The sequence below is a fragment of the Somniosus microcephalus genome, unplaced genomic scaffold, assembly GCF_052327205.1.
Source record: "Somniosus microcephalus isolate GS21.2 unplaced genomic scaffold, FLI_Smic_1.0 unresolved_chr4, whole genome shotgun sequence".
Lineage (NCBI taxonomy): Eukaryota > Metazoa > Chordata > Chondrichthyes > Squaliformes > Somniosidae > Somniosus > Somniosus microcephalus.
In genome coordinates, this window is record NW_028225182.1 from 10,156,959 (window position 1) to 10,229,047 (window position 72,089).

The 72,089-nt window shown below is 43.2% G+C and overlaps 9 non-coding genes across 9 annotated transcripts; 6 read left to right on the forward strand and 3 right to left on the reverse strand.

The window, feature by feature from the left end:
• Positions 1–22,479: 22,479 nt before the first annotated feature.
• trnav-cac (transfer RNA valine (anticodon CAC)) lies at positions 22,480–22,552 on the reverse strand. The gene has a single exon. It is a non-coding gene; the product is annotated as a tRNA-Val (tRNA).
• Positions 22,553–29,064: 6,512 nt separating this feature from the next.
• On the reverse strand, positions 29,065–29,137 carry trnak-cuu (transfer RNA lysine (anticodon CUU)). Its single transcript has one exon. It is a non-coding gene; the product is annotated as a tRNA-Lys (tRNA).
• A 441-nt stretch (positions 29,138–29,578) lies between these two features.
• trnaw-cca (transfer RNA tryptophan (anticodon CCA)) lies at positions 29,579–29,650 on the forward strand. The gene has a single exon. It is a non-coding gene; the product is annotated as a tRNA-Trp (tRNA).
• A 635-nt stretch (positions 29,651–30,285) lies between these two features.
• On the forward strand, positions 30,286–30,368 carry trnal-cag (transfer RNA leucine (anticodon CAG)). The gene has a single exon. It is a non-coding gene; the product is annotated as a tRNA-Leu (tRNA).
• Positions 30,369–32,737: 2,369 nt separating this feature from the next.
• On the reverse strand, positions 32,738–32,810 carry trnak-cuu (transfer RNA lysine (anticodon CUU)). Its single transcript has one exon. It is a non-coding gene; the product is annotated as a tRNA-Lys (tRNA).
• Positions 32,811–33,251: 441 nt separating this feature from the next.
• Positions 33,252–33,323, forward strand: trnaw-cca (transfer RNA tryptophan (anticodon CCA)). Its single transcript has one exon. It is a non-coding gene; the product is annotated as a tRNA-Trp (tRNA).
• Positions 33,324–33,959: 636 nt separating this feature from the next.
• Positions 33,960–34,043, forward strand: trnal-cag (transfer RNA leucine (anticodon CAG)). The gene has a single exon. It is a non-coding gene; the product is annotated as a tRNA-Leu (tRNA).
• Positions 34,044–36,947: 2,904 nt separating this feature from the next.
• On the forward strand, positions 36,948–37,019 carry trnar-ccg (transfer RNA arginine (anticodon CCG)). Its single transcript has one exon. It is a non-coding gene; the product is annotated as a tRNA-Arg (tRNA).
• An 11,799-nt stretch (positions 37,020–48,818) lies between these two features.
• On the forward strand, positions 48,819–48,891 carry trnav-uac (transfer RNA valine (anticodon UAC)). Its single transcript has one exon. It is a non-coding gene; the product is annotated as a tRNA-Val (tRNA).
• Positions 48,892–72,089: the final 23,198 nt, after the last annotated feature.

Here is a 72,089-nt window from a genome sequence, read left to right on the forward strand (position 1 = left end):
ATGGTGTAAAATAAGATATGCATAACAGTTCATCACATAGAAAGCACAATATATGTTAGTGAAGTATCTTTAGCATTTATGTCATTCTGTAAATTAAGATTATCGGTTAATTAATAATAATTAAGACAATTTTCCAGGTTAGATGCATGTTAGAGTTGAAACAAAATTAGTTTAATTTAATAAAAAACTGTTATAAAAATGACTTCCCTGACCGGGAATTGAACCCGGACAGTAAGCGTGCCGAATTCTAATCATGAGACTGCCAGGGAACACTGAAGTAAAGTGACGCAATAATCGTAATTAGAATGAGTCAATCTGTATTGGATACAAATTAATTTCACGTGTTTACATGTAAAGCATTTCATGACTCTGCAGCTTATCGATCTATTTACATTATATCTGAAATATTTTGTCATTTATTGGGGTGCATCTATCTTCATTGGAAACCTCATTAAAGTGCTCGAACCTCTTCTATTTCCATCATGCCGGCTGTACAAGAGCCACAAATCAAATGTAATCTCACACGGCGTGCTGGCATCTTCCAGTTCTATATATGTATATAGAGAATTAATGGTGAAAGGTCATCGACCTAAAGGTTACACATACATGTAAAAATACTGGAGTCAATTGTGCATTTATTTTCTTTATTTTTATAACATACTTCAGGATATTAACATATAAATATCTGTGTTTGAAACTGTGATTGTCCTAAATGGATTTTGGGTTTATCATTGCGCTGGTGATGAATAAATGTGAATGTATCTGTGTGTTATTGATCAATGTATTTGTGTGTATCGGTGTTCTGCATAAAGTCATTTGCGTGTAATTTAAAAGTAAGACAGAAATAAATAGCCAGAACATATTTTTGAATGAGACAGCTTCACCCAAATAAATGAATAAATAATACCGATACATGTAAATATTAGATAAGTAACTGAAGGAATAAAGTGTGCAGGCCTACGGGGAAAGGGCGGGGGAGTGGGACTAGCTGAAGGGCTCTTGCAGAGAGCCGGCACGGGCTGGACGGCCGAATGGCCTCTTTCTATGCTGTATCCATTCTCTGATTCTATGATGTTGTTCTGTAAGTGGTGAAAGGCGACTACAGTGGCTGACCAGCACCTCAGGGATGGGCAATAAATGCTGGCCTTGCCAGCGAGACCTACATCCCAGAAACCAATCTAATAAAATACATCTAATTCAAGTTCTCATTGTTGTGAGGTAACCATTAATATATTAATTATCCAGACTCATATGAGCTGCAAAGCAACCATGGCCCCGACGTCATTTGAACACGCAGCCTCGGGATCAGGCGCACTACCGTTGCGACACGAGGTCTAGACAGCTCCCAATCATATTCAGGTTGATATATATATATATATACAAGAATCATAGCTGGTCCCTGGTGGTCGACTGGAACTCACCCGGTTACGATTCTTAATCAAGGAATTCAGCGTGACAAAAGATTTGGCTACAGTTCACTGTATAAAAGTAATTCTAGTCTGTGAGACGAGTTATAATTGCTTGCATCACCGTTAATAAACCCAGTACTTTCTGCTGCAGATTTAGGTTACAGACTCTCTTTGCGGGGCGCTTGTTCTGGGTTTAATATTACAAACTGGGTGACATGGCTGATCGTGATCAGGCAGGGGGAGGCTGAGCGGCCCCACTGTGTGGGTGCGGAAGAGAACACGTTAGGGGTGTGCGGGGGGAATCAGTGACATTTTTTGCAAAGGGCAGCGGAGAAGAAGGACTGAGAGCTTTCAGTGTGGGACAGAAGTTGTTTAAAGTGAGGCAACACATTGCCGATCAGCACAGAGGGAGTTCACTGAGTCAGGTCCCCTCTGCTGCTGCTATAGAGCCGGTGTGTCCGCAGTGTAGCGGTTGTCACGTTGGAGGTTTGGCGAGCAACCAGAGGCGAACTTATCCTCCTGTCAAAAGGGCCACAACGGCTTCTCCCCTGTTCTTTAATTGTTCTTTATTTCACTTCACTGAATAGATAACTTCGAGTGAGAGAAAACCGATCCACAGTGAGACCCATTTCATCTTATGTTCACTTTTAAACACTGGAGTCTCCGAATCGCTGAAGTTCAGAAATGTAATCCATGAATCTGCAGGGTGGCAGTCAGTAAGAAACCGTTTCTGTCTGGATCCAGGAGAGGTGATGGCTTCCGGCTGAAGATTGCCGGTACTGTCGATCGATTTTTGTTCGGTAAGCGTATTCAGGGTTACGAAACCAAAGCGGGTAGATGGAGTGAAGATACAAATCAGCTCTGATTTAATTGAATGGCGCAACAGGCTCGAGGGGCTGAATGGCCTCCTCCTCTTCCTATGGAGTCACTGCAATACAATGCACCCGAGTGCTGGAGGGTTTCCGGTGTGTTGTGGTTATCGCATTCCGGTAACGCACGAAAACTCAATGGTTCGAAAGTGGGTAGAGGCCATTTAATGGCTTTTCTCCATTCAAGTTTAGTGATTATGAAAACTGGAATAATTTGCATGCTTGGTTCAGTATAAATAAAATGCCCATTGACAGGCGAATTATGCCATTCAAATGGCAGCGTTACAATGAGTGAAGTAATTCTCAATAATATTTCCCAAAAAGGACACAGTTTGGGTTGCGGTACTGTAAGGAGGATTTGGGGAAAGTTGGCGCTGATTTAGGGAATCTCCCACTCGCGTGTCGCTATTTGACGAGCTGGGCATTATTTTATTTAAAAATCGAGGCTGGGAACTTTCTCATTGAGAATGTGGAAAGCAGAACAACACAGATTAATAGGAAAACACAAGGTCGGCGACAGGATTCAAATTGCAGTTTCAATCGGTCTGTCTGGCTGTCCTTTCAATAAGTAATAAAAAAAAGCGCGTCTCTAAAAATGTGCCCACCCTGTTATGATTCAGGAAACTGCACAGGGATATAGAGAAGAGAAAGAGCGAAGGGGAAAATACTGTTTCCAAGGAGAACTAATGCAAGGACTCCTCTGCTGCGCCTGGGGTGGCCTCCTGCAGCCCGGATACATTAACATCCTAACAGCTCATTAACTGTAGGAGTGGGACCGGGCGGCGCTTCAGAAGACAGGCCGAAAAGGCAAAGTCACTGTTTCGGTCAAAAGTGCTCTGCTCATCAAGAATAGCCACACACAGACGATGGTTTTACAATGGTTAGCTCCTCACCTGGCTAGGCTTTGAAGCGGCCTTCTCGGTAGTCCGATTTTCGCTTCGGTGTTTGTTTCAATTTCCGAGAAGCCCTCGATTCAAATCCCAAACGAGCACTCGTGTCGCCGGCCACTATTCAACTTGCAGTTGAATCTTTTGCAATCACCCTTTAATAACCGATTACCATAATTTACAGAATGCAAAAAAGGCGTAAACGCTCTTCAATGACGCATTTTCCCCTTTGTAAGTTATCAACTGTTAACCATATCTCATTTTACACATTGTATTTTTGGAATCTCGATTAAATTGCTAATTGCTTATGAAAGCAGAAATTCGGCGCAACTTTATTTAAAGCGAACAGGATCGTTCACTGCACATAACGAAATCCTGGCGAATGTAAATGTTTCCCGCCCGGGCTCGAACCCGGGACAATTCGCGTGGGAGGCGAACATGATAACATGTACATTACGCCAACCACTGCGGCATAGCCCACAGATAATAGAATCAGTAGTGAACAAAATATTGCCCAGTGCACATTTTCAGATTCAACGCAGTCAGCTTTTTCATCAATGAAAGACGTTTTCAGTGAAACGATTTGGAAGTATGTGTTACTCGTATTTGTAGCTTTAATAAAAGTTTGTGACGTTTGACTCCCGCTCATGTCTCTTCTTCCTCTGTTGAATAACAAAGGAGGGGCTGACGTTGACCAGACTGCACTGCGCCTGATATTAGTGAGCTCCTCCTTTATGTTGACTGATGCTGTTTCAGCTGAACCAATCAGCACAGAGGGGCTTCACTGGTCAGTTCCCCTCTGTTGAAGATACGGACCCAGCAGTTCCCGTAGTGTAGTGGTTTTCACGTTCGTTTTACACGCGAAAAGTCTCCGGTTCGAGCCCGGGCGGGCACATTATATTTCATGCTGCTGTGGATGAACAACCAGCGGGTATATTTTAAGTGACAAAAGAAAATTATTGCAAATGCTGTAAATCTCAAATAGAAACGGAAAATGGTGGAACTTCTCAAGAGGTCAGGCAGTATATGTGGATAAAGAAACAGAGTGAACGTTTCAAGTCGATTCCACTTCTGTTAGAATTGGGAAACGTGAGAGATGTATGGCTAGTTTATTCTCCTGTCAATAGGGCAACAGCGGCTCCTCCCTTGTTCTTTATTTAACTTCACTAGTCAGATACCTCTGAGTGAGAGAAAACTGATCCACAGTGAGGCCCATTTCATCGTTTGTTCCCTTTTAAATCCTGGAATCTCCGAATCCCTGAAATTCAGAGATGCCTTTTCTGTCTGGATCCGGGAGTGCAGCTGGATTCAGGCTCAAGATTGCCGCTACTGGCAATAACTTTTTGTTGGGTAAGGTTATTCCGGGTTAAGGAAACAAAGCGGGTAGATGAAATGAAGATACAGATCAACCCTGATCTAATTGAATGGCGCCACAGGATCGAGGGGCTGAATGGCCTCCTCCTGTTCCTATTGAGTCGCTACAATGCAATGTACCCCAGTGTTGAAGGTTTCCGGTGTGTAATGGTGATCGCTTTCCGAAAACTCAATGGTTCGAAAGTGGGCAGAGGCAATTTAAAGTATTTTCCCCATTCAAGTATAGTAAATATGAAAATTGAAATAGTTTGCATGATTGGTTCAGTATAAATAAAACACGCATTGACAGGCGAATTATGCCATTCAAATGGCAGCGTTACAATGAGTGAAGTAATTCTCAATGGTATTTCCCATATAGGACACAGCTTGGGTTGCGGTACTGTAAGGAGGATTTGGGGAAAGTTGGCGCTGATTTAGGGAATCTCCGCCACGCGTGTCGCAATGTGACGAGGTGGGCCTTATACTATTTAAAAATTGAGGCTGGGGACTTTCTCATTGAGAATGTGGAAGCAAAACTACACAGATTAATAGGAAAACAAAGGGTCAGCGACGGGATTCAAAGTGCAGTTTCAATCGGTCTGCCTGAGTGTCCATTCAATAAGAAACAAAGAAAACGCGTCTCCAAAAATGCCCCATACCGTGTTATGATTCCAGAAACTGAGGCGAGGGAGAAATAGAGACATAAAAGCACAGGGATATAGAGAGGAGGAAGAGCGAAGGGGAAATTACCGTTTCCACGGAGAACTAATGCAGAGACTCCTCTGCTGCGCCTGGAGCGCCCTCCTGCAGCCCGGATACATTAACATCCTAACAGCTCATTAACTGTAGCAGTGGGACCGGGCGGCGCTTCAGAAAACAGGTCGAAAAGGCAAAGTCACTGTCTCGGTCTCCAGTGCTCTGTTCATCAAGAATAGCCACACACACAAAATGATTTTGCAATGGTTAGCTCCTCACCTGGCTAGGTTTTAACCGGCATTCTCGGGGATCGATTTTTCGCTTCGGTTGTTTGAATAAATTTCAGAGAAGCCCAAAATCCCAAACGAGCGCTCGTGTCGCCGGCCACTATTCAAACTGCAGTTGAATCTTTTGCAATCACCATTAAATAACCGATTACCATAATTTACAGAATGAAAGAAAGGCGATACACACTTCAATAACGCATTTTGCCCTTTGTAAGTAATCAACTGTTAACCATATCTCATTTTACACATTGCGTTTTAGGAATCTCGTTTAAAATATTAATTGCTTATGAAAGCAGAAATCTGGGGCAACTTTTGCTAAAATTAACAGGACTATTCATTGAACTGAATAAAATTTTTGCGAATGTATTGTGTTTACTTGCGCTCGAACCGGGGACTGTCTGCGTGTGAGAGGAGCGTGATAACCGATACACTACGGACACTGCTGCACAGCTGATCACAGAGCATAGAATCAGTAGTGAACAACATATCCCACGGTGCTCATTTTCAGATTCAACGTAGTCAGCTTTTACGTCAAGTGAAAGATTTTATCAGCGAAACGATTGTTAGTAAGTGTTAATCGTATTTGTGCCTTTAATTAAATTTTGTGCCGTCTGACTCCGGTTCATGTCTCTTCTTCCTCTGTTTAATAAGAAAGGAGCGTTTTGACGTTAACCAGACTGCACTGCGCCTGATATTAGTGAGCTCATCCTTTACATGAGTGATGCTGTTTAAGGTGAACCAATCAGCAGAGAGTTGCTTCACTGATCAGTCCCCCTCTGTTAAAAGTCCTTAGCCAGCGGTTCCCTTAGTGTAGTGGTTATCACGTTTGCTTTGCACGCAGTAATTTCCCGGTTCGATCCCGAGCGAGAGAGCTATGTTTAAGCTTACTTCCGAGTTCATTCTCTAACCAAAAGGGCTGTCGTGACTACTCATTTGCTCTTACTTCACTAAATAGAAAACTTTGAGTAAGAGTAAACTGATTCATCTGAGAATCCATCGCGTGCGAGGCGAACACGGTAACCGCCACACTGCAGCCGATCATAAGGGCGAGAAACCACTCAATATAAACGGATGATCTCACAGATATCAGGGGCAGTGCAATCTGGTCAACGTCCAGCCCCTCCTGTTTTATTCAACGGAGGAAGAAGAGACATGAACGTGAGTCAGACGCCACAAACTTTAATTAAAGGCACAAATGCGAGTAACACTTACAATCTTTTCACTGTGAAATTATTTCACTTGATTGCAAATCTGACTGCGTTAAATCTGAAAGTCAGTACCATTGGAGTTGATATTCACCGCTGATTCTATTTTCTGTGCACGGTAGAAATAACCGGTCCTGTTCAATTTGTCAAAAGTTGGCCCAGATTCCTGGTGTCATCAGCAATGAACATTTTAAACCAGGTTCCTAAAGCACAGTGTGTAAAATGAGATATGGGTAACAGTTAACATGCAAAGCACAGAACAAATGATTGAAGAATCGATTCTCGCTCCGTTAGCATTCCTTTAGTTGTGCAAAAGATAATAATCGGTTAATTAATGATGCTTTCCTATGAAAAAAAGACCACAGTTTAACAAAAGACGTTCGGTGAGTGACAGGTAAGTGCTGCTTCTGCAGCTCTCTGACACCGAGTGGGAGTGGGATTTTAAAGCCCTTTTATTGAGGAATGTTTATATATATAAACATCCCCGCTTGTTGTTGTCGACCTCATGGCGCAACGTTAGCTGTGTGTTCAAATCAGGTCGGGTCACAACTTTTTGGGATAAATCCAGATTTAATATTTTCTTTGCTGTTTCACAATAACCAGACGCTTGCTCGAAATTCTGTCTCACTGTTTCCCCAGAGTCAGGGAGAGAAGAGCCTGATGGCATCAGTTAAATAAGCAGACAAGACACGATCACAGATATTCGTTCAGAATCAACTTGCAGGTGCCCCGACATAACGTTTAGAAGTCAGGATGGTCGAGCGGTCTCCCCTGGAGGTGTGGGTTCAGATCCCACTTCTGACATTCTTTATTTTTGATTATGTTTGAGGTGCTGTATTAGTTTGAGGTTCTGTATTAGTTTGAGGTGCTGTATTAGTTTGAGGTGCTGTATTAGTTTGAGGTGCTGTATTAGTTTGAGGTGCCGTATTAGTTTGAGGTGCTGTATTAGTTTGAGGTGCTGTATTAGTTTAAGGTGCTGTATTAGTTTGAGGCGCTGCATTAGTTTGAGGCGCTGTATTAGTTTGAGGTGCTGTATTAGTCTGAGGTGCTGTATTAGTTTGAGATGCTGTATTAATTTGAGGTGCTTTATTAGTTTGACCCGCTGTATTGGTTTGAGGTGCTGTATTACTTTGAGGTGCTGTATTAGTTTGAGATGCTGTATTAGATTGAGGTGCTGTATTAGTTTGAGGTGCGGTATTACTTTGAGGTGCTGTATTAGTTTGAGGCGCTGTATTGGTTTGAGGTGCTGTATTAGTTTGAGGTGCTGTATTAGTTTGCAGTGCTGTATTAGTTTGAGGTGCTCTTTTAGTTTGCGGTGCTGTATTAGTTTGCGGTGCCGTATTAGTTGGAGGGGCTGTATTAGTTTGAGGTGCTGTATTATTTTGAGGTGCTCTATTAGATTGAGGTGATCTTTTAGTTTGAGGTGCTGTATTAGTTTGAGGGTCTGTATTAGTTTGCATTGCTGTACTAGTTTGAGGCGCTGTATTAGTTTGAGGGTCTGTATTAGTTTGAGGTGCTGTATTAGTTTGAGGCACTGTATTAGTTTGAGGCGCTGTATTAGTTTGAGGTGCTGTATTAGTTTGAGGGGCTGTATTAGTTTGAGGTGCTGTATTAGTTTGAGGTGCTGTATAAGTTTGAGGTGTTGTTTTAATTTTGAGGTGCCGTATTAGTTTGAGGTGCTGTATTAGTTTGAGGTGTTGTATTAGTTTGAGGTGCCGTATTAGTTTGAGGTGCTTTATTAGTTTTACATGCTCTATTGATTTACCTGGGATGGTAGGAATGACGTATGAGGAGAGATTGGGTCGATTGGGCTTATACTCGCTGGAGTTTAGAAGAATGCGAGGGGATTTCATTGAAACTTAAAAAATTCTAACAGGAATAGACAGACTAGATGCAGTAAGGATGTTCCCGATGGTGGGAGACTCCAGAACCAGGGGTCACAGTCTAAGGATAAGGGGTAAGCCATTTAGGACTGAGATGAGGAGGAATTTCTTCACCGAGAGAGTGGTGAACCTGTGGAATTCTCTCGCACAGAAGGCAGTTGAGGCCAATTTATTAAATATATTCAAGAAGGAGTTAGATATATTTCTTAAGGCTAAAGGGATCAAGGGATATGGGGAGAAGGCAGGGACAGGGTACTGAATTTGGATGATCAGCCATGATCTCATTGAATGAAGGAACAGGATCGAGGGGCCGAATGGCCTACTCCTGCTTCTATCCTCTATCTTTCTATGACTTGAGGTGCTACATTAGTTTGATGCACTGTATTAGTTTAAGGGGCTGTGTTAGTTTCAGGTGCTGTATTAGTTTGAGCCGCTGTATTAGTTTGAGGTGTTGTATTAGTTTGAGGTGCTGTATTAATTTGAGGCGCTGTATTAGTTTGAGGTGTTGTATTAGTTTGAGGTGCTGTATTAGTTTGAGGTGCTGTATTAATTTGAGGCGCTGTATTAGTTTGAGGCGCTGTATTAGTTTGAGGCACTGTATTAGTTTGAGGTGCTGTATTAGTTTGAGGTGTTGTATTAGTTTGAGGTGCTGTATTAGTTTGAGGGGTTGTATTAGTTTGAGATGCTGCATTAGTTTGAGGTGCCGTATTCATTTGAGCTGCTGTATTAGTTTGAGGCTCTGTATTAGATTGAGGTGCTGTATTAGTTTGAGGTGCTGTATTAGTTTGAGATGCTCTATTAGTTTGAGGCGCTGTATTAGTTTGAGGTGCTGTATTAGTTTGAGGTGCTGTATTATTTTGAGGTGCTTTATTAGTTTGAGGGGCTGTATTAGTTTGAGTTGCTGTATTCGTTTGAGGTTTTGTATTCGTTTGATGTAGTGTACTATTTTGAGGTGCTGTATTAGTTTGAGGTGCTTTATTAGTTTGAGGAGCTGTATTAGTTTGAGTTGCTGTATTCGTTTGAGGTTTTGTATTCGTTTGATGTAGTGTAATATTTTGAGGTGTATGATTTTGAGCTGTTGCATTAGTTTGAGCCGCGATATTATTTTGAGGGGCTGTATTATTTTGAGGTGTTGTATTATTTTGACACAGTGTATTAGCTTGAGGTGTTGTATTATAATGACCTAGTGTATTAGTTTGAGAATTTGTATTAGTTGGAGGTAGTGTATTATTTTGAGGTGTACTAGTTTGAGGTGCTATAATAATTTGATGTGCCATGTTAGTTTGACCTGTATTTGTTTGAGGTGCTCGATTAGTTTGAGGTGCTGCATTAGTTTGAGGAGCTGAATTGGTTTGAGGTGCTGTATTAGTTTGAGGTGCTATATTTTTTTGAGGTGTATTAATTTGAGATAGTGTATCAGTTCGAGAATTTGTATTAGGTGAGGTGATGCATCCATTTGAACAGCTGTAATAGTTTGAGGGGCCGCGTAGAAGAGGCGAGGAAAGGATGTAAAAGTGACGTTTGGAACAGATACTTTAGAATCCGATATAGGTTTGATTAACTTGTATATCGAGATCGGAATTATAACGTATTTGAGTTCTCCGGTTAAAATTCGCAAGAATTTGTCTAAATGTTGTTGTTAATTATATGTCTAATTATTGCAGGATTAATAACTCTGACATTTAATGTTGCGAACACTTTGGCTGCACTACGCGTTCTCCAGCTGTGCTCGGTGCGCCGTCCCCTTCAATCCATCGCTCACAGGGACTGTTCCATTCAGCGTTTCTATTCTCTGGCCCTTGGTGAAATTTCATAGATTGAAAGCGACGTGTCTCACCCCCGAGCTCGTCACCGACTCGCTAACCGCTGCACAGCGACCACACTCTGCTCCCGTGAGATGGAGGCCCAGAAGCTGTTTCAAGCTCGAGTGCAGTTACAGGCAGAACTCATTCAAAGAAAGTCCAAGATATTGAGGAGTCTGAGTCTTTCCACCAAACTCCTTCCCAAAGAGTTGAGATTCACGTGGGGGGAATTTGGGCACACCTTTCCCAACCTTACAACACTTCAAAGATACTGCAATGGTTGTAAAGCGCTTTGGGCTGTCCTGAACTCTTGAAAAGCGCTGTGTCAATGGGAGACTTTCTTTGCAATAGTTTCAACTGCAAGTTCAAAATCCGTGGACAAAAGTAGTGCACGTCCAGGACTTCAACCCACAATATCTCGCAAGTTTCAAGCAGCGAGAATCATACCCCCTAGACCAAAGAGCCGACTGATTGGCGGTAATGCAGATAAGAGGTAACCATGCTAAAACCATTTTGTGTGTGTGGCTATTCTTGATGAGCAGAGCACTTGAGACCGACACAGTGTCTTTGCTTTTTCGTCCTGTCTTCTGAAGCGCCGCCCGGTCCCACTCGTACAGTTAATGAGCTGTTAGGATGTTAATGTATCCGGGCTGCAGGAGGCCACCCCAGGCGCAGCAGAGGAGTCTCTGCATAAGTTCTCCGTGGAAACAGTATTTTTCCCCTTCTCTCTTACTCTTCTCTATATCACTATGTTTTTTTTTCTTATTTCTACCCCCGTCTCAGTTTCCTGAATCATAACACGGTGTGGGACATTTTTGGAGACGCGCTTTCTTTGTTAGTTATTGAAAGGACACCCAGACAGACCGATTGAAACTGCACTTTGAATCCCGTCGCTCACCCTGTGTTTTCCTATTAATCTGTGTTGTTTTGCTTCCGCATTCTGAACCTCTTTAATGTAGCGACACGCGAGGGGGAGATTCCCTAAACCATGCCAATTTTCCCCAAACCCTGCTTACAGTACCGCAACCCAAACTGTGTCCTATATGGGACATATTATTGAGAATTACTTCACTCACTGTAACGCTGCCATTTGAAAGGTATAATTCGCCTGACAATGCGTGTTTTATTTGTACAAACATGTAAATTATTCCTGTTTTCATATTTAGTAATCTTGAATGGAGAAAAGGCAGTAAATTGCCTCTACCCACTTTCGAACCATTGAGTTTTCGTCTGTTAGCGGAATGCGATAACTATTACACACCAGAAACCGTCCAGCATCGAGTACACTGCATTGCAGCGACTCCATAGGAACAGGAGGCCATTCAGCCCCTCGAGCCTGTTCCGTCATTGAATTAGATCAGGGCTAGTCTGTATCTTCACTCCAGCTACCCGCTTTGGTTCCTTAACCCTTAATACCCTTACTCAACAAAAATCTATCGACAGTACCGGCAATCTTGAGCCTGAAACCAGAACCGCTACCGGATCCAGAGAGAAAAGGCTTCTTACTGACGGCCACCCTGCAGATTAATGGATTATATTTCTGGATCAGTTTTCTCTCACTCAAAGTTATCTATTCATAGAAACAGAGGAACATAGAAGGTAGGAGCAGGAGTCGGCCATTCGGTCTGTCGAGCCTGCTCCGTCATTCAATGAGATCATGGCTGATCATCCAAATTCAGTGCCCTGTCCCTGCCTTCTCCCCATATTCCTTGATCCCTTTAGCCATAAGAAATATATCTAACACAGTGAAGTGAAATAAAGAGCAATTAAAGAACAAGGTAGAAGACGCTGTGGCCCTTTTGACAGGAGAATAAATTCGCCTCTGTTTGTTCGCCACAGCAAATATAAAACATATTTATTTCCACGCGGGCTCGAATCTGATAACCGCTACAATGCGGAAATCACCGGATCTGTAGCAGCAGCAGAGGGGCGCTGAGTCAGTTAACTCCCTCTGTGCTGATCGGCAATGTGCTGCCTCAATTTAAACAGCTTCTGTCCCACACTGAATTCTCTCAGTCCTTCTCCCCCGCTGCCCTTTACAAAAAATGTCACTGATTCCCCCCGCACACCCCGAACGTGAATCCTTCCACATCCTGACAGTGGGGCCGCTGAAGCTCCCACTGTCTCCCCGCGATCAGCGATCTCTCCCAGTTTGCAAAATTAAACGCGGAACAAGTGTCACCAAAATCTGTAACAGAAAGTAATGGATTTATTAACCAAGATTAAAGCAATTATCACTCGTCTCACAGACTTGAATTATCTTTCTGTAATTTACTGTTCCCAAATCTTGTGTCAACATAAATTCCTTGATTGAGAATCGAAAGCAGGTGAGTGTCATTCGTCCAGCAGGAACCAGGTATGATACTTCTGTATATATGAACTTGAATACAGAACAAACGCTGTCTAGACCTCCTGGCGCAACTCCAGATCAGAAGGCTGCGTGTTCAAATCACGTCGGGGTCACTATTCTTTTACAGCTCATATCAGTCTGGACAATTAATATCTTATTTGTTAACTCACAACAATGAGTACTGGTATTAGATATATTTTTTATATTCGTTCCTGGGATGTAGGTCTCGCTGGCAAGGCCAGCATTTATTGCCCATCGCCGAGGTGGCGGTGAATCACTGTAGTCGCCTTTCACCACTTACAGATAGATCTACATCATAGAATCAGAGAATGGATACAGCACAGAAGGAGGCCATTCGGCCCGTCCAGCCCGTGCCGGCTCTCTGCAAGAGCCCTTCAGCTAGTCCCACTCCCCCGCCCTCTCCCCGTAGCCCTGCACATTTTATTTCCTTCAGGCACTTATCCAAGATTTCCATGCATCTGTGTTATTGATTTATTTATTTGAGGGAATCTGTCTCATTCAAAAAGCATGTTCTGGCTCTTTATGTCTGTATTCCTTTTAAATGCCATGCAAATAAATTTATACAGAACACAGATACACACAAATACATTGAGAAATAACACACAGATACAATCACATTTATTCATCACCAGCTCACTGATACACCTAAAATCCATTTAGAAGAATCTCTCGTTCAAACACAGGTATGTATATATTGACAACCTGATGCATATGATAAAAGTCAAGAAATTAAATGTACAACTGACACACAAGGGGAGACTGGATAGGCACTTGAGGGAAATAAACTTTCAGGGCTACGGGGATCGAGCGGGGGGAATGGGACTTACTGGATTGCTCCACAGAGTGCCGGCACGGACTCGAAGGGCCGAATGGCCTCCTTGTGTGCCGCTATGACTGTATGACTCAATGACATGCAAAGGATCGCATCAGAACACAAACACTCACTTGATATAGAAACATGCCACCCATGTACACACAGTCACAGCTCATATTGTCACACGAAGCTGGTTCCATTTCTGTGAAAAGTCTACACGCCAAAAGTTTAATTGTTTTTCACAAACTGCCCGCCCTGTTGTGTATTTCGAGCAGTTTCCTACTTTCACAGTGGCGATTCTGGGGCTGGGTCCGTGTCATAAACACTCAACATTTTACACCAAGGCTCCAAAAATACAATGAGCTCGGGATAAAGGTTCATCACATGCTGAGGGCTAATTAAATGATTGAAGTTCCACAAAATAACTTTATGGATTAATAAATGATGTTTAAAGCAATTATTCTTTTTTCCACATGAAAGTCATGTAATTCATTTAAATCAGGTCTCGAATTAAAAACTGTTACTCCCCTGACCTGGAATCAAATCCAAGAGAACGCTGAATCCTACCCATTAGGGAACGTTGCATTGCACCGTCACAATATTTATCAATGCATGTGAGTCTATTTGGAGTAAAGTATGCAATACCGAAATACTGCAGAGGCTGGGAATCTGACATAAAAACAGAAAATTCTAGAAATACTCAGCAAGTCAGGCAGCATCTGTGGAGAGAGAAACAGAGTTAACGTTTCAGGTCGATGACCTTTCGTCAGAACTGGGAGAAGTTAGAGATGAAACAGATTTTAGGCAAATGGGGGAGAGGAGGAAACAGCAAGAGGCAATATTAGTGATAAGGTGGAAGGCAGGAGAGATTAAATGACAAAAGGGATGAAGGTGCGAGGCAAAAGGAGATGGCAATGGGACAAGTAAAGGAAGGAGAGATGGGACCAGAGGAGGTGTAAATGGGAATGGCAGAATCATCAACAGCTGCCATCTGAAAAAATAGGAGCAGAGGTTATGGTCTGAAATTGTTGAACTCGATGTTGAGTCCAGAATGCTATAAATATTTTTACATGTATGTGTAACCTTTAGGTCAATGACCTTTTGTCATTAATTCTCTATATACAGATATAGAACTGGAAGACGCCAGCGCGTTTTGTGAGGTTACATTTGAGTTGTGGCTGTTGCACAGCCGGTATGAGGGAAACAGAAGAGGTTGGAGCATTTTACTGAGGTTTCGAATGAAGATAAATGCACCCCAATAAATCACAGAATCACAGAATCACAGAAACCCCACAGTGCAGATAGAGGCCATTTCGGCCATCGAGCCTGCACCGACACATATCCCACCCGATCCCCGTAACCCCTACACCAACACATATCCCACCCTATCCCCGTAACCCCACGTGTTTAATCCCCCTAACACTAAGGGTCAATTTATCATAGCTTCAGGTACATGTAACTAGATTTGTAAGCCGCAGTGTCATGAATTGCTTTTTGATGTAAACAATCAAAACCAATTTGTATCCAATACGGATTGACCCATTCTATTTACAATTATCGCATTGTTATTCTGTGTTACCTGGTAGTCTAGTGGTTAGGATTCGGCGCTCTTACCGCTATAGTCCGGGTTCGATTCCTGGTCATAGAAGCAATTTTTGTAACAGTCTTTAATTAATTTAAACTAACTTGTTAAAATTACTGACATGTATCTAATGTGAGCAAATGTTTTAATTACCATTAATTAACCGATAATCTTAATTTGCAGAATGAATTAAATGCTAAAGATACTTCAATAACGTGTATTGTGCTTTCTATGTGATGAACTGTTATGCATATCTCATTTTACACCATGGCCCGGATTTTACGGTGCTTCCGACAGCGAATGCACAGCGTAGGCTCTCGTACGCCTTCAGAACCACGCCGCAAGTTCCAGGTTTCCGCACGCCCGAAAGCCCAGAACTTGTGATCTGTCAAGTTTCGCTGGGACAGAGCCACCGCATCCGCTATAACATCACTTTTGCTGGTGCAGAGTTGGGCTAACTACTGCCCAGCGGATGCCCAGGAAACCCTTACAGCTGGTAATAGAATCATAGAAATTTACGGCACAGAAAGAGGCCATTCGGCCCTTCGTGTCCACGTTGGTCGAAAGAGCTATCCAGCCTAATAGCAGGCGTAAGACCTTCTTTTGACAGTGCACGGGTGAAAATAAATGTTAAAGTATTTTTTTTTAATGATATACACATACATACATTTTAAATTAGTTTAGGTAAACTCTGGCCCGCTTTAAAATGTTCAAATATATATTTCATAAAATTAAAAACTGCATTTTAAATGTTTAATTAATTTCATTAAGTTTGAACAAGTCATCATTTATTTTTATTTCCGTGGTGTGAAATGTTATTTATTTGGAGATGTCGACTATGTTATGGGGTTTCTGTACATAAATGGAATCCCCATTACCCTCATAGGAACCCCCCTTTTTGATTGGTTGGTCTGGCCCATGTGATCTCAGGGATGCTTGCGAACCGTGTGCGCCCCTGGGATCCATGTGCCTTTATGCAGGCGGACGCCAGCAGGCCCAGGGCGGCAGGAGTCCGAAGCTCCGGAGACACCAGGTAATTCGGATTTGTTTTTCGATTCCGAGGCCTTAGCCGGTGGCGAGCCCCCGATCGCAATTTCCAGGCCAATGTATTTCAGGAGTCTGGTTTAAAATGTTCATTGCTTATGTCACCAGGAGTCTTGTGCAACTTTTGTTCAATTTAACAGGACCGGTTATTGCACAGAATAACATTTTCTGGAACATGAATACTGCAGTTGTGGCCGAACCAGTGTTTTATAAAGGTTCATCATAACTTCCTTGCTTTTGTGCTCTATGCCTCTATTTGTAAAGCCCCGGGTTCCATAAGCTTTTTAAACTGATTTCTCAACCTGTCCTGCCACCTTCAATGAATTGTGCACATATACCCCCAGGTCTCTCTGTTCCTGCACCCACTTTGGAAATGTATCCTTTAATTTATATTGCCTCTCCTCATTCTTCCAACCAAAATGTATCACTTCACAGTTTTCTGCATTTAACTTCATCTGCCACATGTCCGCCCATTCCACCAGCCTGTCCATGTCCACTTGGAGACTATCACTACACTCCTCACTGCTCCCTATACTTCCAAGTTTTGTATCATCAGCAAATTTTGAAATTGCGCCCTGGACACCTAACTCCAAATAATTAATATATGTCAAGATGGGCCGTGGTCCTAGTACCGACCCCTGGGGAACACCTTCCTCCAGTCAGAGAAATAACCGTTCGCCACTACTCTGTTTCCTGTCTCTTAGCCAATTTCACATCCATGCTGCCACTGTCCCTCTTATTCCATGGGCTTCAACTTTGCTGGCAAGCCTGTTATGCGGCACTTTATCAAGTGCCTTTTGGAAGCCCATGTTCACCACATCAACCGCATTTCCCTCATCAACCCTTTCTTTCACCTCATCAAATAATTTAATCAAGTTGGTAAAAGACGATTTGCCTTTAACAAATCCGTGCAGACTTTCCTTAATTCATCCATACTTGTCCAAGTGACCAGTCATTTTGTCCAGGATTATCCTGTCTAAAAGCTTCCTGACTACCGACGTTAAGCTGACTGGCCTGTAGTTGTTGGGTTGAACCTTATACTCCTTTTTGAACAAGGGTGTAACATTTGCAATTCTCCAGACGTCTGGCACCACCGACGTATCCAATGAGAATTGGAAGATTGTGGTCAGTAACTTCACAATTTCCACCTGTGCTTCCCTGAGCATCCTAGGATGCATTTCATCTGGCCCTGGTGACTTATGGACATAAATACAGCCAGCTTTCCTGGTACCTCCTCTTTAACAATTGTTATCACATCCAATATCTCAACCACAGCTCAATAACTGTAGGTCTGGGACCGGGCGGCGCTTCTGAAGACAGGTCCAAAAGGCAAAGTCACTGTCTCGGTTTCAAGTGCTCTGCTCATCAAGAATAGCCACATACACAAAATGGTTTTTACAATAGTTATCTATTATCTCCACTACTTTTAACCAGTTGGCTCCTTGGTTTTCAGTATGTTATGGGAAAAAGAGAGCTGCAGCAAACCGGCGTCCAGAAGAGAATATAAACAAAAGCTTTACAGCCAGCCTTTCTAGTACCTCCTCTTTATCAATTTTTATCCCATCCAATATCTGAACCACAGCTCATTAACTGTAGGTCTGGGACCGGGCGGCGCTTGAGAAGACAGGTCCAAAATGCAAAGTCATTGTCTCGGTCTCAAGTGCTCTGATCATCAAGTAAAACCACACAGAAAAAATGGTTTAACAATGGTTAGCTCTTATTTCCAATATTATCTATCAGTTGGCTCGTTGCTTTCGAGGTATGATTCTTGCTTCGGGGTTATTAGTTGAAATTGACGAGAGGTCACCGGTTCAAATCCCAGACGAACACTTATTTTGCCCGCGAATTATGAACTTGCTGTTCGAACTTCTGCAACAAAAAAAAACACTGGCATTGATACAGAGCTTTTCACGAACTCAGGACGTCCCAAAGCGCTTTATAACCATTGAAGTACCTTTGAAGTGTTGCAATGTGGCGAAAGGCGTGCCCAAATCACCCCCACATGAATCTCAACACGTTGGGAAGGTGCAAAGAATCAGGCGCCTCAATGACTTGGACTTTCTTTGAATGAGTTCTGCTTGTAACTGCACTCGAGCTTGAAACAGTTGCTGGGCCTCCATCTCACGGGAGCAGAGTGTGGTCGCTGTGCAGTGGTTAGCGAGTCGGTGACGAGCTCGGGGTTGAGACGCGTCGCTTTCAATCTATGAAATTTCACCAAGGTCCAGAGAATAGAAACGCTGAATGGAACAGACCCTGTGAGCGATGGACTGAAGGGGACGGCGCTCCGAGCACAGCTGGGAAACGCGCAGAGCAGTAAAAGTGTTCGCAACAATAAATGTCAGATTTATTAATCCTGCAACAATTAGAAGTATAATAAACAACAGCTTTTAAACAAATCTTTGCGAATTTTAGCCGAGGAACTCCAACACTTTATAGTTCCGAGTTCGATATACAAGTTGCTCAAACCTTTATCGAATTCTAAAGTATCTGTTCCAAACTTTTGATATCTTTTCCTTACATCTACTACGTGACAATTTGCACGTTTAATAGTGTAACCTAACACAACTGGCCACCTTCTGATGGAAGATTTTCGACCTGAAACGTTAACTCTGCTTCTCTCTCCACAGAAGCTGCCTGACCTGCTGAGTGTTTCCAGCACTTTTATTTTTATTACCCGACCTTGTTACCAAAGTATCACTTCACTTATCTCCTTACCACACTCCTTCCTTACATGTAGCCTTGTCCGACAAACAGGCTCCATTGGCACAACGGGATGTTCTGCTTCAGGCATTAATTGGAACTATAAGGGGAACCAGTGGAGGCAGCATATTTGGATTTCCAAAAGGCATTCGATAAGGCACCACGTAACAGGTTGTTACACAAGATAAGGGCTCATGGGACTGGAGGTAATGTATTAGCAAGAATAGAGGATTGGTTAACGGACAGAAAACAGAGATTAGGGATAAACGGGTCCTTTTCAGATTGGCAGGCTGTAACTAGTCGGGTGCCGCAAGGATCAAGTGCGCTTGCTTCAGCTATATTACTGACTTAGATGAAGGGACAGAGTGTAATGTATCCCAGTTTTCTGATGATACAAAGCTAGGTGGGAAAGTAAGCTGTGAGGACACAAAGAGCCTACAATGGGATATAGACAGATTAAGTTATTGGGCGGGCAATAAGGCGGCAGACGGAGTATAATGTACGGAAATGTGAGGTTATTCACTGTGGTAGGAAGAATAGACAAACAGAATATTTTTTAAATGGTGCAAAGCTATTAATTGATTCATTCTGCAAAAGAAAGTTGTCCGTTTATTAATGGTAATTAAAACAATTCTAAATTTTCCCATCAGCTGAATGTAGTCAATTTCATCAGATTTTGATTTTAAAACTGTGTTATAAAAGTTACTTTTCTCAGCAGGAATCGATCCCGTGTTACGGAGGTGAAAGGACTGGTTTTCTGAATCATTTAAAGGTGATCGCTATGAATCACGCAGCATTGATTTAAAATCACAGCTACAATTTGTTTCGGTGCAGAAGAAGGGGATTGAAAATGACGATAAAATCACTATGCAACGCCCGCGGTGAGAGAGGTTCGAGCTTACAATTAAGTTGGTGCTGCGAAGTAATCGCTGAGCTGACGCTGACGCCGGTCAATGAATGAGAAACCGTTCAATATAAAGGATGAGTTCACAAACACCAGGCGCATTGCAGTCTGGTCAATGTCAAGCCTCTCCTTTCTTATTCAGAGACATGAGCGGGAGTCAGACGCCACAAACTTTAACTAAAGGCACAGATGCGAGTAATACTTCCAAATCTTTTCACTGTAAAATTATTCACTTTATTTAATGGCTGACTGCATTGAATCTGAAAATGATCACCATCAGAATTTATGCTCGCTGCTGATTCGCTTTTCCGTGGACACTAACGCTCCGGTTTCCGTAGTGCACCGACGATCATGTTCCCCTCCTACATGAACAGTTCCCAAATCGAGCCCGGGTGGATATGTTCGAGTGGAACATTTTTATTCTGCGCAATAACCGGCCCGGTTATATTGAACAAAATTTGCCCCAGATTCCTGATGTCATAAGTAATAAACATTTTAAACCAGCCTCCTAAAATACGATGGGCCTTGAAATTGCGATCGGAGGTTTGGCGCCGGCTTACGCCTCCGAACCGAGAAACAAATCCCAATTAACTGGTGTCTCCGGAGCTTCGCACTCTTGCGGTCTTGGGCCTGCTGGCGTACGCAAGCATAAAGGCCCACGGATACCATTGGTGCTCACGGTTCGGCAGCATCCGTTGGCCAGGCCAACGAATCACACAGGGGATTCCTATGATGCTTTATGTACGGAATCCCATAAGCATAAAAGAAATCTCCAAATAAATAACATTTCACACCACGGAAGTAAGAATAAATGGTCACATATTCAAAATAAATGAATTTAATTAAGCATTCAATGGTCTCATCCTGTGCCGTTATGACTCCTCTCTGCCCCACACAACAGTGAGAGGGAAATAGAGGGAGAGCACGATTCCAACGAGGAACAGGTGCAGGAAGTTTTTATGCAGTTCTTCTTCTGTCGGTAAATCTTTTAAAATGATTTCACTTGAACTTTTTCAGTTCAACTTTTCCAAGGAGCATTTCAAGGAACTGGGAAGAAATTAAAAAATTGGGGTTGTTAAAAAAAATAACCTGTCCGTCGGGGAATTGAATCCCGGTCGCCCGCGTGACAGGCGGGGATACTCACCACTATACTAACGTGGAACTGAAACTTGCAGTGTTTGATCAGAACTAGAAGCTAACTGTGAACAGAGTGAGAAAGAGACAGACAGACAGATAGAGAGACAGGGACAAAGAGGGAGGCAGAGACAAAGAGAGTGACAGGGACAAAGAGAGAGGCAGAGACAAAGAGAGAGATAGGGACAAAGAGAGAGGCAGGGACAAAGAGAGTGACAGATAGAGACAAAAAAGAGAGACAAGCACAAAGAGCGAGTGGCCCGAGAGATGAGTTGACTTCAGTTATGTTGAGCGACTGAGAAGCTGCAATTGTTTTTCCGCAGAAGATTAAGAGGAAATTTAATCGAGGTTTGTAAATTTACAAGATGTTTTGATAAGAGTAAATAAGGAGAATCTGTTTCCAGTGGCAGGAGGGTCGGTAACTGGAGGAGACTAATTGAACCTAACCGGCAAAAGGTACCAGAGGGGAGATGAGGAGTTTTTTTTACCGCAGCCAGTTGTTGTGATCGGGAATGCGCTGCCTGAAAGGGCGGTGGAGCAGACACAATAGTAACTTTCAAAAGAGAATTGAATAAATCATTGTAAAGGAGAAATTTGCAGGTGTGCAGGTTAGGTTGATTGGCTATGATAAATTGACCCTTAGTGTTAGGGGGATTAAATACGTGGGGTTACGGGGATAGGGTGGGATATGTGTTCGTGTAGGGGTTGCGGGAATCGGGTGGGACATGTGTCGGTGCAGGCTCGATGGGCCGAAATGGCCTCTATCTGCATTGTGGGGTTTCTGTGCGATTCTGTGTGAAACATCAGGGGAGTGGGATTATTTGAAGAGCTCTTTCAAAGTGCCAGCGCAGACTCAATGGGCTGCATGGCCTCCTTCTGTGCCGTATCAACCTATGATTTAAAATTCAAATTGAATGTTTTGAAATATAAATGTAAAACTTAAAATTTTAAACCTTGACAAAATTTACCTAAACGAATTTTAAGTGTATGTTGATAGATTTTAGTTAACCAACGGTATTAAGGGATCATTGAAGTCTGTGAGACACCTCATAATTGATTCTATAATCATTAATCAACCCAAAACATTTTGTTGCGCACTGCAGGAATTGCTAACATGTATACCGGATGACAGTCAATCTTTAATAACTTTTCATAGAATCATAGAAAATTGCCTGAACCCCTGTGGTTAATGAAGGGAATTTTAATGGTTGAGTTCCGTATACACCTTGGAATTCTGGAAAACATGGTTTGTAGTTTGCTGAAACGCGGCTTAGATCTGCTGTTGTGAACCAAGGTAAAGCTGCACGACCCTTGAATAATCTTTCACAATTCAACTGAAAGCAGCCGGAATGTGCAGCTTTGAGAGGGGCTGTCTGCACGGTCAGGGCTGGAAACGGAAGTGAGCGAGCGAAACCGTAGTGTTCTGTGTGTGTGCACAACTGTACAGAATAACACAAATGTAACAGGACTTTGTTACATTGCATAACAAATGCGAATTGATCCATTTTTCTACGATTTAAATGAAGATGATTTACAAAATGTTTCCACCCAGTTTCGAACCGGGGACCTTTCGCGTGTGAGGCGAACGTGATAACCACTACGCTACGAAAACGCTGAATAAAACAGTCGCCTTTTGCTATACATCTATGAATCTATGAAGAAAGTTTTTAAAGTTTGACTGCCACCCAGCAAACATGTTACAATTTCCTTCAGTGTGCAACACACATTTTTGTTGGTTTTAATACAATTATTAAGATTCTCACAGACTTCAATTGTCTTTGTCAGAACTCAAATCCTTGACTGGGAATCAAACCTGATTGTTTTCAATGATAATAGGATTGTCCTATGAGGAGAGATTGAGTAGATTGTGCCTATAATCTATGGAGTTTAGAAGAACGAGAGGTGTTCTCATTGAAAGGTACAATTTTCTTGGAGGGCTTGAAAGGGTAGAAGCTGAGAGGTTGTTTCCCCTGGCTGGAGAGTCTAGAACTAGGGGGCAGAGTCTCAGGATAAGGGGCCGGCCATTTGAGACTCAGATGAGGAGACATTTCTTCACTCAGAGGCTTGTGAATCTTTGCAATTCTCAACCTCAGAGGGCAGTGGATGCTCAGTCATTGAGTATATTCAAGGATTTGAGAGTCCTTTTACACAGAATACAGAAAGTTAACGTTTGTGAGCTCATCCTTTATATTGAGCGGTTTCTCGTCCTTCAATCGGTGTCAGCTTTCGCTCAGCGGTTACTTCGCAGCACAAAATTCTTTGTAATTTCGAACTCTTTCTCACCGCGGGCGCAGTCTGGGCTTTTTTCAATCCCCTTCAACACCGAAACACATTATAGCAGTGATTTTAATTTAGCAGTGTGACATTTTTCGAGGCACCAGTAAATGATTCAATAACTTATTCCTATCAGTGTTGCGAGCAGGGTTCGATTCCCGGTTGGGGAAGAAATTTTGATATCACCGTTTCTTGTTCATGAATGCGATGTAATTTTATTAAATTAATCACATGCATCTAATGTGAATAAATAAGAACTTATAGCGGTCCCACGGATTGTTCTATACATAGAGAAACATAATTCTCTTTAACTTAACTTATGCATGGATAACTTACTTTCCTTTAGTTTAACTAACTTAGTTATGCATGTGTAACTTACCTAACTGTATGTACTTAATTTACTTAATTGTATTACTTACCAGTTAGGGTTGTTACCGCTTTAATTCATCTGTTAGGCCGTTGCCCCTTTAAGAGCCGACTTAACGCGCTGACGTCACGTATCACGTGACGCATGCGCGTTGGTTGTCGACCTGACGCGTTGACGTCACGCGTCACCACGCATGCGCATTGGCTGCCGGCCCGTTTCGGGCTTTCAAGGCGGCCGCCGGCATAGTCCGGCCTACCGCGACTTCGGCTGCATTGGCCAGCAGGCGGGAGCGAAGAGATTCTCTGCTCCCGCAGTAAGTACTGGCATAGCCCGGCCTAATGACTTCGGCCTTAAAGGCCTGCTTCCGTATTGGGGAGATGCACCCATAACGGCGCAGGTCACGTGACCGCTTGGGCGTACGTGAACGTGTTGACGTCACGACGCGGTCACGTGACACAATAAGCCCGGGAATAAAGAGTGGAGCGGGAAGAGGCTTAGGACTCGCTCCCCACGGGACTGGGACGCAGTCCCTGCGGAGTCCCCGCTGGGACAACACCTACAATATGGTGCTCCTGCAGGTAGCCATCTTACCTGCTATCTTACCTGCTGTAACAATCTTGTCTGGTAAGACCTACAACATGGTGTTCCTGCAGTCAGCCATATTACCTGCTACCTTACCTGCTGTAATTATTCTGTTCTGGTAATTAAACCTTTTTTTTATCGTTCGTCGAAGTTAAAACTCTTTTATTTGGTGGCGATTCACACGAACCACCACAAACTGCTATAATCACCATTAATTAACCGGTAACTTTATTTTGCAGAATGAAAGACATGATAATATGGTTACTGAGGGGCAGTCGAAACATCATTCATTTATTTTGCTCTTTGCATCTCCTGAACTGTTAACCCATATCTCATTTTACACATTGCATTTTAGGAGAATGGTTTACAATGTTCATTGCTTGAGAGAGCAGCGATCTGGGGCAAGATTTGTAAAATTTATCGGGACCGGCTATTTCACAGAAAAAACCTATTCTCTCACATGATGTTTTCAGACCACACACTGACCAATCTTTGCTAGGCCCCAAGTGGATGATCTGACACTTGCCCGCGTTGAACTCCATTAACCACTGGTCAGGGGAGATTTAATAGAGGTGATCAAAATTATGTGGGAAACAGTTTCCACTGGCAGGAGTGTCAGCAGGGCTATGGGGGACGAGCAGCGGAGTGGGACTGATTGGATTGCTCGTTCAAAGATGCAACATGAATTGCTCATTTTAACCTGCGATTGATAGATTTTAGTTATCTAACGTTGTAAAGGGATCATTGAAGTCTGTGAGACACTTCATAATTGTTTCTATTATCAATAATCCACCCACAACATTTTGTTGCACACTGCAGGAATTGCTAACATGTATACCGGATGACAGTCAAACTTTAATAACGTTTTATAGAATCAGAGAATATTGCCTGAACCCCTGTGGTTAATGAAGGGAAGTTTAATGTTTGAGTTCCGTAGACACCTTGGAATTCTGGATAACATGGTTTGTAGTTTGCAGAAACGCGGCTCAGATCTGCTGTTGTGAACCGAGGTAAAGCTGCAGGATCCTTGAATAATCTTTCACAATTCAACTGAATTGGCGCAACGGTAGCGCGTCTCAATCAACCAGATCTTGAAAGCTGCGTGTTCAAATCACGTCGGGGTCACTGTTTCTCCGGGTAGTTCCAGAATTACTGTTTTCTTTGCCGTTTCACAATAACCAGACACTTGCTCCAAAGACTGTCTCACTCTTTCCCCAGCGTCAGGGAGTGAAGCGCCACAATTCCTCATTTATTTAATGTGACAAGACACAAGCACAGGTATTCGCTCAAAATCAACCTGCAGGTAGTCACACAGAATAAACAGAGCCAGAGAGACAGGCAGAATCGGGAAACACCGGCAAACACACGAGAGATATTGACAAGGTGAGAAAGCGCTTTGCGATCAGAAAATTGCCTGAATCCCTGTGGTTAATGAAAGGGCTTTTGATGCTTGATTTCCTTACACACCTTGGAATTCAGGTGAACCTGGTTCATGGTTTGCAGAACAATTTAAACCCCTGGGTTAAACCAGAGGGAAGAAAATTCGGCAGTTTAATGAGGTGAAAGGAACATTTTTGACTTGTGCAGTTCGGTCAGAGAAATGCCAGTGAAAGGAAATCATTGCAGAAAGAGCGATTCTGCAGTGTCCCTTCTGTCTGAACAGTGCTTTCTCGATGCTGAATTAAGTACAGGTTTCCGTAGTGTAGCGGTTATCACGTTTGCCTCACTCGCGAAAGGTGCTCGGGCGGAAACATTATTTTTCTGTAAAATAAATTTAACAGGTTTCTTGTGTCAGAAGCAACGAACAATTTAAAGCAGACTCCTAAAATACACAGTGCGTAAATTCTGATAGGGTATAAATCTTCGGCAATGAATAAACTTTCACAAATTATTAAAGTTAAATTACTCAACTTTCGACTGTCCCTCACTGTGAGCATTTCTTTCATTCTGCAAAACAACGCTTTCGGTTAATGAATGTTGATTAAAACAATTAAACCACTAAACTACCAGAACACACATTAAAGAGTTGATCACAATTGCTGATATTTCTTATCTTTTTTCTGGTGTTTTTTCAGCTCTTGGTCCTTTCAGCTCCTGACTGCGGATATTCCTCTGATTAAACGTGAACAAACTGAAATATCTCGCAGCCCCGGCCTCGGTTAATACCAACAGATCTAAGCCGCATTTCAGGCCCGAAAACAAACCCATTAATTAATCGCTTTTCCCCAGCTCCAGAGCTCAGATTGTTACTGCCCATCCCTGGAGCTGCAAGATTCCAGGGACATGGAAAAAACCTCCCCATACACCGAGCACAAGCTCAGGAAAACCCCGGGGGAGATGGTATCCCGGTAACTGAGCCTTCAACAGCATTGAACAAGCACCCGGACGGAAACGTTCTTCATGTGGAAGTGATGAGATGCCGAAATTAATGGAAGAAGTCAGGATGGCCGAGAGGTCTGAGGCGCTGCGTTCAGATCGCAGTGTTCTCTGGCGACGTGGGTTCCAATTCCACTTCTGAAAGTCTTTACTTTTAATTACCAAGCGGAACTCATTTAATTTCACACCACTGTCAAGCACTTTGGGACATCCCTTAAAAGTGGGATTCAGCAGTTCACCTGCTCCATTCACATAGAAACATAGAAGATCGGAGCAGGAGTAGGCCATTCGGCCCCTCGAGCCTGCTCCGCCATTTAATGAGATCATGGCTGATCATCCACATTCAATACCCTGTCCCTGCTTTCTCCCCATATCCCTTTATCTCTTTAGTCTTAAGAAATATATCTCACTCCTTCTTGAATATTTTTAATGAATTGGCCTCAACTGCCTTCTGTGGTACAGAATTCAACAGGTTCACCACTCTCTGGGTGAAGAAATTCCTCCTCATCTCAGCCCTTAGTGGCTTACCCCTTATCCTTAGACTGTGACCGCTTGTTCTGGATTCCCGCACCATCGGGATCATTCTTCCTGCATCTAGTGTGTCTAGTCCTGTTAGAATTTTGTAAGTTTCAATGAGATCCCCTCTCGTTCTTTTAACTCTAGCGAATATAAGCCTAATCATCTCAATCTGTCTTCATACGTCATTCCTGCCATCCCATGTATCAGTCTGGTGAATCTTCGCTGCACTCCCTCCATGGCAAGAACATCCTTCCTCAGATAAGGTGACCAAAGCTGCACACAATACTCTAGGTATGGTCTCACCAAGGCCTTGTACAAATGCAGCAAGGCATCCTTGCTCCTGTACTCGAAACCTCTCACTATAAAGGCCAACATTTGCCTTCTTAACCACCTGCTGCACCTGCATGCTTACCTTCAGCGATTGGTGCACACGGACAACCAGGTCTCATTGCAGTTCCCCTTTTCCCAATCTATTGACATTCTGATAATAAGCTGTCTTCCTGTTTTTGCCACCAAAGTTGATAACCTCACATTTATCCACATTATACTGCATCTGCCATGCTTCTGTTAATCACCTAACCTGTCCAAATCATACTGGAGTTTCTCTGCATCCTCCTCACAGCACACATGCCCACCCAGCTTTGTGTCGTCTGCACACTTGGAGTTATTACATCTAGTTCAACCTTCTAGATCATTAATATATATTGTGAGTAGCTGGAGTCCTAGCACTTATCCCTGCCCTACCCCACTAGTAATTGCCTGCCACTTGGAAACAGACCCGTTTAGACATAATCTGTGCTTCCTGTCTGCCAACCAGTTCTCTATCTAAGTCTGTACCTTACCCCCAATCCCATGTGCTTTAACTTTGCACGCCAATCTCTTATGTGGGACAATATCGAAAGCCTTCTGAAAGTCCAAATACACCACATCCACTGGTTCTCCCTTATCTATTCTACCAGTTACATCCTCAAAAAATTCTAACATTTCCATCTGACCTGGTACTGAAAGTGGAGACGGTTCCACAGTGTAGCAGTTATCACGTTTGCGGAATCATTTTGTTGGAACTTGCTCCTTCTGCTTGTCCAGGGGCGAGATTGCTCTCCTGTGTGTGGAAATAACAAATAAAACAAAAGAATTAGGAGCTGGAGTAGCCCATATATTGTGTAAAATGAGATATGGGTAACAGTTAACAGTTAACATGCAAAGCACAAAACTTGCTGACAAGGGTGGTGCTGTTGCTGTTTGGCGAACCGACCTCTACCTAGCGGAAGCTGTACGCCAACTCTCCAACACCTCCTCCTACCTCCGCCTGGACCATGACCCCACTACCGAATATCAAGTCACCATTTGCAAGACTGTCACTGAACTCGTATGAGAAGAGATTGAGTAAACTAGGCCTGCAATCTCTTGAATTCGGAAGAATGGGAGGGGATCTCATTAAGCATGCACAATTATTACAGGGTTTGATCGGTTGGATGCTGGGAGAATGTTTCCCTTGGCTGGGGAGTCTAGAACCAGGGGCCACAGCCTCAGGATAAAGGTTAGGCCATTCAGGACTGAGAGGAGAATAAATTTCTTCACACAGAGGGTGGTGAATCTTTGGAATTTTCTACCCCAGATGGCTGTGGAGGCTCAGTCATTGGGTATGTTCAAAACAGAAGTCGGTAGATTTCTGTCTGGTAAGGGCATCAAGGGATATGGCGATAGGGCCGGTGAATGGATTTGAGGCAGGAGATCAGGCATGGTCTCATAGAATCCCCTGCATTTGCTTAAAAATCTGTTCCATTATCTCTGACGAAAGGTTATCGACCTGAAACGTTAACTCTGTTTCTCTCTTCGCAGAAGCTGCCTGACCTGCTGAGTATCTCCAGCATTTTCTGTTTCAATTCAGATTTCCAGCATCTGCAGTATTTTCTCAGTTCGCATTTCTTTCATTGTGCAAAACAAGGTTATTGCTCAATTAATGACGCTTTGAAAGCAACATAAAAGTTTAACAAAGTAAATACCGCCTAACGTGGGACTCGAACCCACGACTCTGAAATTAAGAGTCTCAAGCTCTACCGACTGAGCTAGCCGGGCCGGTCGAAACTATATTTCATTGTCGCTGATTGCAGTCAGGCCCGGCCCGGTCACAACAGCATGTCTGAGCCGCGTTTCTGCAAACTACGAAACAAGTTCTCCAGAAGCCCAAGGCGTATAAGGAACTCAAGCAGCAAAATCCCTTTCATTAACCACAGGCAATTTTCTGATCGCAAAGCGCTTTAGTCCTTGTCAATATCTCTTGTCTATTTCCCGGAGATTCCCGATTCTGTCTTTCTCTCTGGCTCTGTTTATTGTGTCTGTGGCCACCTGCGGGTTGATTTTGAAGGAATACCTGTGTTTGTGTCTGCTTGGTACGTTAAACAAATGAGGGCATCAGGCGCTTCTGTGAATGACACTGAGGAATCAGGAGAAGGCAGGAGGAATGAAACAGTGTTTGTGGAACGTGTGTATATGAAAACAGCGCGGTTTATATTTTCGGACCTCGTGGCGCAACGGTAGCGCGTCTGACTCCAGATCAGAAGGCTGCGTGTTCAAATCACGTCGGGGTCAATGTTCTTCCGGGTAATTTAAGATTTATTGTTTTCTTTGCCGTTTCACAATAACCAGACTCTTGCTCCAAAGACTGTCTCACTCTTTCCCCAGTGTCAGGGAGAGAAGCGCCACAATTCCTCATTTATTTAATGTGACAAGACACAAGCACAGGTATTCGCTCAAATCAACCTGCAGGTGGTCACACACAATAAACAGAGCCAGAGAGACAGGCAGAATCGGGAAACACCGGCAAATACACGAGAGATATTGACAAGGTGAGAAAGCGCTTTGCGATCAAAAAATTGCCTGAATCCCTGTGGTTAATGAAAGGGCTTTTGATGCTTGATTTCCTTACACACCTTGGAATTCAGATGAACCTGGTTCATGGTTTGCAGAACAATTTAAACCCCTGGGTTAAATCCATTAATTATTCGCTTTTCCCCAGCTCCAGAGCTCAGATTGTTACTGCCCATCCCTGGAGCTGTAAGATTCCAGGGACCCAGGACAAACCTCCCCATACACCGAGCACAAGTTCAGGAAAACCCCGGGGGAGATGATATCCCGATCACTGAGCCTTCATCAGCATTGAACAAGCACCCGGACGGAAACGTTCTTCATGCGGAAGTGATGAGATGCAGAAGTTAACGGAACAAGTCAGGATGGCCGAGCGGTCTAAGGCGCTGCGTTCAGGTCGCAGTCTTCTCTGGAGGCGTGAGTTCGAATCCCACTTCTGACAGTCTTTACTTTTAATTACCAAGCGGAACTCATTTATTTTCACACCACTGTAATGGCATTGGGACATCACCTTAAAAGAGGGATTCAGCAGTTCACCTGCTCCATTCACATAGAAACATAGAAGATAGGAGCAGTAGTAGGCCATTCGGCCCCTCGAGCCTGCTCCGCCATTTAATGAGATCATGGCTGATCATCCACATTCAGTACCCTGTCCCTGCTTTCTCCCCATTTCCCTTTATCTCTTTAGCCTTAAGAAATATATCTAACTCCTTCTTGAATATATTTAATGAATTGGCCTCAACTGCCTTCTGTGTTACAGAATTCAACAGGTTCACCACTCTCTGGGTGAAGAAATTCCTCCTCATCTCAGCCCTTAGTGGCTTACCCCTTATCCTTAGACTGTGACCGCTGGTTCTGGATTCCCGCACCATCGGGATCATTCTTCCTGCATCTAGTGTGTCTAGTCCTGTTAGAATTTTGTAAGTTTCAATGAGATCCCCTCTCGTTCTTTTAACTCTAGCGAATATAAGCCTAATCATCTCAATCTGTCTACATACGTCATTCCTGCCATCCCATGTATCAGTCTGGTGAATCTTCGCTGCACTCCATCCATGGCAAGAACATCCTTCCTCAGATAAGGTGACCAAAGCTGCACACAATACTCTAGGTATGGTCTCACCAAGGCCTTGTACAAATGCAGCAAGACATCCTTGCTCCTGTACTCGAAACCTCTCACTATAAAGGCCAACATTTGCCTTCTTAACCACCTGCTGCACCTGCATGCTTACCTTCAGCGATTGGTGCACACGGACACCCAGGTCTCATTGCAGTTCCCCTTTTCCCAATCTATTGACATTCTGATAATAAGCTGTCTTCCTGTTTTTGCCACCAAAGTTGATAACCTCACATTTATCCACATTAAACTGCATCTGCCATGCTTCTGTTAATCACCTAACCTCTCCATATCATACTGGAGTTTCTCTGCATTCTCCTCACAGCACACATGCCCACCCAGCTTTGTGTCGTCTGCACACTTGGAGTTATTACATCTAGTTCAACCTTCTAGATCATTAATATATATTGTGAGTAGCTGGAGTCCTAGCACTTATCCCTGCCCTACCCCACTAGTAATTGCCTGCCACTTGGAAACAGACCCGTTTAGACATACTCTTTGCTTCCTGTCTGCCAACCAGTTCTCTATCTAAGTCTGTACCTTACCCCCAATCCCATGTGCTTTAACTTTGCACGCCAATCTCTTATGTGGGACCTTCTGAAAGTCCAAATACACCACATCCACTGGTTCTCCCTTATCTATTCTACCAGTTACATCCTCAAAAAATTCTAACATTTCCATCTGACCTGGTACTGAAAGTGGAGACGGTTCCACAGTGTAGCAGTTATCACGTTTGCGGAATCATTTTGTTGGAACTTGCTCCTTCTGCTTGTCCAGGGGCGAGATTGCTCTCCTGTGTGTGGAAATAACAAATAAAACAAAAGAATTAGGAGCTGGAGTAGCCCATATATTGTGTAAAATGAGATATGGGTAACAGTTAACAGTTAACATGCAAAGCACAAAACTTGCTGACAAGGGTGGTGCTGTTGCTGTTTGGCGAACCGACCTCTACCTAGCGGAAGCTGTACGCCAACTCTCCAACACCTCCTCCTACCTCCACCTGGACCATGACCCCACTACCGAACATCAAGTCACCATCTGCAAGACTGTCACTGACCTCGTATGAGAAGAGATTGAGTAAACTAGGCCTGCAATCTCTTGAATTCGGAAGAATGGGAGGGGATCTCATTAAGCATGCACAATTATTACAGGGTTTGATCGGTTGGATGCTGGGAGAATGTTTCCCTTGGCTGGGGAGTCTAGAACCAGGTGCCACAACCTCAGGATAAAGGTTAGGCCATTCAGGACAGAGAGGAGAAGAAATTTCTTCACACAGAGGGTGGTGAATCTTTGGAATTTTCTACCCCAGATGGCTGTGGAGGCTCAGTCATTGGGTATGTTCAAAACAGAAGTCGGTAGATTTCTGTCTGGTAAGGGCATCAAGGGATATGGCGATAGGGCCGGTGAATGGATTTGAGGCAGGAGATCAGGCATGGTCTCATAGAATCCACTACATTTGCTTAAAAATCTGTTCCATTGTCTCTGACGAAAGGTTATCGACCTGAAACGTTAACTCTCTTTCTCTCTTCGCAGAAGCTGCCTGACCTGCTGAGTATCTCCAGCATTTTCTGTTTCAATTCAGATTTCCAGCATCTGCAGTATTTTCTCAGTTCGCATTTCTTTCATTGTGCAAAACAAGGTTATCGCTCAATTAATGTCGCTTTGAAAGCAACATAAAAGTTTAACAAAATAAATACCGCCTAACGTGGGGCTCGAACCCACGACTCCGAAATTAAGAACCTCATGCTCTACCGACTGAGCTAGCCGGGCCGGTTGAAACTATATTTCATTGTCGCTGATTGCAGTCAGGCCCGGCCCGGTCACAACAGCATGTCTGAGCCGCGTTTCTGCAAACTACGAAACAAGTTCTCCAGAAGCCCAAGGCGTATAAGGAACTCAAGCAGCAAAATCCCTTTCATTAACCACAGGCAATTTTCTGATCGCAAAGCGCTTTAATCCTTGTCAATATCTCTTGTCTATTTCCCGGAGATTCCCGATTCTGTCTTTCTCTCTGGCTCTGTTTATTGTGTCTGTGGCCACCTGCGGGTTGATTTTGAAGGAATACCTGTGTTTGTGTCTGCTTGGTACGTTAAACAAATGAGGGCATCAGGCGCTTCTGTGAATGACACTGAGGAATCAGGAGAAGGCAGGAGGAATGAAACAGTGTTTGTGGAACGTGTGTATATGAAAACAGCGCGGTTTATATTTTCGGACCTCGTGGCGCAACGGTAGCGCGTCTGACTCCAGATCAGAAGGCTGCGTGTTCAAATCACGTCGGGGTCAATGTTCTTCCGGGTAATTTAAGATTTAGTGTTTTCTTTGCCGTTTCACAATAACCAGACTCTTGCTCCAAAGACTGTCTCACTCTTTCCCCAGTGTCAGGGAGAGAGGCGCCACAATTCCTCATTTATTTAATGTGACAAGACACAAGCACAGGTATTCGCTCAAAATCAACCTGCAGGTGGTCACACAGAATAAACAGAGCCAGAGAGACAGGCAGAATCGGGAAACACCGGCAAATACACGAGAGATATTGACAAGGTGAGAAAGCGCTTTGCGATCAAAAAATTGCCTGAATCCCTGTGGTTAATGAAAGGGCTTTTGATGCTTGATTTCCTTACACACCTTGGAATTCAGATTAACCTGGTTCATGGTTTGCAGAATAAATTAAACCCCTGGGTTAAATCCATTAATTATTCGCTTTTCCCCAGCTCCAGAGCTCAGATTGTTACTGCCCATCCCTGGAGCTGCAAGATACCAGGGACCCAGGACAAACCTCCCCATACACCGAGCACAAGTTCAGGAAAACCCCGGGGGAGATGATATCCCGGTCACTGAGCCTTCATCAGCATTGAACAAGCACCCGGACGGAAACCTTCTTCATGCGGAAGTGATGAGATGCAGAAATTAACTGGACACGTCAGGATGGCCGAGCGGTCTAAGGCGCTGCGTTCAGGTCGCAGTCTCCTCCGATAGGCGTGGGTTCAAATCCCACTTCTGACAGTCTTTACTTTTAATTACCAAGCGGAACTCGTTTATTTTCACAACACTGCAATGACATTGGGACATCCCTTAAAAGTGGGATTCAGCAGTTCACCTGCTCCATTCACATAGAAACATGGAAGATTGGAGCAGGAGTAGGCCATTCGGCCCCTCGAGCCTGCTCCGCCATTTAATGAGATCATGGCTGATCATGCACCTTCAGTACCCTGTCCCTGCTTTCTCCCCATATCCCTTTATCTCTTTAGCCTTAAGAAATATATCTAACTCCTTCTTCAATATATTTAATGAATTGGCCTCAACTGCCTTCTGTGGTACAGAATTCAACAGGTTCACCACTCTCTGGGTGAAGAAATTCCTCCTCATCTCAGCCCTTAGTGGCTTACCCCTTATCCTTAGGCTGTGACCGCTGGTTCTGGATTCCCGCACCATCGGGATCATTCTTCCTGCATCTAGTGTGTCTAGTCCTGTTAGAATTTTGTAAGTTTCAATGAGATCCCCTCTCGTTCTTTTAACTCTAGCGAATATAAGCCTAATCATCTCAATCTGTCTTCATACGTCATTCCTGCCATCCCATGTATCAGTCTGGTGAATCTTCGCTGCACTCCCTCCATGGCAAGAACATCCTTCCTCAGATAAGGTGACCAAAGCTGCACACAATACTCAAGGTATGGTCTCACCAAGGCCTTGTACAAATGCAGCAAGACATCCTTGCTCCTGTACTCGAAACCTCTCACTATAAAGGCCAACATTTGACTTATTAACCACCTGCTGCACCTGCATGCTTACCTTCAGCGATTGGTGCACACGGACACCCAGGTCTCATTGCAGTTCCCCTTTTCCCAATCTATTGACATTCTGATAATAAGCTGTCTTCCTGTTTTTGCCACCAAAGTTGATAACCTCACATTTATCCACATTATACTGCATCTGCCATGCTTCTGCTAAATCACCTAACCTGTCCATATCATACTGGAGTTTCTCTGCATCCGCCTCACAGCACACATGCCCACCCAGCTTTGTGTCGTCTGCAAACTTGGAGTTATTACATCTAGTTCAACCTTCTAGATCATTAATATATATTGTGAGTAGCTGGAGTCCTAGCACTTATCCCTGCCCTACCCCACTAGTAATTGCCTGCCACTTGGAAACAGACCCGTTTAGACATACTCTTTGCTTCCTGTCTGCCAACCAGGTCTCTATCTAAGTCTGTACCTTACCCCCAATCCCATGTGCTTTAACTTTGCACGCCAATCTCTTATGTGGGACCTTATCGAAAGCCTTCTGAAAGTCCAAATACACCACATCCACTGGTTCTCCCTTAACTATTCTACCAGTTACATCCTCAAAAAAGTCTAACATTTCCATCTGACCTGGTACTGAAAGTGGAGACGGTTCCACAGTGTAGCAGTTATCACGTTTGCGGAATCATTTTGTTGGAACTTGCTCCTTCTGCTTGTCCAGGGGCGAGATTGCTCTCCTGTGTGTGGAAATAACAAATAAAACAAAAGAATTAGGAGCTGGAGTAGCCCATATATTGTGTAAAATGAGATATGGGTAACAGTTAACAGTTAACATGCAAAGCACAAAACTTGCTGACAAGGGTGGTGCTGTTGCTGTTTGGCGAACCGACCTCTACCTAGCGGAAGCTGTACGCCAACTCTCCAACACCTCCTCCTACCTCCGCCTGGACCCTGACCCCACTACCGAATATCAAGTCACCATTTGCAAGACTGTCACTGACCTCGTATGAGAAGAGATTGAGTAAACTAGGCCTGCAATCACTTGAATTCGGAAGAATGGGAGGGGATCTCATTAAGCATGCAAAAATATTACAGGATTTGATCGGTTGGATGCTGGGAGAATGTTTCACCTTGGCTGGGGAGTCTAGAACCAGGGGCCACAGCCTCAGGATAAAGGTTAGGCCATTCCGGACTGAGAGGAGTAGAAATTTCTTCACACAGAGGGTGGTGAATCTTTGGAATTTTCTACCCCAGATGGCTGTGGAGGCTCAGTCATTGGGTATGTTCAAAGCAGAAGTCGGTAGATTTCTGTCTGGTAAGGGCATCAAGGGATATGGCGATAGGGCCGGTGAATGGATTTGAGGCAGGAGATCAGCCATGATCTCATAGAATCCCCTGCATTTGCTTAAAAATCTGTTCCATTACCTCTGACGAAAGGTTATCGACCTGAAACGTTAACTCTGTTTCTCTCTTCGCAGAAGCTGCCTGACCTGCTGAGTATCTCCAGCATTTTCTGTTTCAATTCAGATTTCCAGCGTCTGCAGCATTTTCTCAGCTCGCATTTCTTTCATTGTGCTAAACAAGGTTATCGCTCAATTAATGACGCTTTGAAAGCAACATAAAAGTTTAACAAAATAAATACCGCCTAACGTGGGGCTGGAACCCACGACTCTGAAATTAAGAATCTCATGCTCTACCGACTGAGCTAGCCGGGACGGTCGAAATTCTATTTCATTGTCGCTGATTGATGTCAGGCCCGGCCCGGTCACAACAGCATGTCTGAGCCGCGTTTCTGGACACTACGAAACAAGTTCTCCAGAAGCCCAAGGCGTATAAGGAACTCAAGCAGCAAAATCCCTTTCATTAACCACAGGGGTTCAGGCAATTTTCTGATCGCAAAGTGCTTTAGTCCTTGTCAATATCTCTTGTCTATTTCCCGGAGATTCCCGATTCTGTCTTTCTCTCTGGCTCTGTTTATTGTGTCTGTGGCCACCTGCGGGTTGATTTTGAAGGAATACCTGTGTTTGTGTCTGCTTGTTACGTTAAACAAATGAGGGCATCAGGCGCTTCTGTGAATGACACTGAGGAATCAGGAGAAGGCAGGAGGAATGAAACAGTGTTTGTGTAACGTGTGTATATGAAAACAGCGCGTTTTATATTGTCGGAGCTCGTGGCGCAACGGTAGCGTGTCTGACTCCGCATCAGAAGGCTGCGTGTTCAAATCACGTCGGGGTCACTGTTCCTTTGGGTAATTCCAGAATTATTCTTTTCTTTGCCGTTTCACAATAACCAGACACTTGCTCCAACGACTGTCTCACTCTTTCCCCAGTGTCAGGGAGAGAAGCGCCACAATTCCTCATTTATTTAATGTGACAAGACACAAGCACAGGTATTCGCTCAAAATCAACCTGCAGGTGGCCACACAGGATAAACAGAGCCAGAGAGACAGGCAGAATCGGGAAACACCGGCAAATAGACGAGAGATATTGACAAGGTGAGAAAGCGCTTTGCGATCAGAAAATTGACTGAATCCCTGTGGTTAATGAAAGGGCTTTTGATGCTTGATTTCCTTACACACCTTGGAATTCAGGTGAACCTGGTTCATGGTTTGCAGAACAATTTAAACCTATGCGTTAAATCAGAGGGAAGGAAATTCGGCAGTTTAATGAGTTTGAAAGGAACATTATTGACTTGTGCAGTTCGGTCAGAGAAATGCCAGTGAAAGGAAATCATTGCAGAAAGAGCGATTCTGTCGTGTCCCTTCTGTCTGAACAGTGCTTTCTCGATGCTTAATTAAGTACAGGTTTCCATAGTGTAGCGGTTATCAAGTTCGATTCACTAAGCGAAATGTCCCCGGTTCGAGCCCGGACAGAAACATTATTTTTCTGTGAAATACATTTAACAGCTTTCTTGTGTCAGAAGCAACGAACAATTTAAAGCAGAATCCTAAAATACACAGTGCGTAAATTCTGATTGGGTATAAATCTTCGTCAATGAATAAACTTTCACAAATTATTAAAGTTAAATTACTCAACTTTCGACTGTCCCTTACTGTGAGCATTTCTTCCATTCTGCAAAACAACGCTTTCGGTTAATGAATGTTGATTACAACAATTAAACCACTAAACTACGAGAACACACATTAAAGAGTTGATCGCAATTGTTGATATTTCTTATCTTTTTTCTGGTGTTTTTTCAGCTCTTGTTCCTTTTCAGCTCCTGACTGCGGATATTCCTCTGGTTAAACTTGCTTTCTCCCCATACACCTGGATCCCTTTAGCCTTAAGAAATATATCCAACTCCTTCTTGAATATATTTAATGAATTGGCTTCTACTGCCTTCTGTGGTAGAGAATTCCACAGGTTCACCACTCTCTGGGTGAAGAAATTCCTACTCATGTCTGTCCTAAATGGCCTACCCCTTATCCTTTGACTGTGACCCCTGGTTCTGGAGTCCCCGACCATCAGGAACATCCTTCCTGCATCTAGTCTTTCCAGTACTGTCAGAATTTTATAAGTTCAATGAGATCCCCTCTCATTCTTCTAAACTCCAGCGAGTACGAGCCCAATCCTCCCAATCTCTCCTCATATGTCATTCCTGCCATCCCAGGTATCAGCCTGGTCAATATTCGCTGAACTCCTTCCATGGCAAGAACATCCTTCCTCAGATAAGGCGACCAAAACTGCACTCAATACTCAAGATGTGGTCTCACCAAGGCCCTGTACAACTGCAGCAAGGCATCCTTGCTCCTGTACTCGAATCCTCTCGCTACGAAAGCCAACATACCATTTGCCTTCTTAACCGCCTGCTGCATCTGCATGCTTACCTTCAGCGACTGGTGCACAAGGACACCCAGGCTTGCGAACCGTGTGTGCCCCTGGGATCCATGGGCCTTTATGCAGGCGTATGCCAGCAGGCCCAGGGCAACAAGAGACCGAAGCTCTGGAGACACCAGGTAAGTCGTATTGGTTTTTTGATTCAGAGGCGTTAGCCAGCGGCGAGTTTCCGATCGCATTTTCCAGGCCGATTGTATTTCAGGAGTCTGGTTTAAAATGCTCGTTGCTTATGTCACCAGGAATCTGGGGCAACTTTTGTTTAATTTAATGGGACCAGTTATTGCACGGGATAAAATTTTCTGGAACACATAATTTCTGCAGTTGTGGCCGAGCCAATGTTTTATAAAGGTTCATCATAACGTCCTTGCTTTTGTACTCTGCGCCTTTATTTATAAAGCCCCGGTTACTGTAAGCTTTTTAAATTGGTTTCTCAACCTGTCCTGCCACATTGAACGATTTGTGTACATACACCCCCAGGTAACTCTGTTCCTGCAACCACTTTGGAAATGTATCCTTTATTTTATATTGCCTCTCCTCATTCTTCCGACCAAAATGTATCAATTCGCACTTTTCTGTTTTTAACTTCATCTGCCACATGTCCGCCCATTCCACCAGCCGCTCCATGTCCTCTTGAAGTCTATCACTATACTCCTCACTGCTCACTATACTTCCAAGTTTTGTATCATCTGCAAATTATGAAATTGTGCCCTGGACACCTAACTCCAAAGGATTAATATATGTCAAGAAGGGCCGTGGTCCTAGTACCGACCCCTGGGGAACACCACTGTGTACCTTCCTCCATTCAGAGAAACAACAGTTTAGCACTACTCTCTGTTTCCTGTCACTTCGCCAATTTGACACCCATGCTGCCACTGTCCCTTTTATTCCATGGGCTTCAGATTTGCTGGCAAGCCTGATACGTGGCACTTTATCAAATGCCTTTTGGAAGTCCATGTCCACCACATCAACTGCATTTCACTCATCAACCCTCTCTTTCACCTCATCTCAAAAATTGTAATCAAGTTGGGAAAAGACGATTTGCGTTTAACAAATCCGAGCAGACTTTCCTTAATTAATCCACACTTGTCCAAGTGACTGGTCATTTTGTGCAGGGTTACCCTTTCTAAAAGCTTCCTCACTACCGACGTTAAGCTGACTGGCGTGTAGTTGCTGGGTTGAACCGTATACACTTTTTTCAACAAGGCTGTAACATTTGCGATTCTCCAGACGTCTGGCACCACCCCATATCCAATGAGTATTGGAAGATTATGGTCAGCACCTCCGTAATTCCCACCTTTACTCCCCTCAGCATCCTAGGATGCATTTCAACTGGTCCTGGTACAGCCAGCTTTCTAGTACCTCCTCTTTATCAATTTTTATCCCATCCAATATTCAACACAGCTCATTAACTGTAGCAGTGGGCCCGGGCGGCGCTTCAGTAGACAGTTCGAAAAGACAAAGTCACTGTCTCGGTCTTAAGTGCTCTGCTCATCAAGAACAACCACTCAAACAAAATGGTTTTACAATGCTTACCTCTTATCTCCAGTCAAATTTATCAGTTCGCTAGGTTAGTATGATTCTTGCTTCGGGGTTATTGGTTGAAACTTGCGAGGGATCCCGGACGAGCCCTTATTTTGCCCGCGAATTATGAACTTGTTGTTCGAACTTTTGAAAAAAAAAACACTGGCTTTGATACACAGCTTTTCACGAACTCAGGACGTCCCAAAACGCTTTAAGCCCATTGAAGTCCCTTTGAAGTGTTGTAATGTGGGGAAACATGTGCCCAAATCACCCCCACATGAATCTCAACTCTTTGGGAAGGAGTTCGGTGCAAAGACTCAGGCGCCTCAATGATGTGGACTTTCTTTGAATGAGTTCTGCTTGCAACTGCACTCGAGCTTGAAACATCTCCCGGGCTTCCATCTCACGGGAGCAGAGTGTGGTTGCTGTGCAGCGGTTAGCATGTCGGTGACGAGCTTGGGGTTGAGACGCGTCGCTTTCAATCTATGAAATTTCACCAAGGCCCAGAGAAAAGAAATGCTGAATGGAACAGTCCCTGTGAGTGATGGATTGAAGGGGACGGCGCTCCGAGCACAGCTGGAGAACGCGCAGTGCAGCAAAAGTGTTCGCAGCATTAAATGTCAGATTTTAATCCCACAATAATTAGACATGTAATTAACAACAGCTCTTATACAAATATTTGCGAATTTTAGCCGAGGAACTCCAACATGTTATAGTTCCGAGTTCGATATACAAGTTAATCAAACCTTTATCGAATTCTAAAGTATCTGTTCCAAACATTTGATATCTTTTCCTTACCTCTACTACGTGACAATGTGCACGTTTAATAGTGTAACCTAACACAACTGCCCACCTTCTGATGGAAGGTTTTCGACCGGAAACTTTAAATCTGCTTCTCTCTCCACAGTTGCTTTCTGACCTGTTGAGTGTTTCCAGCACTTTCTATTTTTATTACCCGACCTTGTTACCAGAGTATCACTTCCCTTAGCTCCTTACCACACTCCTTCCTTACATGTAGCATTGTCCGACAAACAGGCTCCATTCGCACAACGGGATGTTCTGCTTCAGACATTCATTGGAACTATAAGGGGAGCCAGTGGAGGCAGCATACTTGGATTTCCAAAAGACATTCGGTAAGGAAACACGTTAAAGCTTTTTACATAAGATAAGGGCTCATGGGACTGGAGGTCATGTATTAGCAAGAATAGAGGATTGGTTAACGGACAGAAAATAGAGAGCAGGAATTATCGGGAGATTTTCAGATTGGCAGGCTGTAACTCGTGGTGTGCCGCAAGGATCAAGTGTGCATGCTTCGGCTATTTACAGTCTATATTACTGACTTAGATGAAGGAACAGGGTGTAATGTATCCAAGTTTTCTGATGATCCAAAGCTAGATGGGAAAGGAAGCTGTGAGGAGGACACAAAGAGCCTACAATGGGATATAGACAGATTAAGTGAGTGGGCGGGCAATAAGGTGGCAGATGGAATATAATGTAGGAAATGTGAGGTTATTCACTTTGGTCGGAAGAATAGACAAGGAGAATATTTTTAAATGGTAAAGCTATTAATTCTTTCGTTCTGCAAATGAAAGTTATGGGGTAGGTAATGGTAATTTATACAATTCTAATTTTTTCAAATCAGCTGAATGTAGTCAATTTCATCAGGTTGTGATTTAAAATCTGTTATAAAAGTCACTTTCCTGACCAGTATTCGAAACAGTGTGGCGGAGGTAAAAGGACTGTTTTTCTGAATCATTTAAAGGTGATCGCTATGAATCACGCAGCATAGGTTTAAAATCACAGCTACAATTTGTTTCGGTGTAGAAGAAGGGGATTGAATATGACAATAAAATCACCACGCAACGCCCGCGGTGAGAAGGAGGTCGAGCATATAATTAAGTTGAGGCTGCGAAGTTACCGCTGAGCTAAACCTGGCGCCGATCAAAGAATGGGAAACCGCTCAATATAAAGGATGAGTTCACAAACATCAGGCACAGTGCAGTCTGGTCAACGTCAAGCCTCTCTTTCTTATTCAGAGACATGAATGGGAGTCAGACGCCACAAACTTTAATTAAAGGCACAGCTACGAGTAACACTTCCAAATCTTTTCACTGTAAAATTAATTCACTTTATTTAATGGCTGACTGCATTGAATCTGAAAATGATCTCCATGAGATTTTATGTTCGCTGCTGATTCGCTTTGCCGTGGTTTCCGTAGTGCAGCGACTATCATGTTCGCCTCCTGCAACAACAGTTCCCAAATCGAACCCGGGTGGATATGTTCGAGTGGAACATTTTTATTCTCTGCAATAACCGGTCCGGTTATATTGAACAAAATTTGTCCCAGATTCCTGATGTCGTAAGTAATGAACATTTTAAACCAGCCTCCTAAAATACGATGGGCCTTGAAATTGCGATCGGAGGTTTGTCGCCGGCTTACGCCTCCGAACTGAGAAACAAATCCCAATTAACTGGTGTCTCCGCAGCTTCGCACTCTTGCGGTCTTGGGCCTGCTGGCGTACGCCTGTATAAAGGCCCACGGATACCATTGGCGCTCACGGTTCGGCATCATCCGTTGGCCAGGCCAACCAATCACACAGGGGATTCCTACGATGCTGTATGTACGGAATACCTTAAGCATAATAGAAATCTCCAAATAAATAACATTTCGCACCACGGAAGTAAGAATAATTGGTCACATGTTCAAAATAAATGAATTTAATTAAGCATTCAATGGTCTCATTCTGTGCCGTTATGACTCCTCTCTGCCCTACACAACAGTGAGAGGGAAATAGAAGGAGAGCACGATTCCAACGAGGAACAGGTGCAGGAAGATTTTATACAGTTATTCATATGCCAGTAAATGTTTTAAAATTATTTCACTTGAACTTTTCCAGTTCAACTTTTCCAAGGAGCATTTCAAGGAGCTGGGAAGAAGTTAAAAAATTGGGGTTGTTAAAAAAAAAACCCTCCCCGTCGGGGAATTGAACCCAGGTCTCCCGCGTGACAGGCAAGGATACTCACCACTATACTAACGAGGAACTGACCGCTGCAGTGTTTGCTCAGAACTAGAATGGACCTGTGAACAGAGTGAGAAAGAGACAGAAGAGACAGACAGACAGAGAGAGAGACAGGGACAAAGAGAGAGGCAGAGACAAAGGGAGAGAGATAGATAGAGACTAAGAAAGAGAGACACGCAAAAAGAGCGAGTGGTCCCAGGGATGAGTTGACTTCAATATAATTGCAAAATACTGTGGATGCTGGAAATCTGAAATAACAACAGAAAATACTGGAAATACTCAGCAAGCCAGGCAGCATCCGTGGTGAGAGAAACAGAGTTAACGTTTCAGGTCTGGAACCTTTCATCAGAACTGGAAGAAGTTGGAGATGTAACAGATATTAAGCAGGTGGAGAGACAGGGGGGCGGGGTTTGGAGGGGAGGAAGAAATAGAAAGAAAATCCTGTACTTTTGTAAGAGGCAGGAAAGATAAAATGTTGCAAATGGGAATGGCAAAAATCACATTGCATGAAAAATGGGGGCAGGGATAATTATGTGAAATTGTTGAACTCAATGTTGATTCCGGCAGGCTGCAAAGTGCCCAATCGAAAGATGAGGTGCTGTTCCTCGAGCTTACGTTGAGCTTCATTGGAACAATGCAATAGCCCGAGGACAGAGAGATCAGAGTGGGAGTGAAGCGGTGAATTAAAGTGACAGGCGACCAGAAGCTCAGGGTCACCCGTACGGACTGAGCGGAGGTGTTCTGCAAAGCAGTCGCTCCATCTGCATTTGGTCTCCCCAATGTAGAGGAGACCGTATCGTGAGCAGTGAATACAGTATATTAAATTGCAAGAAGTACAAGTAAATCGCTGCTTCAGTTATTTTGAGAGACTGAGAAGCTGGAATTGTTATCTGCAGAAGGTTAAGAGGAAATTTAATAGAGGTTTTTCAATTTACAAGATGTTTTGATAAGAGTAAATAAGGAGAATCTGTTTCCAGTGGCAGGAGGGTCGGTAACTGGAGGACACTGATTGAACCTAACCGGCAAAGGTACCAGAGGGGAGATGAGTTTTTTTTTTACCGCAGCCAGTTCTTTTGATCAGGAATGCACTGCTTGAAAGGGCGGTGGAGCAGACGCAGCAATAACTTTCAAAGAGAATTGAATAAATAATTGTAAAGGAGAAATTTGCAGGACTATGAGGAAAAGCAGGGGAGTGGGACTATTTGAAGAGCTCTTTCAAAGTGCCAGTGCAGACTCACTGGGCTGCATGGCCTCCTTCTGTGCCATATCAATCTATGATTCTATGAATCTATGATTTAAAATTCAAATTGAATGTTTTGAAATATAAATGTAACATTTTAAATCTTAACAAAATTTACCTAAACGAATTTTAAATGTAAGTGTATGTTTACATCACTTTTAAAATATATTTTAATATTGATTTTAACCCTTACAATGGTAAAAGAAGGCCTTATGCCTGCTATTATCAGGTGTAAGGGTTTCCTGGGCATTCGCTGGACAGTAGTTAGCCCAACTCTGTGACAGCAAAAGTGATGTTGTAGCGGATGCGGTGAATCTGTCAAAGCGAAGCTTGACAGATCGCAAATTCTGGGCGTGCGGATACCTGGCACTTGCATAGTCGTCCTGAAGGTGTACAATAGCCTATGCTGTGCATTCGCTGAACAAAGCACCGTAAAATCCGGGCCATGGTGTAAAATAAAATATGCATAACAGTTCATCACATAGAAAGCACAATATATGTTAGTGAAGTATCTTTAGCATTTCTGTCATTCTGTAAATTAAGATTATCGGTTAATTAATAATAATTAAGACAATTTTCCAGGTTAGATGCGTGTTAGAGTTGAAACAAAATTAGTTTAATTTAAGATAAAACTGGTATAAAAATGACTTCCCTGACCGGGAATTGAACCCGGACAGTAAGAGTGCCGAATTCTAATCATGAGACTGCCAGGGAACACTGAAGTAAAGTGACGCAATAATCGTAATTAGAATGAGTCAATCTGTATTGGATACAAATGAATTTCGCGTGTTTACATGTATAGCATTTCATGACTCTGCAGCTTATAGATCTATTTACATTATATCTGAAATATTTTTCCATTTATTGGGGTGCATCTATCTTCATTGGAAACCTCATTAAAGTGCTCGAACCTCTTCTATTTCCATCATGCCGGCTGTACAAGAGCCACAAATCAAATGTAATCTCACATGGTGCGCTGGCATCTTCCAGTTCTATATATGTATATAGCGAATTAATGGTGAAAGGTCATCGACCTAAAGGTTACACATACATGTAAAAATACTGGAGTCAGTTGTATATTTATTTTCTTTATTTTTATAACATACTTCAGGACATTAATATATAAATATCTGTGTTTGAAACTGTGATTCTTCTAAATGGATTTTGGGTGTATCATTGCGCTGGTGATGAATAAATGTGAATGTATCTGTGTGTTATTGATCAATGTATTTGTGTGTATCGGTGTTCTGCATAAAGTCATTTGCGTGTAATTTAAAAGTAAGACAGAAATAAATAGCCAGAACATATTTTTGAATGCGACAGCTTCACCCAAATAAATGAATAAATAATACCGATACATGTAAATATTGGATAAGTAACTGAAGGAATAAAGTGTGCAGGCCTATGGGGAAAGGGCGGGGGAGTGGGACTAGATTAAGGGCTCTTGCAGAGAGCCGGCGCAGGCTGGACGGGCCGAATGGCCTCTTTCTATGCTGTATCCATTCTCTGATTCTATGATGTAGTTCTGTAAGTGGTGAAAGGCGACTACAGTGGCTGACCAGCACCTCAGGGATGGGCAATAAATGCTGGCCTTGCCAGCGAGACCTACATCCCAGAAACCAATCTAATAAAATACATCTAATTCAAGTTCTCATTGTTGTGATGTAACCATTAATATATTAATTATCCAGACTCATATGAGCTGCAAAGCAACCATGACCCCGACGTCATTTGAACACGCAGCCTCGGGATCAGGCGCACTACCGTTGCGACACGAGGTCTAGACAGCTCCCAATCATATTCAGGTTGATACAAGAATCATAGCTGGTCCCTGGTGGTCGACTGGAACTCACCCGGTTATGATTCTTAATCAAGGAATTCAGCGTGACAAAAGATTTGGCTACAGTTCACTTTATAAAAGTAATTCTAGTCTGTGAGACGAGTTATAATTGCTTGCATCACCGTTAATAAACCCAGTACTTTCTGTTACAGATTTAGGTTACAGACTCTCTTTGCGGGGCGCTTGTTATGGGTTTAATATTACAAACTGGGTGACATGGCTGATCGTGATCAGGCAGAGGGAGGCTGAGCGGCCCCACTGTGTGGGTGCGGAAGAGAACACGTTCGGGGTGTGCGGGGGGAATCAGTGACATTTTTTGTAAAGGGCAGCGGAGAAGAAGGAATGAGAGCTTTCAGTGTGGGACAGAAGTTGTTTAAAGTGAGGCAACACATTGCCGATCAGCACAGAGGGAGTTCACTGAGTCAGGTCCCCTCTGCTGCTGCTATAGAGCCGGGGTGTCCGCAGTGTAGCGGTTGTCACGTTGGAGGTTTGGCGAGCAACCAGAGGCGAATTTATCCTCCTGTCAAAAGGGCCACAACGGCTTCTCCCTTGTTCTTTAATTGTTCTTTATTTCACTTCACTGAATAGATAACTTCGAGTGAGAGAAAACCGATCCACAGTGAGACCCATTTCATCTTATGTTCACTTTTAAACACTGGAGTCTCCGAATCGCTGAAGTTCAGAAATGTAATCCATGAATCTGCAGGGTGGTAGTCAGTAAGAAACCGTTTCTGACTGGATCCGGGAGAGGTGATGGCTTCCGGCTGAAGATTGCCGGTACTGTCGATAGATTTTTGTTGGGTAAGTGTATTCAGGGTTACGTAACCAAAGCGGGTAGATGGAGTGAAGATACAGATCAGCTCTGATTTAATTGAATGGCGCAACAGGCTCGAGGGGCTGAATGGCCTCCTCCTCTTCCTATGGAGTCAGTGCAATACAATGCACCCGAGTGCTGGAGGGTTTCCAGTGTGTTGTGGTTATCGCATTCCGCTAACGCACGAAATCTCAATGGTTCGAAAGTGGGTAGAGGCCATTTAATGCCTTTTCTCCATTCAAGTTTAGTGATTATGAAAACTGGAATAATTTGCATGCATGGTTCAGTATAAATAAAATGCGCATTGACAGGCGAATTATGCCATTCAAATGGCAGCGTTACAATGAGTGAAGTAATTCTCAATAATATTTCCCAAAAAGGACACAGTTTGGGTTGCGGTACTGTAAGGAGGATTTGGGGAAAGTTGGCGCTGATTTAGGGAATCTCCCACTCGCGTGTCGCTATTTGACGAGCTGGGCATTATTTTATTTAAAAAACGAGGCTGGGGACTTTCTCATTGAGAATGTGGAAAGCTGAACAACACAGATTAATAGGAAAACACAAGGTCGGCGACATGGTTCAAATTGCAGTTTCAATCGGTCTGTCTGGCTGTCCTTTCAATAAGTAATAAAAAAAAGCGCGTCTCTAAAAATGTCCCCACCCTGTTATGATTCAGGAAACTGCACAGGGACATAGAGAAGAGGAAGAGCGAAGGGGAAAATACTGTTTCCAAGGAGAACTAATGCAGGGACTCCTCTGCTGCGCCTGGAGCGGCCTCCTGCAGCCCGGATACATTAACATCCTAACAGCTCATTAACTGTAGGAGTGGGACCGGGCGGCGCTTCAGAAGACAGGCCGAAAAGGCAAAGTCACTGTTTCGGTCTAAAGTGCTCTGCTCATCAAGAATAGCCACACACACACGATGGTTTTACAATGGTTAGCTCCTCACCTGGCTAGGCTTTGAAGCGGCATTCTCGGTAGTCCGATTTTCGCTTCGGTGTTTGTTTAAATTTCCGAGAAGCCCACGGTTCAAATCCCAAACGAGCACTCGTGTCGCCGGCCACTATTCAACTTGCAGTTGAATCTTTTGCAATCACCCTTTAATAACTGATTACCATAATTTACAGAATGAAAAAAAGGCGTAAACGCTCTTCAATGACGAATTTTCCCTTTGTAAGTTTTCAACTGTTAACCATATCTCATTTTATACATTGTATTTTTGGAATCTCGATTAAATTGCTAATTGCTTATGAAAGCAGAAATTTGGCGCAACTTTATTGAAAGCGAACAGGATCGTTCACTGCACATAACGAAATCCTGGCGAATGTAAATGTTTCCCGCCCGGGCTCGAACCCGGGACAATTCGCGTGGGAGGCGAACATGATAACATGTACATTACGCCAACCACTGCGGCATAGCCCACAGATAATAGAATCAGTAGTGAACAAAATATTGCCCAGTGCACATTTTCAGATTCAACGCAGTCAGCTTTTTCATCAATGAAAGACGTTTTCAGTGAAACGATTTGGAAGTATGTGTTACTCGTATTTGTAGCTTTAATAAAAGTTTGTGACGTTTGACTCCCGCTCATGTCTCTTCTTCCTCTGTTGAATAACAAAGGAGGGGCTGACGTTGACCAGACTGCACTGCGCCTGATATTTGTGAGCTCCTCCTTTATATTGACTGATGCTGTTTCAGCTGAACCAATCAGCACAGAGGGGCTTCACTGGTCAGTTCCCCTCTGTTGAAGATACGGATTCAGCAGTTCCCGTAGTGTAGTGGTTATCACGTTCGCTTTACACGCGAAAGGTCTCCGGTTCGAGCCCGGGCAGGAACATTATGTTTAATGCTGCTGTGGATGAACAACCAGCGGGTTTATTTTAAGTGACAAAAGAAAATTATTGCAAATGCTGTAAATCTCAAATAGAAACGGAAAATGGTGGAACTTCTCAAGAGGTCAGGCAGTATATGTGGATAAAGAAACAGAGTGAACGTTTCAAGTCGACTACACTTCTGTTAGAATTGGGAAACGTGAGGGATGTATGGCTAGTTTATTCCCCTGTCAATAGGGCTACAGCGGCTCCTCCCTTGTTCTTTATTTAACTTCACTCGTCAGATACCTCTGAGTGAGAGAAAACTGATCCACAGTGAGGCCCATTTCATCGTTTGTTCCCTTTTAAACCCTGGAATCTCCGAATCCCTGAAGTTCAGAAATGTAATTCATTGATCTGCAGGGTGGCCGTCAGTGAGAAGCCTTTTCTGTCCGGATCCGGGAGTGCAGCTGGATTCAGGCTCAAGATTGCCGCTACTGGCGATAACTTTTTGTTGGGTAAGGTTATTACGGGTTAAGGAAACAAAGCGGGTCGATGAAATGAAGATACAGATCAAACCTGATCTAATTGAATGGCGCAACAGGATCGAGGGGCTGAATGGCCTCCTCCTGTTCCTATTGAGTCGGTACAATGCAATGTACTCGAGTGTTGGAGGGTTTCCGGTGTGTAATGGTGATCGCATTCCGAAAACTCAATGGTTCGAAAGTGGGCAGAGGCAATTTAATGTATTTTCTCCATTCAAGTATAGTAAATATGAAAATTGAAATAGTTTGCATGATTGGTTCAGTATAAATAAAACACACATTGACAGGCGAATTATGCCATTCAAATGGCAGCGTTACAATGAGTGAAGTAATTCTCAATGGTATTTCCCATATAGGACACAGTTTGGGTTGCGGTACTGTAAGGAGGATTTGGGGAAAGTTGGCGCTGATTTAGGGAATCTCCGCCGCGCGTGTCGCAATTTGACGAGGTGGGCCTTATTTTATTTAAAAATTGAGGCTGGGGACTTTCTCATTGAGAATGTGGAAGCAAAACAACACAGATTAATAGGAAAACACAGGGTCAGCGACGGGATTCAAAGTGCAGTTTCAATCGGTTTGTCTGAGTGTCCATTCAATAAGAAACAAAGAAAACGCGTCTCCAAAAATGCCCCACACCGAGTTATGATTCCGGAAACTGAGCCGGGGGAGAAATAGAGACACAAAAGCACAGGGATATAGAGAGGGCGAAGAGCGAAGGGGAAATTACCGTTTCCACGGGGAACTAATGCAGAGACTCCTCTGCTGTGCCTGGAGCGCCCTCCTGCAGCCCGGATACATTAACATCCTAACAGCTCATTAACTGCAGCAGTGGGACCGGGCGGCGCTTCAGAAGACAGGTCGAAAAGGCAAAGTCACTGTCTCGGTCTCCCGTGCTCTGGTCATCAAGAATAGCCACACACACAAAATCGTTTTGCAATGGTTAGCTCCTCACCTGGCTAGGTTTGAAGCGGCGTTCTCGGGGATCGATTTTTCGCTTCGGTTGTTTGAATAAATTTCAGTGAAGCCCCAAATCCCAAACGAGCGCTCGTGTCGCCGGCCACTATTCAACCTGCAGTTGAATCTTTTGCAATCACCATTAAATAACCGATTACCATAATTTACAGAATGAAAGAAAGGCGATACACACTTCAATAACGCATTTTGCCCTTTGTAAGTAATCAACTGTTAACCATATCTCATTTTACACATTGCATTTTAGGAATCTCGTTTAAAATATTAATTGCTTATGAAAGCAGAAATCTGGGGCAACTTTTGCTAAAATTAACAGGACTATTCACTGAACAGAATAAAATTTTTGCGAATGTATTGTGTTTACTTGCGCTCGAACCGGGGATTTTTCCGCGTGTGAGGAGAGCGTGATAACCGCTACACTACGGACACTGCTGCACAGCTGATCAGAGAGAATAGAATCAGTAGTGAACAAAATATCCCACGGTGCTCATTTTCAGATTCAACGTAGTCAGCTTTTACGTCAAGTGAAAGATTTTATCAGTGAAACGATTGCAAGTAAGTGTTAATCGTATTTGTGCCTTTAATTAAATTTTGTGCCGTCTGACTCCGGTTCATGTCTCTTCTTCCTCTGTTTAACAAGAAAGGAGGGTTTTGACATTAACCAGACTGCACTGCGCCTGATATTGGTGAGCTCATCCTTTACATGAGTGATGCTGTTTAAGGTGAACCAATCAGCAGTGAGTTGCTTCACTGGTCAGTTCCCTTCTGTTAAAAGTCATTAGTCAGCGGTTGCCTTAGTGTAGTGGCTATCACGTTCGCTTTCAACGCGGTAGGTTCCTGGTTCGATCCCGGGCGAGAGCATTTTGTTTAAGCTTGCTTCCGAGTACATTCTCTAACCAAAAGGGCTGCAGTGACTGCTCACTTATTCTTTAATTGCTCTTATTTCACTTCACTAAATAGATAACTTTGAGTGAGAGTAAACTGATTCACCGAGGATCCATCGCGTGTGAGGCGAACACGGTAACCGTCACACTGCAGCCGATCAAAGGGCGAGAAACCACTCAATATAAAGGTTGAGCTCACAGATATCAGGGGCAGTGCAGTCTGGTCAACGTCCAGCCCCTCCTGTTTTATTCAACGGAGGAAGAAGAGACATGAACGGGAGTCAGACGCCACAAACTTTAATTAAAGGCACAAATGCGAGTAACACTTACAATCTTTTCACTGTGAAATTATTTCACTTGATCGCAAACCTGACTGCGTTAACTCTGAAAGTCAGCACCATTGGAGTTGATATTCACTGCTGATTCTATTTTCTGTGCACGGTAGAAATAACCGGTCCTGTTCAATTTGACAACAGTTGGCCCAGATTCCTGGTGTCATCAGCAATGAACATTTTAAACCAGGTTCCTAAAGCACAGTGTGTAAAATGAGATATGGATATCAGTTAACATGCAAAGCACAGAACAAATGATTGAAGAATCGATTCTCGCTCCGTTAGCATTCCTTTAGTTGTGCAAAAGATAATTATCGGTTTATTAATGATGCTTTCCCGTGAAAAAAAGACCACAGTTTAACAAAAGACGTCCGGTGAGTGACAGGTAAGCGCTACTTCTGCAGCTGTCTGACACCGAGTGGGAGTGGGATTTTAAAGCCCTTTTATTGAGGATCGTTTATATATATAAACATCCACGCTTGTTGTTGTCGACCCCATGGCGCAACGTTAGCTGTGTGTTCAAATCAGGTCGGGTCACAACTTTTTTGGATAAATCCGGATTTAATATTTTCTTTGCTGTTTCACAATAACCAGACGCTTGCTCGAAATTCTGTCTCACTGTTTCCCCAGAGTCAGGGAGAGAAGAGCCTGATGGCATCAGTTAAATAAGCGGACAAGACACGATCACAGATATTCGTTCAGAATCAATTTGCAGGTGCCCGGACATAACGTTTAGAAGTCAGGATGGTCGAGCGGTCTCCCCTGGAAGTGTGGGTTCAGATCCCACTTCTGACATTCCTTATTTTTGATTAGGTTTGAGGTGCTGTATTAGTTTGAGGTGCTGTATTAGTTTGAGGTTCTGTATTAGTTTGAGGTGCTGTATTAGTTTGAGGTGCTGTATTAGTTTGAGGTGCTGTATTAGTATGAGGTGCTGTATTAGTTTGAGGTGCTGTATTAGTTTGAGGTGATGTATTAGTTTGAGGTGCTGTATTAGTTTGAGGTGCTGTATTAGTTTGAGGTGCCGTATTAGTTTGAAGTGCTGTATTAGTTTGAGGTGCTGTATTAGTTTAAGGTGCTGTATCAGTTTGAGGCGCTGTATTAGTCTAAGGAGCTGTATTAGTTTCAGATGCTATATTAATTTGAGGTGCTTTATTACTTTGACCCGCTGTATTGGTTTGAGGTGCTGTATTACTTTGAGGTGCTGTATTAGTTTGAGATGCTGTATTAGATTGAGGTGCTGTATTAGTTTGAGGTGCGGTATTACTTTGAGGTGCTGTATTAGTTTGAGGCGCTGTATTGGTTTGAGGTGCTGTATTAGTTTGAGGTGCTGTATTAGTTTGCAGTGCTGTATTAGTTTGAGGTGCTCTTTTAATTTGAGGTGCTGCATTAGTTTGAGGTGCCGTATTAGTTGGAGGGGCTGTATTAGTTTGAGGTGCTGTATTATTTTGAGGTGCTGTATTAGATTGAGGTGATCTTTTAGTTTGAGGTGCTGTATTATTTTGAGGGTCTGTATTAGTTTGCATTGCTGTACTAGTTTGAGGCGCTGTATTAGTTTGAGGTGCTGTATTAGTTTGAGGTGCCATATTAGTTTGAGGCGCTGTATTAGTTTGAGGCGCTGTATTTGTTTGAGGTGCTGTATTAGTTTGAGGGGCTGTATTAGTTTGAGGTGCTGTATTAGTTTGAGGTGCTGTATTAGTTTGAGGTGCTGTTTTAGTTTGAGGTGCCGTATTAGTTTGAGGTGCTGTATTAGTTTGAGGTGCTGTATTAGTTTGAGGTGCCGTATTAGTTTGAGGTGCTTTATTAGTTTTAAAAGCTCTACTGATTTACCTGGGATGGCAGGAATGACGTATGAGGAGAGATTGGGTCGATTGGGCTTATACTCGCTGGAGTTTAGAAGAATGAGAGGGGATTTCACTGAAACTTAAAAAATTCTAACATGAATAGACAGACTAGATGCAGTAAGGATTTTCCCGATGATGGGAGACTCCAGAACCAGGGGTCACAGTCTAAGGATAAGGGGTAAGCCATTTAGGATTGAGATGAGGAGGAATTTCTTCACCCAGAGAGTGGTGAACCTGTTGAATTCTCTACCACAGAAGGCAGTTGAGGCCAATTTATTAAATATATTCAAGAAGGAGTAAGATATATTTCTTAAGGCTAAAGGGATCAAGGGATATGGGGAGAAGGCAGGGACAGGGTACTCAATTTGGATGATCAGCCATGATCTCATTGAATGAAGGAACAGGATCGAGGGGCCGTATGGCCTACTCCTGCTCCTATCCTCTATCTTTCTATGACTTGAGGTGCTACATTAGTTTGATGCCCTGCATTAGTTTAAGGGGCTGTGTTAGTTTCAGGTGCTGTATTAGTTTGAGCCGCTGTATTAGTTTGAGGTGTTGTATTAGTTTGAGGTGTTGTATTAGTTTGAGGTGCTGTATTAATTTGAGGCGCTGTATTAGTTTGAGGCGCTTTATTAGTTTGAGGCACTGTATTAGTTTGAGGTGCTGTATTAGTTTGAGGTGTTGTATTAGTTTGAGGTGCTGTATTAGTTTGAGGTGTTGTATTAGTTTGAGGTGTTGTATTAGTTTGAGGTGCTGTATTAGTTTGAGGCGCTGTATTAGTTTGAGGCACTGTATTAGTTTGAGGTGCTGTATTAGTTTGAGGGGCTGTATTAGTGTGAGATGCTGCATTAGTTTGAGGTGCTGTATTAGTTTGAGGCGCCGTATTCATTTGAGGTGCTGTATTAGATTGAGGTGCTGTATTAGTTTGAGGCACTGTATTAGTTTGAGGCTCTGTATTAGTTTGAGGTGCTGTATTAGTTTGAGGTGCTGTATTAGTTTGAGGTGCTGTATTAGTTTGAGGCGCCGTATTCATTTGAGGTGTGGTATTAGTTTGAGGCACTGTATTAGATTGAGGTGCTGTATTAGATTGAGGTGCTGTATTAGTTTGAGGCGCTGTATTATTTTGACATCCTGCATTAGTTTGATGTGCTTTATTATTTTGAGTTGCTGTATTAGTTTGAGGTACTTTATTAGTTTCAGGTGCTATATTAGTTTGAGGCGCTGTATTAGTATGAGGTGCTGTATTAGATTGAGGTGCTGTATTAGTTTGAGGTGCTGTATAAGTTTGAGAAGCTCTATTAGTTTGAGGCGCTGTATTAGTTTGAGGCGCTGTATTAGTTTGAGGTGCTGTATTAGTTTGAGGTGCTTTATTAGTTTGAGGGGCTGTATTAGTTTGAGTTGCTGTATTCGTTTGAGGTTTTGTATTCGTTTGATGTAGTGTACTATTTTGAGGTGCTGTATTAGTTTGAGGTGCTTTATTAGTTTGAGGGGCTGTATTAGTTTGAGTTGCTGTATTCGTTTGAGGTTTTGTATTCGTTTGATGTAGTGTACTATTTTGAGGTGTATGATTTTGAGCTGTTGCATTAGTTTGAGCCGCGATATTATTTTGAGAGGCTGTATTATTTTGAGGTGTTGTATTATTTTGACACAGTGTATTAGCTTGAGGTGTTGTATTATTATGACATAGTGTATTAATTTGAGAATTTGTATTAGTTGGAGGTAGTGTATTATTTTGAGGTGTATTGGTTGAGGTGCTGTAATAATTTGATGTGCCATATTAGTTTGACCTGTATTTGTTTGAGGTGCTCGATTAGTTTGAGTTGCTGCATTAGTTTGAGGAGCTGAATTGGTTTGAGGTGCTGTATTAGTTTGAGGTGCTATATTTTTCTGAGGTGTATTAATTTGAGATAGTGTATCAGTTCGAGAATTTGTATTAGGTGAGGTGATGCATCCATTTGAGCAGCTGTAATAGTTTGAGGGGCCACGTAGAAGAGGCGAGGAAAGGATGTAAAAGTGACGTTTGGAACAGATACTTTAGAATCCGATACAGGTTTGATTAACTTGTATATCGAGATCGGAACTATAACGTATTTGAGTTCTCCGGTTAAAATTCGCAAGAATTTGTCTAAATGCTGTTGTTAATTATATGTCTAATTATTGCAGGATTAATAACTCTGACATTTAATGTTGTGAACACTTTGGCTGCACTGCGCGTTCTCCAGCTGTGCTCGGTGCGCCGTCCCTTTCAATCCATCGCTCACAGGGACTGTTCCATTCAGCGTTTCTATTCTCTGGCCCTTGGTGAAATTTCATAGATTGAAAGCGACGTGTCTCACCCCCGAGCTCGGCACCGACTCGCTAACCGCTGCACAGCGACTACACTCTGCTCCCGTGAGATGGAGGCCCAGAAGCTGTTTCAAGCTCGAGTGCAGTTACAGGCAGAACTCATTCAAAGAAAGTCCAAGTCATTGAGGAGCCCGAGTCTTTCCACCAAACTCCTTCCCAAAGAGTTTAGATTCACGTGGGGGGAATTTGGGCACATCTTTCCCCACCTTACAAGACTTCAAAAATACTGCAATGGTTGTCAAGCGCTTTGGGCTGTCCTGAGCTCGTGAAAAGCCCTGTGTCAATGGGAGACTTTCTTTGCAATAGTTTCAACTGCAAGTTCAAAATCCGTGGACAAAAGTAGTGCACGTCCAGGATTTCAACCCACAACATCTCGCAAGTTTCAAGCAGCGAGAATCATACCCCCTAAAACAAAGAGCCGACTGATTGGGGGTAATGCAGATCAGAGGTAACCATGCTAAAACCATTTTGTGTGTGTGGCTATTCTTGATGAGCAGAGCACTTCAGACCGACACAGTGTCTTTGCCTTTTCACCCTGTCTTCTGAAGCGCCGCCCGGTCCCACTCCTACAGTTAATGAGCTGTTAGGATGTTAATGTATCCGGGCTGCAGGAGGCCACCCCAGGCGCAGCAGAGGGGTCTCTGCATTAGTTCTCCGTGGAAACAGTATTTTTACCCTTCTCTCTTACTCTTCTCTATATCACTCTGTTTTTTTTTCTTTTTTCTACCCCCGTCTCAGTTTCCTGAATCGTAACACGGTGTGGGACATTTTTGGAGACGCGCTTTCTTTGTTAGATATTGAAAGGACACCCAGACAGACCGATTGAAACTGCACTTTGAATCCCGTCGCTCACCCTGTGCTTTCCTATTAATCGGTGTTGTTTTGCTTCCGCATTCTGAACCTCTTTAATGTAGCGACACGCGAGGGGGAGATTCCCTAAATCATGCCAATTTTCCCCAAACCCTGCTTACAGTACCGCAACCCAAACTGTGTCCTATATGGGACATATTATTGAGAATTACTTCACTCACTGTAACGCTGCCATTTGAAAGGTATAATTCGCCTGACAATGCGTGTTTTATTTGTACAAACATGTAAATTATTCCTGTTTTCATATTTAGTAATCTTGAATGGAGAAAAGGCATTAAATTGCCTCTACCCACTTTCGAACCATTGAGTTTTCGTGTGTTAGCGGAATGCGATAACTATTACACACCAGAAACAGTCCAGCTTCGAGTGCATTGCATTGCAGCGACTCCATAGGAACAGGAGGAGGCCATTCAGCCCCTCGAGCCTGTTCCGTCGTTGAATTAGATCAGGGCTAGTCTGTATCTTCACCCCAGCTACCCGCTTTGGTTCCTTAACCCTGAATACCCTTACTCAACAAAAATCTATCGACAGTACCGGCAATCTTGAGCCTGAAACCAGAACCGCTACCGGAACCAGAGAGAAAAGGCTTCTTACTGACGGCCACCCTGCAGATTAATGGATTATATTTCTGGATCAGTTTTCTCTCACTCAAAGTTATCTATTCATAGAAACATAGAAACATAGAAGGTAGGAGCAGGAGTAGGCCATTCGGTCTGTCGAGCCTGCTCCGTCATTCAATGAGATCATGGCTGATCATCCAAATTCAGCGCCCTGTCCCTGCCTTCTCCCCATATTCCTTGATCCCTTTAGCCATAAGAAATATATCTAACTCAGTGAAGTGAAATAAAGAGCAATTAAAGAACAAGGTAGAAGCCGCTGTGGCCCTTTTGACAGGAGAATAAATTCGCCTCTAGTTGTTCGCCACAGCAAGTTTAAAACATATTTATTTCCACGCGGGCTCGAATCAGATAACCGCTACAATGTGGAAATCACCGGCTCTGTAGCAGCAGCAGAGGGGCACTGAGTCAGTTAACTCCCTCTGTGCTGATCGGCAATGTGCTGCCTCAATTTAAACAGCCTCTGTCCCACACTGAATGCTCTCAGTCCTTCTCCCCCGCTGCCCTTTACAAAAAATGTCACAGATTCCCCCCGCACACCCCTAACGTGAATCCTTCCACATCCTGACAGTGGGGCAGCTGAAGCTCCCACTGTCTCCCCGCGATCAGCGATCTCTCCCAGTTTGCAAAATTAAACGCGGAACAAATGTCACGCAAAGAGCGTCTGTGACCGAAATCTGTAACAGAAAGTAATGGATTTATTAACCAAGATTAAAGCAATTATTACTCGTCTCACAGACTTGAATTATCTTTCTGTAATTTACTGTTCACAAATCTTGTGTCAACATAAATTCCTTGATTGAGAATCGAAAGCAGGTGAGTGCCATTCGACCACTAGGAACCAGGTATGATACTTCTGTATATATGAACTTGAATACAGATCTAAAGCTGTCTAGACCTCCTGGCGCAAGGGTAGCGCGCCTGACTCCCGATGAAAAGGCTGCGTGTTCAAATCACGTCGGGGTCACTATTCTTTTACAGCTCATATCAGTCTGGACAATTAATATCTTATTTGTTAACTCAGAACAATGAGTACTGGTATTAGATATATTTCTTATATTCGTTCCTGGGATGTAGGTCTCGCTGGCAAGGCCAGCATTTATTGCCCATCACCGAGGTGGTGGTGAATCACTGTAGTCGCCTTTCACCACTTACAGATAGATCTACATCATAGAATCAGAGAATGGATACAGCACAGAAGGAGGCCATTCGGCCCGTCCAGCCCGTGCCGGCTCTCTGCAAGAGCCCTTCAGCTAGTCCCACTCCCCCGCCCTCTCCCCGTAGCCCTGCACATTTTATTTCCTTCAGGCACTTATCCAAGATTTCCATGCATCTGTGTTATTGATTTATTTATTTGGGGGAATCTGTCTCATTCAAAAAGCATGTTCTGGCTCTTTATGTCTGTATTCCTTTTAAATGCCACACAAATACATTTATACAGAACACAGTTACACACAAATACATTGAGAAATAACACACAGATACAATCACATTTATTCATCACCAGCTCACTGATGCACCTAAAATCCATTTAGAAGAATCTCACTTTTCATCACAGATATTTATATATTGACATAACAACAGAAAATGCTGGAAAAACTCAGCAGGTCAGGCAACACTTTCCATTTCATCCTTCGACTCATCCGACGCTTCAACAAAAAACTTTTCTTCTTCCATTCCGATGTCAAGGATCGCAAACTTCATCAACTCTTGGTCACCAACGCCCCTCCGGAACCTTCTTCCCCTTCACTTTCCTCTGACCCCCCTTCTCCCAATCCCACCCCCTGCCGCGTTTTCACTATCCCCTCTGACCTTCCACTCTCTGACCCTGAACGATCAGAATCGATTCTCGCTCCGGTAGCATTCCTTTAGTGGTGCAAAAGATAATTATCGGCTAATTAATGATGCTATCCCGTGAAAAAGAGACCACAGTTTAACAAAGGACGTCCGGTGAGTGACAGGTAAGCGCTGCTTCTGCAGCTGTCTGACACCGAGTGGGAGTGGGATTTTAAAGACCTTTTATTGAGGATCGTTTATATATATAAACATCCGCGCTTGTTGTTGTCGACCTAATGGCGCAACGTTAGCTGTGTGTTCAAATCAGGTCGGGTCACAACTTTTTTGGATAAATCCGGATTGAATATTTTCTTTGCTGTTTCACAATAACCAGACGCTTGCTCGAAATTCTGTCTCACTGTTTCCCCTGAGTCAGGGAGAGAAGAGCCTGATGGCATCAGTTAAATAAGCGGACAAGACACGATCACAGATATTCGTTCAGAATCAACTTGCAGGTGCCCCGACATAACGTTTAGAAGTCAGGATGGTCGAGCGGTCTCCCCTGTAGGTGTGGGTTCAGATCCCACTTCTGACATTCTTTATTTTTGATTAGGTTTGAGGTGCTGTATTAGTTTGAGGTGCTGTATTAGTTTGACGTTCTGTATTAGTTTGAGGTGCTGTATTAGTTTGAGGTGCTGTATTAGTTTGAGGTGCTGTATTAGTTTGAGGTGCCGTATTAGTTTGAAGTGCTGTATTAGTTTGAGGTGCTGTATTAGTTTAAGGTGCTGTATTAGTTTGAGGCGCTGTATTAGTCTGAGGTGCTGTATTAGTTTGAGATTCTGTATTAATTTGAGGTGCTTTAGTAGTTTGACCCGCTGTATTGGTTTGAGGTGCTGTAGCACTTTGAGGCGCTGTATTAGTTTGAGATGCTGTATTAGATTGAGGTGCTGTATTAGTTTGAGGTGCGGTATTACTTTGAGGTGCTGTATTAGATTGAGGTGCTGTATTAGTTTGAGGTGCTGTATTGGTTTGAGGTGCTGTATTAGTTTGAGGTGCTGTATTAGTTTGCAGTGCTGTATTAGTTTGAGGTGCTCTTTTAATTTGAGGTGCTGTATTAGTTTGAGGTGCCGTATTAGTTGGAGGGGCTGTATTAGTTTGAGGTGCTGTATTATTTTGAGGTGCTGTATTAGCTGGAGGTGATCTTTTAGTTTGAGGTGCTGTATTAGTTTGAGGGTCTGTATTAGTTTGCCTTGCTGTACTAGTTTGAGGCGCTGTATTAGTTTGAGGGTCTGTATTAGTTTGAGGTGCTGTATTAGTTTGAGGTGCTGTATTAGTTTGAGGTGCCATATTAGTTTGAGGCGCTGTATTAGTTTGAGGCGCTGTATTATTTTGAGGTGCTGTATTAGTTTGAGGGGCTGTATTAGATTGAGGTGCTGTATTAGTTTGAGGTGCTGTATTAGTTTGAGGTGCTGTTTTAGTTTGAGGTGCCGTATTATTTTGAGGTGCTGTATTAGTTTGAGGTGCCGTATTAGTTTGAGGTGCTTTATTAGTTTTACATGCTCTATTGATTTACCTGGGATGGCAGGAATGACGTATGAGGAGAGATTGGGTCGATTGGGCTTATACTTGCTGGAGTTTAGAAGAATGAGAGGTGATTTCATTGAAACTTAAAAAATTCTAACATGAATAGACAGACTAGATGCAGTGAGGATTTTCCCGATGGTGGGAGACTCCAGAACCAGGGGTCACAGTCTAAGAATAAGGGGTAAGACATTTAGGACTGAGATGAGGAGGAATTTCTTCACCCAGAGAGTGGTGAACCTGCGGTATTCTCTAACACAGAAGGCAGTTGAGGCCAATTTATTAAATATATTCAAGAAGGAGTTACATATATTTCTTAATGCTAAAGGGATCAAGGGATCTGGGGAGAAGGCAGGGACAAGGTACTCAATTTGGGTGAACAGCCATGATCGCATTGAATGAAGGAACAGGATCGAGGGGCCGAATGGCCTACTCCTGCTCCTATCCTCTATCATTCTATGACTTGAGGTGCTACATTAGTTTGATGCCCTGTATTAGTTTAAGGGGATGTGATAGTTTGAGGCGCTGTATTAGTTTGAGGCACTGTATTAGTTTGAGGTGCTGCATTAGTTTGAGGTGTTGTATTAGTTTGAGGTGCTGTATTAGTTTGAGGGGCTGTATTAGTTTGAGATGCTGCATTAGTATGAGGTGCTGTATTAGTTTGAGGCGCCATATTCATTTGAGGTGCTGTATTAGATTGAGGTGCTGTATTAGTTTGAGGCACTGTATTAGTTTGAGGCTCTGTATTAGTTTGAGGTGCTGTATTAGTTTGAGGTGCTATATTAGTTTGAGGTGCTGTATTAGTTTGAGGCACCGTATTCATTTGAGGTGCTGTATTAGTTTGAGGCTCTGTATTAGATTGAGGTGCTGTATTAGATTGACGTGCTGTATTAGTTTGAGGCGCTGTATTATTTTGACATCCTGTATTAGTTTGATGTGCTTTATTATTTTGAGTTGCTGTATTAGTTTGAGGTGATGTATTAGTTTGAGGTGCTGTATTAGTTTGAGGTGCTGTATTAGTTTGAGGTGCCGTATTAGTTTCAAGTGCTGTATTAGTTTGAGGTGCTGTATTAGTTTAAGGTGCTGTATTAGTTTGAGGCGCTGTATTAGTCTGAGGTGCTGTATTAGTTTGAGATGCTGCATTAATTTGAGGTGCTTTATTAGTTTGACCCGCTGTATTGGTTTTAGGTGCTGTATTACTGTGAGGTGCTGTATTAGTTTGAGATGCTGTATTAGATTGAGGTGCTGTATTAGTTTGAGGTGCGGTATTACTTTGAGGTGCTGCATTAGTTTGAGGCGCTGTACTGGTTTGAGGTGCTGTATTAGTTTGAGGTGCTGTATTAGTTTGCAGTGCAGTATTAGTTTGAGGTGCTCTTTTAGTTTGAGGTGCTGTATTAGTTTGAGGTGCCGTATTAGTTGGAGGGGCTGTATTAGTTTGTGGTGCTGCATTATTTTGAGGTGCTGTATTAGATTGAGGAGATCTTTTAGTTTGAGGTGCTGTATTAGTTTGAGGGTCTGTATTAGTTTGCATTGCTGTACTACTTTGAGGCGCTGTATTAGTTTGAGGGTCTGTATTAGTTTGAGGTGCCATATTAGTTTGAGGCGCTGTATTAGTTTGAGGCACTGTATTAATTTGAGGTGCTGTATTAGTTTGAGGTGCTGTATTAGTTTGAGGTGCTGTATTAGTTTGAGGTGCTGTTTTCGTTTGAGGTGCCGTATTAGTTTGAGGTGCTGTATTAGTTTGAGGTGCTGTATTAGTTTGAGGTGCCGCATTAGTTTGAGGTGCTTTATTAGTTTTACATGCTCTATTGATTTACCTGGGATGGCAGGAATGACGTATGAGGAGAGATTGGGTCGATTGGGCTTATACTCGCTGGAGTTTAGAAGAATGAGAGGGGATTTCATTGAAAGTTAAAAAATTCTAACATGAATAGACAGACTAGATGCAGTAAGGATGTTCCCGATGGTGGGAGACCCCAGAACCAGGGGTCACAGTCTAAGGATAAGGGGTAAGCCATTTAGGACTGAGATGAGGAGGAATTTCTTCACCCAGAGAGTGGTGAACCTGTGGAATTCTCTACCTGAGAAGGCAGTTGAGGCCAATTTATTAAATATATTCAAGAAGGAGTTAGATATATTTCTTAAGGCTAAAGGGATCAAGGGATATGGGGAGAAGGCAGGGACAGGGTACTCAATTTGGATGATCAGCCATGATCTCATTGAATGAAGGAACAGAATCGAGGGGCCGAACGGCCTACTCCTGCTCCTATCCTCTATCTTTTTATGACTTGAGGTGCTACATTAGTTTGATGCACTGTATTAGTTTAAGGGGCTGTGTTAGTTTCAGGTGCTGTATTAGTTTGAGCCGCTGTATTAGTTTGAGGTGTTGTATTAGTTTGAGGTGCTGTATTAATTTGAGGCGCTGCATTAGTTTGAGGTGTTGTATTAGTTTGAGGTGTTGTATTATTTTGAGGTGCTGTATTAATTTGAGGCGCTGTATTAGTTTGAGGTGCTGTATTAGATTGAGGTGCTGTATTAGTTTGAGGTGCTCTATTAGTTTGAGATGCTCTATTAGTTTGAGGCACTGTATTAGTTTGAGGCGCTGTATTAGTTTGAGTTGCTGTATTCGTTTGAGGTTTTGTATTCGTTTGATGTAGTGTCCTATTTTGAGGTGTATGATTTTGAGCTGTTGCATTAGTTTGAGCCACGATATTATTTTGAGGGGCTGTATTATTTTGAGGTGTTGTATTATTTTGACACAGTGTATTAGCTTGAGGTGTTGTATTATTATGACATAGTGTATTAGTTTGAGAATTTGTATTAGTTGGAGGTAGTGTATTATTTTGAGGTGTGCTAGTTTGAGGTAGTGTAATAATTTGATGTGCCATATTAGTTTGACCTGTATTTGTTTGAGGTGCTCGATTAGTTTGAGGTGCTGCATTAGTTTGAGGAGCTGAATTGGTTTGAGGTGCTGTATTAGTTTGAGGTGCTATATTTTTTTGAGGTGTATTAATTTGAGATAATATATCAGTTCGAGAATTTGTATTAGGTGAGGTGATGCATCCATTTGAACAGCTGTAATATTTTGAGGGGCCGCGTAGAAGAGGCGAGGAAAGGATGTACAAGTGACGTTTGGAACAGATACTTTAGAATCCGATACAGGTTTGATTAACTTGTATATCGAGATCGGAACTATAACGTATTTGAGTTCTCCGGTTAAAATTCGCAAGAATTTGTCTAAATGCTGTTGTTAATTATATGCCTAATTATTGCAGGATTAATAACTCTGACATTTAATGTTGCGAACACTTTGGCGGCACTGCACGTTCTCCAGCTGTGCTCGGTGCGCCGTCCCCTTCAACCCATCGCTCACAGGGACTATTCCATTCAGCGTTGCTATTCTCTGGCCCTTGGTGAAATTTCATAGATTGAAAGCGACGTGTCTCACCCCCGAGCTCGTCACCGACTCGCTAACCACTGCACAGCGACCACACTCTGCTCCCGTAAGATGGAGACCCAGAAGCTGTTTCAAGCTCGAGTGCAGTTACAGGCAGAACTCATTCAAAGAAAGTCCAAGTCATTGAGGAGCCTGAGCCTTTCCACCAAACTCCTTCCCAAAGAGTTGAGATTCACGTGGGGGGAATTTGGGCACATCTTTCCCCACTTTACAACACTTCAAAGATACTGCAATGGTTGTAAAGCGCTTTGGGCTGTCCTGAGCTCATGAAAAGCGCTGTGTCAATGGGAGACTTTCTTTGCAATAGTTTCAACTGCAAGTTCAAAATCCGTGGACAAAAGCAGTGCACGTCCAGGATTTCAACCCACAATATCTCGCAAGTTTCAAGCAGCGAGAATCATACCCCCTAGACCAAAGAGCCGACTGATTGGCGGTAATGCAGATAAGAGGTAACCATGCTAAAACCATTTTGTGTGTGTGGCTATTCTAGATGAGCAGAGCACTTGAGACCGACACAGTGTCTTTGCCTTTTCGCCCTGACTTCTGAAGCGCCGCCCGGTCCCACTCGTACAGTTAATGAGCTGTTAGGATGTTAATGTATCCGGGCTGCAGGAGGCCACCCCAGGCGCAGCAGAGGGGTCTCTGCATTAGTTCTCCGTGGAAACAGTATTTTTCCCCTTCTCTCTTACTCTTCTCTATATCACTCTGTTTTTTTTTCTTATTTCTAACCCCGTCTCAGTTTCCTGAATCATAACACGGTGCGGGACATTTTTGGAGACGCGCTTTCTTTCTTAGTTATTGAAAGGACACCCAGACAGACCGATTGAAGCTGCACTTTGAATCCCGTCGCTCACCCTGTGTTTTCCTATTAATCTGTGTTGTTTTGCTTCCACATTCTGAACCTCTTTAATGTAGCGACACGCGAGGGGGAGATTCCCTAAATCATGCCAATTTCCCCAAACCCTGCTTACAGTACCGTAACCCAAACTGTGTCCTATATGGGACATATTATTGAGAATTACTTCACTCACTGTAACGCTGCCATTTGAAAGGTATAATTCGCCTGACAATGCGTGTTTTATTTGTACAAACAAGTAAATTATTCCTGTTTTCATATTTAGTAATCTTGAATGGAGAAAAGGCATTAAATTGCCTCTACCCACTTTCGAACCATTGAGTTTTCGTGTGTTAGCGGAATGCGATAACTATTACACACCAGAAACCGTCCAGCATCGAGTGCATTGCATTGCAGCGACTCCATAGGAACAGGAGGAGGCCATTCAGCCCCTCGAGCCTGTTCCATCATTGAATAAATCAGGGCTAGTCTGTATCTTCACTCCAGCTACCCGCTTTGATTCCTTAACCCTTAATACCCTTACTCAACAAAAATCTATCGACAGTACCGGCAATCTTGAGCCTGAAACCAGAACCGCTGCCGGATCCAGAGAGAAATGGCTTCTTACTGACGGCCACCCTGCAGATTAATGGATTATATTTCTGGATCAGTTTTCTCTCACTCAAAGTTATCTATTCATAGAAACAGAGAAACATAGAAGGTAGGAGCAGGAGTAGTCCATTCGGTCTGTCGAGCCTGCTCCGTTAGTCAATGAGATCATGGCTGATCATCCAAATTCAGTGCCCTGTCCCTGCCTTCTCCCCATATTCCTTGATCCCTTTAGCCATAAGAAATATACCTAACTCAGTGAAGTGAAATAAAGAGCAATTAAAGAACAAGGTAGAAGCCGCTGTGGCCCTTTTGACAGGAGAATCAATTCGCCTCTGTTTGTTCGGCACAGCAAGTTTAAAACATATTTATTTCCACGCGGGCTCGAATCTGATAACCGCTACAATGTGGAAATCACCGGCTCTGTAGCAGCAGCAGAGGGGCACTGAGTCAGTTAACTCCCTCTGTGCTGATCGGCAATGTGCTGCCTCAATTTAAACAGCTTCTGTCCCACACTGAATGCTCTCAGTCCTTCTCCCCCGCTGCCCTTTACAAAAAATGTCACTGATTCCCCCCGCACGCCCCTAACGTGAATCCTTCCACATCCTGACAGTGGGGCCGCTGAAGCTCCCACTGTCTCCCCGCGATCAGCGACCTCTCCCAGTTTGCAAAATTAAACGCGGAACAAATGTCACGAAAAGAGCGTCTGTAACCGAAATCTGTAACAGAAAGTAATGGATTTATTAACCAAGATTAAAGCAATTATCACTCGTCTCACAGACTTGAATTATCTTTCTGTAATTTACTGTTCCCAAATCTTGTGTCAACATAAATTCCTTGATTGAGAATCGAAAGCAGGTGAGTGTCATTCGACCACCAGGAACCAGGTATGATACTTTTGTATATATGAACTTGAATACAGAGCAAAAGCTGTCCAGACCTTCTGGCGCAACGGTAGCGTGTCTTACTCCAAATCAGAAAGCTGCGTGTTCAAAACATGTCGGGTGACTATTCTTTTACAGCTCATATCAGTCTGGACAATTAATATCTTATTTGTTAACTCAGAACAATGAGTACTGGTATTAGATATATTTCTTATATTCGTTCCTGGGATGTAGGTCTCGCTGGCAAGGCCAGCATTTATTGCCCATCACCGAGGTGGTGGTGAATCACTGTAGTCGCCTTTCACCACTTACAGATAGATCTACATCATAGAATCAGAGAATGGATACAGCACAGAAGGAGGCCATTCGGCCCGTCCAGCCCGTGCCGGCTCTCTGCAAGAGCCCTTCAGCTAGTCCCACTCCCCCGCCCTTTCCCAGGAGCCCTGCACATTTTATTTCCTTCAGGCACTTATCCAAGATTTCCATGCATCTGTGTTATTGATTTATTTATTTGGGGGAATCTGTCTCATTCAAAAAGCATGTTCTGGCTCTTTATGTCTGTATTCCTTTTAAATGCCACGCAAATACATTTATACAGAACACAGTTACGCACAAATACATTGAGAAATAACACACAGATACAATCACATTTATTCATCACCAGCTCACTGATACACCTAAAATCCATTTAGAAGAATCTCACTTTCAAACACAGATATTTATATATTGACAACCTGCTGCATAAGATAAAAGTCAAGAAATTAAATGTGCAACTGACACACAAGGGGAGACTGGATAGGCACTTGAGGGAAATAAACTTTCAGGGCTGCGGGGATCGAGCGGGGGGAATGGGACTGACTGGATTGCTCCACAGAGAGCCGGCACGGACTCGAAGGGCCGAATGGCCTCCTTCTGTGCCGCTATGACTCTATGACTCAATGACATGCAAAGGATCGCATCAGAACACAAACACTCACTTGATATAGAAACATGCCACCCATGTACACACAGTCACAGCTCATATTGTCACACGAAGCTGGTTCCATTTCTGTGAAAAGTCTACACGCCAAAAGTTTAATTGTTTTTCACAAACTGCCCGCCCTGTTGTGTATTTCGAGCAGTTTCCTACTTTCACAGTGGCGATTCTGGGGCTGGGTCCGTGTCATAAACACTCAAGATTTTACACCAAGGCTCCAAAAATACAATGAGCTCGGGATAAAGGTTCATCACATGCTGAGGGCTAATTAAATGATTGAAGTTCCACAAAATAACTTTATGGATTAATAAATGATGTTTAAACCAATTATTCTTTTTTCCACATGAAAGTCATGTAATTCATTTAAATCAGGTCTCGAATTAAAAACTGTTACTCCCCTGACCGTGAATCAAATCCAAGAGAACGCTGAATCCTACCCACTAGGGAACGTTGCATTGCACCGTCACAATATTTATCAATGCATGTGAGTCTATTTGGAGTAAAGTATGCAATAGCGAAATACTGCAGAGGCTGGGAATCTGACATAAAAACAGAAAATTCTAGAAATGCTCAGCAACTCAGGCAGCATCTGTGGAGAGAGAAACAGAGTTAACGTTTCAGGTCGATGACCTTTCGTCAGAACTGGGAGAAGTTAGAGATGAAACAGATTTTAGGCAAATGGGGGAGAGGAGGAAACAGCAAGAGGCAATATTAGTGATAAGGTGGAAGGCAGGAGAGATTAAATGACAAAAGGGATGAAGGTGCGAGGCAAAAGGAGATGGCAATGGGACAAGTAAAGGAAGGAGAGATGGGACCAGAGGAGGTGTAAATGGGAATGGCAGAATCATCAACAGCTGCCATCTGAAAAAATAGGAGCAGAGGTTATGGTCTGAAATTGTTGAACTCGATGTTGAGTCCTGAATGCTATAAATATTTTTACATGTATGTGTAATCTTTAGGTCGATGACCTTTCGTCATTAATTCTCTATATACAGATATAGAACTGGAAGACGCCAGCGCGCCGTGTGAGGTTACATTTGAGTTGTGGCTGTTGCACAGCCGGTATGATGGAAACAGAAGAGGTTGGAGCATTTTACTGAGGTTTCGAATGAAGATAAATGCACCCCAATAAATCACAGAATCACAGAAACCCCACAGTGCAGATAGAGGCCATTTCGGCCCATCGAGCCTGCACCGACACATATCCCACCCGGTACCCGTAACCCCTACACCAACACATACCCCACCCTATCCCGGTAACCCCACGTGTTTAATCCCCCTAACACTAAGGGTCAATTTATCATAGCTTCAGGTACATGTAACTAGATTTGTAAGCCGCAGTGTCATGAATTGCTTTTTGATGTAAACAATCAAAACGAATTTGTATCCAATACGGATTGACCCATTCTATTTACAATTATCGCATTATTATTCCGTGTTCCCTGGTAGTCTAGTGGTTAGGATTCGGCGTGCTCACCGCCGCGGCTGGTCAGGGAAGCAATTTTTGTAACAGTCTTTAATTAATTTAAACTAACTTGTAAAATTACTTACATGTATCTATTGTGAACAAATGTTTTAATTACCATTAATTAACCGATAATCTTAATTTGCAGAATGAATTAAATGCTAAAGATACTTCAATAACGTGTATTGTGCTTTCTATGTGATGAACTGTTATGCATATCTCATTTTACACCATAGCCCGGATTTTACGGTGCTTCCGACAGCGAATGCACAGCGTAGGCTCTCGTATGCCTTCAGAACCACCCCGCAAGTTCCAGGTTTCCGCACGCCCGAAAGCCCAGAACTTGTGATCTGTCAAGTTTCGCTGGGACAGAGCCACCGCATCCGCTACAACATCACTTCTGCTGGTGCAGATTTGGGCTAACTACTGCCCAGCGGATGCCCAGGAAACCCTTACACCTGGTAATAGAATCATAGAAATTTACGGCACAGAAAGAGGCCATTCGGCCCTTCGTGTCCACGTTGGTCGAAAGAGCTATCCAGCCTAATAGCAGGCGTAAGACCTTCTTTTGCCAGTGCACGGGTGAAAATAAATGTTAAAATATTTTTTTTAATGATATACACATACATACATTTTAAATTAGTTTAGGTAAACTCTGGCTCGCTTTAAAATGTTCAAATATATATTTCGTAAAATTAAAATTGTATTTTAAATGTTTAATTAATTTCATTAAGTTTGAACAAGTCATCATTTATTTTTATTTCCGTGGTGTGAAATGTTATTTATTTGGAGATGTCGACTATGTTGTGGGGTTTCTGTACATAAATGGAATCCCCATTACCCTCATAGGAACTCCCCTTTTTGATTGGTTGGTCTGGCCCATGTGATCTCAGGGATGCTTGCGAACCGTGTGCGCCCCTGGGATCCGTGTGCCTTTATGCAGGCGGACGCCAGCAGGCCCAGGGCGGCAAGAGTGCGAAGCTCCGGAGACACCAGGTAATTCGGATTTGTTTTTCGATTCCGAGGCCTTAGCCGGTGGCGAGCCCCCGATCGCAATTTCCAGGCCAATGTATTTCAGGAGTTTGGTTTAAAATGTTCATTGCTTATGTCACCAGGTGTCTTGTGCAACTTTTGTTCAATTTAACAGGACCTGTTATTGCACAGAATAACATTTTCTGGAACATGAATACTGCAGTTGAGGCCGAACCAGTGTTTTATAAAGGTTCATCATAACTTCCTTGCTTTTGTGCTCTATGCCTCTATTTGTAAAGCCCCGGGTTCCATAAGCTTTTTAAACTGATTTCTCAACCTGTCCCGCCACCTTCAATGATTTGTGCACATATACCCCTAGGTCTCTCTGTTCCTGCACCCACTTTGGAAATGTATCCTTTAATTTATATTGCCTCTCCTCATTCTTCCAACCAAAATGTATCACTTCACAGTTTTCTGCATTTAACTTCATCTGCCACATGTCCGCCCATTCCACCAGCCTGTCCATGTCCACTTGGAGTCTATCACTACACTCCTCACTGCTCACTATACTTCCAAGTTTTGTATCATCAGCAAGTTTTGAAATTGTGCCCTGGACACCTAACTCCAAATAATTAATATATGTCAAGATGTGCCGTGGTCCTAGTACCGACCCCTGGGGAACACCTTCCTCCAGTCAGAGAAATAACCGTTCACCACTACTCTGTTTCCTATCTCTTAGCCAATTTCACATCCATGCTGCCACTGTCCCTCTTATTCCATGGGCTTCAACTTTGCTGGCAAGCCTGTTATGCGGCACTTTATCAAGTGCCTTTTGGAAGTCCATGTTCACCACATCAACCGCATTTCCCTCATCAACCCTTTCTTTCACCTCATCAAATAATTTAATCAAGTTGGTAAAAGACGATTTGCCTTTAACAAATCCGTGCAGACTTTCCTTAATTCATCCATACTTGTCCAAGTGACCGGTTATTTTGTCCAGGATTATCCTGTCTAAAAGCTTCCTGACTACCGACGTTAAGCTGACTGGCCTGTAGTTGCTGGTTTGAACCTTATACTCTTTTTTGAACAAGGGTGTAACATTTGCAATTCTCCAGACGTCTGGCACCACCGCCGTATCCAATGAGTATTGGAAGATTCTGGCCAGTAACTTCACAATTTCCACCTGTGCTTCCCTGAGCATCCTAGGATGCATTTCATCTGGTCCTGGTGACTTATGGACATAAATACAGCCAGCTTTCCTGGCACCTCCTCTTTAACAATTGTTATCACATCCAATATCTCAGCCACAGCTCAATAACTGTAGTTCTGGGACCGGGCGGCGCTTCAGAAGACAGGTCCAAAAGGCACAGTCACTGTCTCGGTTTCAAGTGCTGTGCTCATCAAGAATAGCCACATACACAAAATGGTTTTTACAATAGTTACCTCTTATCTCCACTACTTTTAACCAGTCGGCTCCTTGGTTTTCAGTATGTTATGGGAAAAAGAGAGCTGCAGCAAACCGGCGTCCAGAAGAGAATATAAACAAAAGGTTTACAGCCAGCCTTTCTAGTACCTCCTCTTTATCAATTTTTATCCCATCCAATCTCTGAACCACAGCTCATTAACTGTAGGTCTGGGACCGGGCGGCGCTTGAGAAGACAGGTCCAAAAGGCAAAGTCATTGTCTCGGTCTCAAGTGCTCTGATCATCAAGTAAAACCACACAGAAAAAATGGTTTTACAATGGTTAGCTCTTATTTCCAGTTTTATCTATCAGTTTGCTCGTTGCTTTAGAGGTATGATTCTCCCTTCGGGATTATTAGTTCGAAACTGACGAGAAGTCAACGGTTCAAATCCCGGACGATCCTTTATTTTGCCCACGAATTATGAACTTGCTGTTCGAACTTCTGCAAAAAAAAACACTGGCATTGATACAGAGCTTTTCACGAACTCAGGACGTCCCAAAGCGCTTTATAACCATTGAAGTACATTTGAAGTGTTGCAATGTGGGGAAAGGCGTGCCCAAATCACCCCCACATGAATCTCAACACGTTGGGAAGGTGCAAAGAATCAGGCGCCTCAATGACTTGGACTTTCTTTGAATGAGTTCTGCTTGTAACTGCACTCGAGCTTGAAACAGCTCCTGGGCCTCCATCTCACGGGAGCAGAGTGTGGTCGCTGTGCAGCGGTTAGCGAGTCGGTGACGAGCTCGGGGTTGAGACGCGTCGCTTTCAATCTATGAAATTTCACCAAGGTCCAGAGAA